The sequence below is a fragment of the Pecten maximus genome, chromosome 14, assembly GCF_902652985.1.
Source record: "Pecten maximus chromosome 14, xPecMax1.1, whole genome shotgun sequence".
Taxonomy (NCBI): domain Eukaryota; kingdom Metazoa; phylum Mollusca; class Bivalvia; order Pectinida; family Pectinidae; genus Pecten; species Pecten maximus.
In genome coordinates, this window is record NC_047028.1 from 1,704,367 (window position 1) to 1,762,286 (window position 57,920).

General features: G+C 36.8%; 3 protein-coding genes and 2 long non-coding RNA genes across 8 annotated transcripts; 3 read left to right on the forward strand and 2 right to left on the reverse strand.

The window, feature by feature from the left end:
- Positions 1 to 4,743: 4,743 nt before the first annotated feature.
- On the reverse strand, positions 4,744 to 25,755 carry LOC117341954 (X-ray radiation resistance-associated protein 1-like). Of its 4 annotated transcripts, none has more exons than XR_004535719.1 (15): positions 25,645 to 25,755; positions 16,808 to 17,010; positions 15,469 to 15,613; positions 15,007 to 15,104; positions 13,898 to 14,043; positions 13,157 to 13,258; positions 12,348 to 12,706; positions 9,835 to 10,028; positions 8,556 to 8,774; positions 7,887 to 8,222; positions 7,274 to 7,448; positions 6,914 to 7,026; positions 6,386 to 6,556; positions 5,652 to 6,033; positions 4,744 to 5,378 (listed from the first exon to the last, which is right to left on the reverse strand). XR_004535719.1 is itself a non-coding variant. In XM_033903843.1 (14 exons), the coding sequence occupies exons 1-14, from the start codon at positions 25,745 to 25,747 to the stop codon at positions 5,908 to 5,910; spliced, it is 2,490 nt and encodes an 829-aa protein (XP_033759734.1). In that variant the 5' UTR covers positions 25,748 to 25,755; the 3' UTR covers positions 4,744 to 5,907. The 4 variants fall into 4 exon arrangements, 1 of the variants encoding a protein (XP_033759734.1); XR_004535718.1 differs by having other exon boundaries at positions 4,744 to 5,573; XR_004535717.1 differs by having other exon boundaries at positions 4,744 to 5,612.
- A 32-nt stretch (positions 25,756 to 25,787) lies between these two features.
- LOC117341956 (NF-kappa-B-activating protein-like) lies at positions 25,788 to 36,027 on the forward strand. Its single transcript, XM_033903844.1, has 9 exons — positions 25,788 to 25,886; positions 28,946 to 29,611; positions 29,856 to 29,939; positions 30,923 to 31,020; positions 31,286 to 31,358; positions 32,264 to 32,379; positions 32,574 to 32,655; positions 35,157 to 35,306; positions 35,639 to 36,027. The coding sequence occupies exons 2-9, from the start codon at positions 28,959 to 28,961 to the stop codon at positions 35,805 to 35,807; spliced, it is 1,425 nt and encodes a 474-aa protein (XP_033759735.1). The 5' UTR covers positions 25,788 to 25,886; positions 28,946 to 28,958; the 3' UTR covers positions 35,808 to 36,027.
- Positions 32,685 to 34,739, forward strand: LOC117341957. The gene is made up of 2 exons (XR_004535720.1): positions 32,685 to 33,755; positions 33,833 to 34,739. It is a non-coding gene; the product is annotated as an uncharacterized LOC117341957 (long non-coding RNA).
- Positions 36,028 to 36,288: 261 nt separating the features above from the next.
- Positions 36,289 to 39,584, forward strand: LOC117341958. Its single transcript, XR_004535721.1, has 3 exons — positions 36,289 to 36,517; positions 38,573 to 38,692; positions 39,447 to 39,584. It is a non-coding gene; the product is annotated as an uncharacterized LOC117341958 (long non-coding RNA).
- Positions 39,585 to 41,163: 1,579 nt separating this feature from the next.
- LOC117341959 (transcription initiation factor TFIID subunit 6-like) lies at positions 41,164 to 53,173 on the reverse strand. Its single transcript, XM_033903846.1, has 13 exons — positions 53,114 to 53,173; positions 50,635 to 50,897; positions 49,810 to 49,896; positions 49,301 to 49,457; positions 48,557 to 48,780; positions 47,503 to 47,568; positions 47,199 to 47,276; positions 46,693 to 46,794; positions 45,794 to 45,918; positions 44,912 to 45,044; positions 44,105 to 44,230; positions 43,476 to 43,658; positions 41,164 to 42,981 (listed from the first exon to the last, which is right to left on the reverse strand). The coding sequence occupies exons 2-13, from the start codon at positions 50,791 to 50,793 to the stop codon at positions 42,529 to 42,531; spliced, it is 1,893 nt and encodes a 630-aa protein (XP_033759737.1). The 5' UTR covers positions 50,794 to 50,897; positions 53,114 to 53,173; the 3' UTR covers positions 41,164 to 42,528.
- Between the last annotated feature and the right edge of the window lie 4,747 nt (positions 53,174 to 57,920).

Below are 57,920 nucleotides of genomic sequence, written 5' to 3' on the forward strand. Positions count from 1 at the left end.
AATGGCTGGCGGTGGTTTTAATTTTTCACCAAAAAATTTCTGCTGTTGCGCTACCGTAGCTAGCAACCAAACTTATCAACAGTACAAAGGCACACATTGCTCCGGTATGGCTGTGTTAATGTTGGTAGAGTATTGGGAGCCCCTCGTAGTGGGTTGACTCTCGGTGTACCGTACTGGACATGATACTGTAGTACTATACTACCATTTTAAGGTCAAAGACTCATGGCGACCTATTCCAATGGCCCTTTTGTCTGTCGTCGTGCATTGTGTGCCATGCATTGTGCATTAAATTTTCCTTGTGAACACTTTTAAGATTAAAATAGCACAGAATTTTACGGTGACCAATTTTAGCTAGGTAGCTGGATTGTGATAGTGGTGAAGCAGGAAAGAGTAAGTTTAAAGAATATTGAATTCATATAAATGTTTGACCTTGGTCCACATTTGAAGGTCATAAGGGGATATATAGAGTTCTGTTTGATTGTGTGTCTATATAAGTCATCACTCTAGCGACTTCATATTCACAGATTTTGATAAAACTAGAACACTCAATGGTCAAGTATGAGAATACCTCAAACAAATTCCTATTTTAGGGTGCCAAGGTCAAGGACAGGGTCACTAGGTGTTACTACATATATTAAATATCTGTCATCTGTCTTGTGACTTAATTCACAGGTTTTGATCAAACTTCATGCAACAGTCAAGTATGAGAATACCTTAAACGAGTTAGCATTTCAGGGTGCCAAGGTCAAGGACATGGTCACTGTTACTATTTATATAATATATATTTGTCTTCATTGTTATTAAAACATATTTTGATCAAACTTCACATTTTGGTAAAGTATGATGCAAATTACTTCAAATGAGTTGGCATCAGGGCTTATATAGAATATTTCAGCTGGTAATTATTGCTTAGCACAGATTTGTTTCCCTTGGGAATAATCAAGAAGGCTATGATACACCATGACATCAGTTGCAGATCTCCAACCTGTATAACCATCTAGTAACGTATCTTAGTAATGGGGTAAACATGCTGTACAGCTTCTTCCGATACATCTTCTTAATCTTCTGACAAACTCTCATACGTCCATCTATCCATGTACGAAAAGCTTGTGACTACAAATTAGTTCATGCACCCCAGAACAGATTAAGTCTCATCACAGCATCACATCATCATCACATGCTACACATGATTATGGTGGTCATTGATCTAGTTTAAAGAGAAGTATGAGAATACCTTAAACAAGTTAGCATTTACAGCATCCTCTATTTTACAGTTCAGTTTGTAGTGGTAACGGTAATACTTCTGAGTCAAGGGAAACGCATCATGGTTCTATTACCGTATTTATACTGTAACAAGTCAAGGAAGACGCATCATGGTTCTATTACCGTATTTATACTGTAACAAGTCAAGGAAGACGCATCATGGTTCTATTACCTATTTATACTGTAACAAGTCAAGGAAGACGCATCATGGTTCTATTACCGTATTTATACTGTAACAAGTCAAGGAAGACGCATCATGGTTCTATTACCTATTTATACTGTAACAAGTCAAGGAAGACGCATCATGGTTCTATTACCGTATTTATACTGTAACAAGTCAAGGAAGACGCATCATGGTTCTATTACCGATTCATACTGTAACAAGTCAAGGAAGACGCATCATGGTTCTATTACCGATTCATACTGTAACAAGTCAAGGAAGACGCATCATGGTTCTATTACCGTATTTATACTGTAACAAGTCAAGGAAGACGCATCATGGTTCTATTACCTATTTATACTGTAACAAGTCAAGGAAGACGCATCATGGTTCTATTACCGTATTTATACTGTAACAAGTCAAGGAAGACGCATCATGGTTCTATTACCGATTCATACTGTAACAAGTCAAGGAAGACGCATCATGGTTCTATTACCGATTCATACTGTAACAAGTCAAGGAAGACGCATCATGGTTCTATTACCGTATTTATACTGTAACAAGTCAAGGAAGACGCATCATGGTTCTATTACCGTATTTATACTGTAACAAGTCAAGGAAGACGCATCATGGTTCTATTACCGTATTTATACTGTAACAAGTCAAGGAAGACGCATCATGGTTCTATTACCGTATTTATACTGTAACAAGTCAAGGAAGACGCATCATGGTTCTATTACCGTATTTATACTGTAACAAGTCAAGGAAGACGCATCATGGTTCTATTACCTATTTATACTGTAACAAGTCAAGGAAGACGCATCATGGTTCTATTACCGTATTTATACTGTAACAAGTCAAGGAAGACGCATCATGGTTCTATTACCGTATTTATACTGTAACAAGTCAAGGAAGACGCATCATGGTTCTATTACCTATTTATACTGTAACAAGTCAAGGAAGACGCATCATGGTTCTATTACCGTATTTATACTGTAACAAGTCAAGGAAGACGCATCATGGTTCTATTACCTATTTATACTGTAACAAGTCAAGGAAGACGCATCATGGTTCTATTACCGTATTTATACTGTAACAAGTCAAGGAAGACGCATCATGGTTCTATTACCTATTTATACTGTAACAAGTCAAGGAAGACGCATCATGGTTCTATTACCGTATTTATACTGTAACAAGTCAAGGAAGACGCATCATGGTTCTATTACCGATTCATACTGTAACAAGTCAAGGAAGACGCATCATGGTTCTATTACCGATTCATACTGTAACAAGTCAAGGAAGACGCATCATGGTTCTATTACCGTATTTATACTGTAACAAGTCAAGGAAGACGCATCATGGTTCTATTACCGTATTTATACTGTAACAAGTCAAGGAAGACGCATCATGGTTCTATTACCGTATTTATACTGTAACAAGTCAAGGAAGACGCATCATGGTTCTATTACCGTATTTATACTGTAACAAGTCAAGGAAGACGCATCATGGTTCTATTACCGTATTTATACTGTAACAAGTCAAGGAAGACGCATCATGGTTCTATTACCGTATTTATACTGTAACAAGTCAAGGAAGACGCATCATGGTTCTATTACCTTATTTATACTGTAACAAGTCAAGGAAGACCCATCATGGTTCTATTACCGTATTTATACTGTATCAAGTCCAGGGAGGCAACACAGTTACCTCTTAATACAAAACCAGGCGGGCTTATAACATGACCACGGAATTAAATGTGTTGTTAATTACACTGAACAAAAATAGATATGACAAGATTATAACTAGGTGTGGAGTATTGCCGCGTAGATTTGGTAGTACAGGTAATGATGGTAACACGAGACATTCAGTACATCTCCTACACCCTCCCTAGTGGTACCCGTACCGACTATGACGGACTTGTTACCATGACTTTGATCCCAGACAGACAAACGAAGCCATTTATATTGTATGTATGATGTATTGGTAATAGATTTACAAAACATACAATATTACATCTATCATGAAAAAATAGAGTACAATTATGAGAATCAATATAGTTATATATTACACATGTACAACATCATTTACAAATCAGCAGATACACTACAAGATGGAACAAGTCATTTGTATAACTGATTTGTTAAACATTTTATACTGGAAAAAAATCCCTAAAGCCACCATCTAGTCACAACAATTCTCCACACGTATCATCTAGCTTCAAACTCCAGACACGTATATCAAAAATAAATTAATGCATATTTTTCAATAAAGTTTGAAAAGCAATATTTGCCAGATAATTGTGTTTATTGAATGCTGAGATAGGTACCAAAACATAGTGTCTTTATACTGTTGTATCATAATTATGTAGTAAGGAAGTTTAATTTACAATAAATTTGTTTCACCAAGCTGGTAGTTTGAGGTATAAAAAATATTTAAATAAAAAGTATCCTTGAAATGTCTTTTTGGCTACCCAGTTACAATATATCCAGTTACTTACATATATGTATGAATCAATATATCCACTTACTTACATGTATGTATCAATATAGAATTACAGAAGATCTGCATAAAAAATACTTGTATGCAATTGATATAAAAGCAGGAATTAAGTTATTTATATAAATCTACCTAGTATATTCTGGTATTACTTGGATCTCAAACCTTTATCACAAGTAATGCTGATGTACTCACAATTCAAAACCTATGTGTTTTTTGGCATTAAGCTGTATAATTTAAGAATTCACTTGTAATAATTTGAATTTTTGTGCCATTAACACAGAATAACTTACAGGTAGGTTGGAAGACAGTGGTAATTAAATTCTCGCATTCTAATGACATTTCCTTTCTTAAGACATTTCCTTTCCTAAGGCATTTCTTTTCCTAAGGCATTTCTTTTCTGAAGACATTAATTCTCTTCCTAAGTCATTCTCCTAAGACTTTCTTTTCCTAAGACATTATATTATCTTCATAAGTCATTCTCCTAAGATTTTCTTTTCCTAAGACATTATATTATCTTCCTAAGACATTGATTCTCTTCCAGAGACAGTTTCTTCCAAAGACATTGTCTTCCTAAGACATTAATTCTCTTCGTAAGACATCCTTTTCTTAAACATTGATTGTCTTCCTAAGACATTCTCCTACGACTTTCTTTTCCTTAGACATTATATTATCTTCCTAAGGTATTGATTCTCTTCCTGAGACAGTTTCATCCTCAGACATTCTATTCATATGACATTCTTTTCCTGAAGACATTCTCTTCCTAAGACAATTCTTTTTCTAAGACAGTGCCAGCTTTTACTGTATGTATTAATAAATAATAATCACTTAATATTTACTCTGGAAGGTTTTAAGCACCTATCTCACACTGTACCTCACTCATCCTAATATTTATTGTTGGCAGTATTAAAACACCTTATACCTCCAACACAGCACTATAAACATATTATAACACTATTCCATGTGATACAGGGATATCTATCGGAGGTACGAAAAGTTGACAACAAGCTTTCTACAAACTGGCCACAAACAAATCTTCTTTCCAGAAAGTGTAATCAGAAGTTTGTAGTAGTTTGTCGCTAGGAAAACTGAGTTTTGGAAAAACAAATCAGTTTTGCTGCAACTTTGTGGCAAACTCATTTGTATGCACAAGAGTTTCCACAAACATTTCTTTAACACTATATACTAACAGGAATTCTAAGAACTGATTCCAGATGTGGTGCAAGGATGTAAAATCTTATTAAAATCTAATTCCACATTTCTATTCAGTATCATGTGTAACATCTAACAAATTAGTGAAAACGGACTGTCAAATGGACAATATGATTTTAATTAGTTTGGAGGTTTTTTATCAGACTCTACATTGATATACTCCCAGAGAAACATTAAATCATATATAATGACTTGTTAAGGTTTTAGCTTTAAAGTTGTACACTGACGTACCGGTAAAGTGGTGGACCTACATCCTGTACACTGACGTACCGGTAAAGTGGTGGACCTACATCCTGTACACTGACGTACCGGTAAAGTGGTGGACCTACATCCTGTACACTGACGTACCGGTAAAGTGGTGGACCTACATCCTGTACACTGACGTACCGGTAAAGTGGTGGACCTACATCCTGTACACTGACGTACCGGTAAAGTGGTGGACCTACATCCTGTACACTGACGTACCGGTAAAGTGGTGGACCTACATCCTGTACACTGACGTACCGGTAAAGTGGTGGACCTACATCAACTATAAGAGGAACCACAGCATACAGATTCACAACGATCATTAGAGAATGATAGAAATCACACATGCTGCAACACGTTCAGAGTAAACCACTCTTTTTGACAATTATGCACACTGCCACAAATCCTGTGAGTTCAGTACGGATGTGTTTTGACAAACAGAACAAACTTGTTTTAGTAATATTGCATGGTTCATGATCTCACAAACAGTAATAGTGTAAGAGACGATGAGAACTGTTATGGTACATGGGCTAAGATATAGTGACATGTGCATCCTTCTTTAAGCCTGGAACATCATGAAGGCCGCTGATCATTGTTCTCGCCTCTTTAGCTTCTTTCATAGAATTGACTCGTACTGCATTGTATCGACGTTGAATCTGAAAAAGATGACAAAGTTGTCTCGTTAAATTCTGTCTCAAAATGGACCACATTTTCAATAGATATCAAACTTCACTGTTATTTGAAAAAAATATTTGAAAATACTTGTGTTTTGAAAGATACTGAAAACAAGTCTGATTTAAATACATCCACATCAATTAAAAAATGTGAAGCATTCATACTTAAACATATTTTCATTGAATTAATCTTCTACATTTCACATTTAAAGTACATGAAATACTCTAAGGAATGAGATAAGAAGGACAAAGACAACTTATCATTCAACTTAATAACTGTTTTATTAGAATACTAAATTATCCACTACAGTGTAAACAATCAAGTCAATATTACCTCCCCTAGCAGTTTCTGAGCGTCGGCCAAGTCGCTGGGTGGTTTACGTCGAGTTTTGAGTACCTCGCCCAGGTTGGATTCCTCTACTGTGGGGCGTGTCCTGACAAAGTCCAGGGTTTCACTGATTTCCTCCTGTTTGGTACGGCGAGGTGTCAATTCCGGCAGTGTCCACTGTACAAACAGGAAGTTACTGTAGTCTACAAGTCTCCGTGACAACAGTGTAACATTGATATATACATATACTTCAATGACTTATTCACATACAGATATGAATTCACAGAATGATCAAATCAAATCATTTTAAGTCCAAAAGACATTGGCAGTTATTTCCCAACCAGATCTTTCTTTTAACCAGTCTTCAATTAAAAAAGGAAAAAAAAAAAAAAATAGCATCTAGATTTTATTAGAAAAAATTCATCAGAATACCAAAAAATCAAAGTTTTCTGAAGTTCCAAAATTCAAAGTTACATCAGTTGAGGAGACATAGAACATTAATTGCTTTTCTAAGTATACAGATAATTGATTTACCTTCTTATATGGTTCAATATGGCGGGTGACTCGGTCGAGGTGAGCTGCTGAGTCGCGATACACCAACTCATGGTTCAGGGCGTATTTCAAGGCCCGGACATTACCTTGCATATCTACAAAAACAGTAAATATTGATCATATAGAATTTATATTTAATGAATTATTTATATATAAAAGCCTTAGGGGTCAGAATATTGGTTTGTTATATAGCTATAGTTCCAGTATAAAAACTTACAGTTTGGGGTAAACAATCACGATATATTAACTTTGTTATAAGTCTCTAATTTTGGTGTATCATAGCCTAATTGGAATTTCACAAACCACGACGTCCATAAAGGACAGAGAAATAAAACAGCAAACCTTTTGGTGCTACAAATTCTGGGTCGTCCTCACAGTCCAGTAGGATCTCGTAACCTTTGTACCGGTCCTCTGCCTTCTCCTTCGTCTTCTCCTTGTGTTTCTTTTTCTGTTTCTTTTCCTTTTTCTCTTTCTTTGTTGTTTCCTTCTTGGAGGTCTCTCCTTCCTGTTCATCCACCTAGATAATCAAGCCGATATTGTTTGGGTTAAGTAATCTCCTCAATAAAAGTGTCTATTTTTCTGGCAACAGTTACACAATGTAAAAGGCGTAGTTCCTGTATTATCCAATACATGAAATCATATCTAGATACTGACATTTACTCCTATAATGTGTGTTATCCAATACATGAAATCATATCTAGATACTGATATTTACTTCTATAATTTGTGTTACGATTTGAATAAGGAATATACTTATTGCTTAATATGAAATTAAATAAAACTGAAATTAGATTCTGAAAAGTTTTTTATCATAACATATTTCCTTGGTACACACTTTACAACATTTCACAGCTTTTATAAGTAATTCTTACTGTTTGATAAAGCATGAATAAATTAAAACCCAATGAGTAATAGTGTGATGTTTGTATTAAACTGAGAGGGAACACACAATGACCTGTGTCATGAAGAAAGCTGATCCTCCTCTCTCCTCCTCCACTACTCCCTCCTCAACTACAGGGTGACTCTCGTCCTCCCAGGCGTTCTTTGTCTCGTTCACGTCCTCTTTGGTTCCCTCGGATTTTTTCTCTGTTCCTGCAGAAAATGGTCGGCTGTAATCTGGGGTTCCTGGGATAGGTGACAGGGGTTTATTGTGAAGGTCGAGGGCATTGACTACCTGGCTGTGGCCTGTTCTAGTCTGGTCAGGTTTAGGTCCTGGGGGCGGTTTAGGGGCCTCCAACATCAGACGTTCCTCCAGAGGAATTTTAGGGATCTTTGGTACAATAGTGGTCACCTTAAAAAACAAAACAATTTATTTTAATACAATCATACTATATATATATTTGGCTTTCATTTTTTTTTTTGCTATCATGTAAAGTGAATATTATGTAAATAACAATTTAGGTTGTTGAAGAGTTTAAATAATTGTGTCTGTCTGGGTTACAAGGTTAATAGCCAGGGCTAATGGAAATTTCAACATTTACCTAGAAAATATAGGTCCAGTTATTAAAGTTAACAAAATCTGCCCTGATAGGTTGTCCTACGGATAGATTACAATCCTACAACGCTCTAATTAGCCTGATTCTTCCTAACACACCCAAGGTATACTACAACTGGAGATACATACCTTGCGTGATTTCTTTTGTGTGATTTCCACTTTAGGTTTAATAAAGCTGTTGTCGCTCTGTTTTTTGCGGATAAGTTTGATTCCGAGTCTGTCATGTAGGAAGCGGGAGAGAAGTGGTGGATCACCACTCTTGGTGGTGGTTAGTGGATTAGAGTGGATTATCAGCTCCATCAACATCGGCCATGCTGCCACCGCCAGTAGGGCTTCCTCCTCAGCTATCTGATTAAAACATCAACAAAAACAGTGAAACACATCTCTAACAGAGTCTAACATCAACTCACAATATTAATTAATAATCAAGAAATATTACACAAAGAAGATGACTTTCTATTCCTCAAAATGAGCTGGAGCTCATTCAATCTTCTTGCTTTGCTAACAAAAGAAACTGACTTAAATAAAACATTCAAGAACTGGTAATTTCTTTTACTTGTGCCATGACATTAGAATTTGCATGAAACTAATGATTTACATTTTTATATCAAAAGGATAGTAACTTGTTTCAATAATACATTCCTGCCAGGATCAATATTTACAAGTTTGCAAGTTATATTAGTTGATGGCTAACAAAGAATTTTCCACGTAAAACACAGTCGTACCACACAGTACACCTGTAGTATTCTGTAGTATTACCTAAATTATGATATGTTATATACTCACAGTACACCTGTAGTATTACCTGGATTATGATATGTTATATTTCCCAGGTAAACACAGACGTACCACACAGTACACCTGTAGTATTACCTGGATTATGATATGTTATATTTCCCAGGTAAACACAGACGTACCACATAGTACACCTGTAGTATTACCTGCATTATGATATGTTATATACTCACAGTGTTCCTAGCTAGGTTGAGTACACCTGTAGTATTACCTGTAGTATTACCTGGATTATGATATGTTATATTTCCCAGGTAAAACCCAGACGTACCACACAGTACACCTGTAGTATTACCTGGATTATGATATGTTATATTTCCCAGGTAAAACCCAGACGTACCACACAGTACACCTTTAGTATTACCTGGATTATGATATGTTATATTGCCCAGGTAAAACACAGATGTACCACATAGTACACCTGTAGTATTACCTGTAGTATTACCTGTAGTATTACCTGGATTATGATATGTTATATACTCACAGTACACCTGTAGTATTACCTGTAGTATTACCTGGATTATGATATGTTATATACTCACAGTGTTCCTAGCTAGGTTCAGTACACCTGTAGTATTACCTGTAGTATGACCTGGATTATATGTTATATACTCACAGTGTTCCTAGCTAGGTTGAGGTAGCGTAGTTCGGGGAACGGTGGAAATGATGGTACTTTCTCATCTTTGAGGGTTTGTGGCACATCACCTCTGGCTGTATCTATGATGTGTGGTGACGCGACAGTGAAGTCCAGATCCTTTATTCTAGCCGACAAGTCTCCCATTGTTCCACTGAACTCTGTCTCGAGCAGCTCTGATTGGTTACAACATAAAGATACAGAATGGTTTTAAAAATTATCTAAAATCATTTGTGACAAAATATTAAAATTAAGATTTATACCAGATAAAATATATTCAAAATAAAATATATACCAGCTAAAATAATTAATATACCAGTTAAAAATGTTCCAGATAGATTATATACCAGCTAAAATAATTAATATACCAGTTAGAATATATGAATATATGCCAGATAAAATATAAATACATATATAGTTCCCCATACTCCATACCAAACAACAAATAGTTCAACATACTCAATATAAAACAACAAATAGTTCAACATACTCCTTACCAAACAACAAATAGTTCAACATACTCCATATAAAACAACAAAAATACCCCATACTCCATATCAAACAACAAATAGTTCAACATACTCCATATCAAACAACAAATAGTTCCCCATACTCCATATCAAACAACAAATAGTTCCCCATACTCCATATCAAACAACAAATAGTTCCCCATACTCCATATCAAACAACAAATAGTTCTCAATACTACATACCAAACAACAAATAGTTCCCCATACTCCATATCAAACAACAAATAGTTCCCCATACTCCATATCAAACAACAAATAGTTCCCCATACTCCATACCAAACAACAAATAGTTCCCCATACTCCATACCAAACAACAAATAGTTCCCCATACTCCATACCAAACAACAAATAGTTCCCCATACTCCATACCAAACAACAAATAGTTCCCCATACTCCATATCAAACAACAAATAGTTCCCCATACTCCATACCAAACAACAAATAGTTCCCCATACTCCATATCAAACAACAAATAGTTCCCCATACTCCATATCAAACAACAAATAGTTCCCCATACTCCATACCAAACAACAAATAGTTCCCCATACTCCATACCAAACAACAAATAGTTCCCCATACTCCTTACCAAACAACAAATAGTTCAACATACTCCATATAAAACAACAAAAATACCCCATACTCCATATCAAACAACAAATAGTTCAACATACTCCATATCAAACAACAAATAGTTCCCCATACTCCATATCAAACAACAAATAGTTCCCCATACTCCATACCAAACAACAAATAGTTCCCCATACTCCATACCAAACAACAAATAGTTCCCCATACTCCATACCAAACAACAAATAGTTCCCCATACTCCATATCAAACAACAAATAGTTCCCCATACTCCATACCAAACAACAAATAGTTCCCCATACTCCATATCAAACAACAAATAGTTCCCCATACTCCATATCAAACAACAAATAGTTCCCCATACTCCATACCAAACAACAAATAGTTCCCCATACTCCATACCAAACAACAAATAGTTCCACATACTCCATATCAAACAACAAATAGTTCCCCATACTCCATACCAAACAACAAATAGTTCCACATACTCCATACCAAACAACAAATAGTGCCCCATACTCCATATCAAACAACAAATAGTTCCCCATACTCCATACCAAACAACAAATAGTTCCCCATACTCCATACCAAACAACAAATAGTTCCCCATACTCCATATCAAACAACAAATAGTTCCCCATACTCAATATCAAACAACAAATAGTTCCCCATACTCCATACCAAACAACAAATAGTTCCCCATACTCCATATCAAACAACAAATAGTTCCCCATACTCCATATCAAACAACAAATAGTTCCCCATACTCCATACCAAACAACAAATAGTTCCCCATACTCCATACCAAACAACAAATAGTTCCCCATACTCCATACCAAACAGAAAACAGTTCCCCCTTACTCCATATCAAACAACAAATAGTTCCCCATACTCCATATCAAACAACAAATAGTTCCCCATACTCCATACCAAACAAATAGTTCAACATACTCCATACCAAACAACAAATAGTTCCCCATACTCCATACCAAACAACAAATAGTTCCCCATACTCCATACCAAACAATAAATAGTTCCCCATACTCCATACCAAACAATAAATAGTTCCCCATACTCCATACCAAACAAATAGTTCAACATACTCCATACCAAACAACAAATAGTTCCCCATACTCCATACCAAACAACAAATAGTTCCCCATACTCCATAACAAACAACAAATAGTTCCCCATACTCCATACCAAACAACAAATAGTTCCCCATACTCCATATCAAACAACAAATAGTTCCCCATACTCCATACCAAACAACAAATAGTTCCCCATACTCCATACCAAACAACAAATAGTTCCCCATACTCCATACCAAACAACAAATAGTTCCCCATACTCATTTTGATAAAATACTGTTATCTCACCTGTCACATTACTTGTTTCTGGTTTTTTACTAGCTGGGTCCTCCATAGATTTGACCTCTGACCTGATATCCAGAGTGTTAGCTGGGGCTAAGATTGACTCGGATGCCAAAGTTGTATCCATTTTAGAAATGTCAGTTTTTTCCCCTTCTGGTTGTCCAACAACCACAGATACCTCCGGTTCTCGTTCTGTCTGCTTTCCTGAATGAGGAGTTCGAGCTGATTTTCTAGCAGATTTCACAGCAGATTTCCTTAATTTTTCTGCTGCTTTTTCATCCTCATTGACCACCATTGTTCCCTCCACAGATTTAAGTTGTGGTACATAAAATATTTCATTCTTCTCAAGATTCAAATGTCTCAGTCTGCAAGAAAAAGTAAATTTTATATTCTTTCTTCAGTCAATTAAGAATTTCTCATAAGATTTGTATAAAACAAGCTGAATCAAACAAGCATAGTGGGTATAGCTCATGCGAAACATGTCCCCTAACGACCCCTGCTAAAAATAGTAAGTGACCTTGACCCAAAACCCTGAAACACAAACTTGTCCAAAACATTATGGTTTTTAATCATTGTGAGAAGTTTGATCAAAATCTCTAAAGGAATGGAGCCACTAGCACTGACAAACTCTCTGGTGTTATGTACATACGTACAAGACGGACAGAGATGAAAAAAATATAGCTCCCCCCCCCCCCCCCCCCCCCCCCCACCCCCTCCATTTCACCGGTAGGTAACTTGAAACTGTAGAGAAACTTTCAAAATAATGGAAAGAAATGGATGTTTGATATAACCAACAAGTATCCATTGGTAAATACCTGTTCAAACCAGCTAAAGCTGCAAACACACGCACATCGGACAACCTGTTGTCATCCAACATCAAAATTTCTAAATTCTTGAAGCGTGGTACTTGTCGTTTACTGAAAGAACAAATTTTAACAATATCTAAATATAGATGAAAATTACTTCTGATAATTCAAAAATGGTTTCTACATAATTATAATTTGAAACACTGATAATAATATCCTGCTCCGATTTCTAATCACAACATCAAGCCAACCAGTTTCAATAACACTTATTCAATCAAAAGATCTCGATGAACATTTGTCTTTCAAATTGATAAGCAACAATTTAAAAAAAAAGTTCTTTTAGTCTGAAACTTGAAAACATATGAATGTTTTATAAAAAAAAAACTGTTTATAATTGATATGAGAACACATTGCCGGCTAAGATGGTAACTGAAAGTACATTGTCGGTTGAATTGATATGAGAACAAGTTTCGGGCTAGACTGATAATGAGAACACAGTTTTGTCTAAGTTGATATGCAAACACATTGACAGCTAAGTTGAGATGAGAACACATTTTTGTTTAAGTTGATATAAAAACACATTTTTATCTAAGTTGAGATGAGAACATATTTTTGTCCAAGTTCATGAGAACACATTGTCAGCTAAGTTGATATGAGAACACATTTTGGTCTATATTGAGATAAGAACACATCTTTGTCTATGTTGAGATGAGAACATATTTGTATCTAAGTTAAGCAGTTAATGCTGACCTATTTGGGTCGATGTAGGGGATGGCCAGGTCAACAGGAAGGGAGCGGAAGTGATTCCCTGTCAGGTGAAGCACTTTCAGTGAAGGTAACGTGCCGAGGGCTAGGACGTCATCATGAGACAGATTGTTGTAGGACATGTCCACCATCTGTACAAAATAACCGTATAATATCTATATCATCACTGTTCAGACACACATCATCAAAAGGAGGGGGTCGGTGGGGGCGGGCATGAAATAATCTGTAACAGACACACATCATCACATGGAGGGGGTCGGTGGGGGCGGACATGGAGGGGGTCGGTGGGGGCGGACATGGAGGGGGTCGGTGGGGGCGGACATGGAGGGGGTCGGTGAGGGTGGACATGGAGGGGGTCGGTGGGGGTGGACATGGAGGGGGTCGGTGGGGGCGGACATGAAATAATCTGTAAAAGACACACATCATCAAAAGGAGGGGGTTGGTGAGGGCGGACATGGAGGGGGTCGGTGGGGGCGGACATGAAATAATCTGTAAAAGACACACATCATCAAAAGGAGGGGGTTGGTGGGGGCGGACATGGAGGGGGTCGGTGGGGGTGGACATGAAATAATCTGTAAAAGACACACATCATCAAAAGAAGGGGGTCGGTGGGGGCGGACATGGAGGGGGTCGGTGGGGGTGGACATGGAGGGGGTCGGTGAGGGTGGACATGGAGGGGGTCGGTGAGGGCGGACATGGAGGGGGTCGGTGGGGGCGGACATGGAGGGGGTCGGTGAGGGTGGACATGGAAGGGGTCGGTGGGGGCGGACATGGAGGGGGTCGGTGGGGGCGGACATGGAGGGGGTCGGTGGGGGCGGACATGGAGGGGGTCGGTGGGGGCGGACATGGAGGGGGTCGGTGAGGGCGGACATGGAGGGGGTCGGTGGGGGCGGACATGGAGGGGTCGGTGGGGGCGGACATGAAATAATCTGTAACAGATACAGTTAAAACTTTCTACTTTGGTAACAACGTTAACATTATTTATTAAGTGAATACATGTACCAGGTATGTGAAAAGTAAAATTAAATAATTTAATTAAGAATATCACTTTGGATTCGACATGTCTTTTATTTATGGTCAAAACAAATACCAACCTCTAGATGGGGATAATCCCCAGGATTCAGTTTGATATTTCTAATGGCATTCAGGGGGACCTCAAGTTCTCGTATGATGGGAAATCCTCGAAAAGCCTCTGTAAACATATGTAATAAAATCATAAAATCAGTCCTTCTAATGAAAATTCTGCGGACAATCATGATGAGATATGTATATGTAGTTAATTAAATATTCACATATATTGCAAATAAATGTATTACATATCTTTATATACAGTCATCAATCTACAATTTATTTTCATCAGTCCTTTTCATGTGTATTGCTAAAAACATTGAGTTTCACAATATTAAATTTAAGTATTTCCAGAAATTCTGTGAGTACAGGAATCAGGGGAACTGCATCTAGATTTATCATATACATGTATATAGATCTTACATATGTAGTTACACATACAATTGACATATCGGTTGAAAATTGTTTCTTGAGGAGGAAAAACTAACCAAGGGGGAGATAATTTTCTGCTGCATTGACATACGCCACATTGTCAAATAGTTGGAAGTCCTCCTCCTTGTATTCTGTCAACTCCTTCCCGGCAATGTTTACAGAACACAGATCTACGGGGTCTTCAACACAGCAGTGCTTCATCTGAAACAGTCACTTTAAAGTCTTACCTTTACACACATTAGGAATTTAGAGTGCTTACTTTCCACTTTAAAATTTATTCAACATACCAGTTTGATAAAACTTGGATGTTTGGTCTTGATTGCTTGCAATGAAATGGAGTCTATCATGAACATGATCCAACCTAATTACCATATACATAATGGATGTGAGAAAGACTGTTCCACATTCCCTTTTTAAAACAAATGCTTTAAAGTTGCACTAATGTAACTTTGAACTTAAATCACATTTATAAGGAGGACAGCACAATTATGATTGGAGCCTTTTCTTATCAACTGAAATGTACATTCACTATGTAATTATACTGCTTCGCTTCACAATTCAACTTGATGTTCATGAAATAAAATTCATTCCCAAAACAATTGCAAATTGGTATTTGATATTTTTGTACCTAATAATCAATCTAACATAACGATTATTCCATGTTAAATATGTATAATTGTCTCTTTGACAAGAACTTGATTTTCAAAAATGTCTTCAATACAAAAGCTTTAATAACTCACAGGAACATCAGTGACAAACTTAAAACCCACTGGTACAAATGTGCTAAGTATGAACAATGATTATTTTTTACAAAAAGAAAGAAGAAAATCAGTTTGCTATGTAACAATATATTGAAGTACATTATGTATAACCATGACAAGGTACCTTTGACAAATTCCTTGTAATAGTTGACATAATATCTGATATTTAATAGGCAGTTTTAATAGCAGCTTCCTATAATTAATCAGGGGCCCATGGGAGCAGGAAACATGGTATGAAACTTTATTGCACTATTTTCACAAAATTCCTAAGGGTCATCAAAATATATCAAAGTTTTTGCTGTATCACGACCCTTGTATTGATATTATAACCCTTGTTTCACGATAAATAATTCCCCTTGCGGTACACACCATCACTAAATCAATGCATAAGATGGGGAAATTGTGACAGAAAAAGCCAGATATGAGAGAAAAATATGATCAAAGTCTGGAGTTTTACATGCTTTGTGACTTCTTGGGTATAATACCAAAATATCTTTAATACCCACTTATGAAAGAATCTTATAAAATTGCATGTTTCAATGTGGATTAGTGTAATATACCACTTTTCTAGGCAAGGATTTACACATTATTAACAGAAATTTCACTCAAAGTAAATTATATTACAAATCCTAACCAAAAAAAATCCATCAAGAACTGGGGGTTCTTCCAAATCCTCATCATCATTAATGAAGCTCTGGGTTGCTAAAATTGTGCCCTGTTTCTCTGCCCTTTTCCGTTCTCCTTTGATCCTAGAATATGTACGTGGCTTTGTGCAGAGAACTGCCTTGAAACGACGTCTCTGCTCTGCCCTTTGAGCAACCAGCCATGCTCCATTTCCTGAAATAAAAAAATGGTGCAGTTACAGGTATGTCCTGTTTACCTTTATCTTACAGGTATGTTCTGTTTACCTTTATATTACAGGTATGTTCTGTTTACCTTTATATTACAGGTATGTTCTGTTTACCTTTATATTACAGGTATGTTCTGTTTACCTTTATATTACAGGTATGTTCTGTTTACTTTACCTTACAGGTATGTCCTGTTTACCTTTACCTTACAGATATGTTCTGTTTACCTTTACCTTACAGGTATGTTCTGTTTACCTTTATCTTACAGGTATGTTCTGTTTTATCTTACAGGTATGTCCTGTTTACCTTTATATTACAGGTATGTTCTGTTTACCTTTATTTTCTACACAAGCGCCTCTAGTATAAATGTTGATTAAAAAAAGTTCTATACAATTAAAATGCCTGATAAGAACTATATAAAAAAAATTGTAGTTGCAGATGTGTAGAGGTATAGAAAACAGTTCACTAACCTGCTACCAGCAACTTAGGATTTGTAGATGATCTCAAACTAATGTTTAGGTAATTGAGGATAACAAATGAAGAATTAACTACCCTCCCATTGTCTGTTTATAACCACTGTAATGACATGCATATGTATTTGTTTGTTTGTTTTTGTTTAACGTCCTATTACACTGGGAGACACGAATGTACTAGTTTTTTCATATTTTCTACTAATTCTGAAATTTTCACCAATTTTACCATAAAAGATCTAATTTAACCCAACCCTGTCCATTTTTTCAGGAACGTATCTAATTATGAATTTTCATGGCTAATTTTCGACGGTCAAAGCTAGTTCTGTGAATCATGTCCAATTTAACATGACCACCGTCTAATTCTATCGAGCTATCTAGAAATCATGAACTTTACACTATTTATTTCATGACTATCTAAAAGTTTCTTATTTCGACGAGATTTCCCCCGACAGTCTAGAAATGTCCGACAGGATCTATTTTTTTCTCCACTGACGCTAATTCTGCTCCTCGAATCTAGTATTGACGGAGCAATCCAGTTTTCGTGAAAATCGCCTAATATTAAACGTCATGACGAATATTGCGAGATTCGCCTCGGGCGGTTCTGTCGCGCGGCAATACCAGCACTGCCAGCCGTAGACTACTTTACCTGGACAGCAGCCATCCGTGACCATCGAGTCCCGCGGCTAGCCTCGACTTGGGAGCGCTCAGCCGTGAAGCGGTCCTACCATAATCACCTATACTTACGATGTCGGTACCGACTCAAATGATACGGACGATTCGTTCTTCCACAATTAACAATATTATCGGAAATAAATACACTACATTTAACTAAATTTCATACGTCTAATTTAAAAATTCGTATCATGACAGGAAGGTGGTATAATATATATATAAAGGAGATTTTTGCAACGAAAGTATTGGAGACGAGTTCCATCATCTATTTATGTTAACATATTGAAATGAAAATTATTCTTTCAAAATGCATCCCACAGTATTACTGTATTAACCCTAGTATTCATAAAATGAGAGGTCTAATATCTATATGTCATACATGCAATTACTGAGGGTTTATGTCCCTGTTGTAAATCTATATTATATTACCTAGCAGGAGCTTGATTATCAAAAGGAGAACGATTAAGGAATGAGCATGAAAGGACAATGATAAGATGAAGGAGCGTGCAAACGTAGTTAGTTTGTTCTAGGCAGATATTATGTTATTGTGTGTAAATCAAATTTTTTTGTTAGACATCAATTCATTTTTGTATAATTATCTGTATTCCTTTCACTTTCTCTCTTTAGTCTTCCTTTCTAATTTGTCAATCGTAAAATTAATGTAAATGTCCATTTTTTGTGTCACATCGTTGTAAAAATGTTTGGAGGAGGGGGCTTTAATAAGTTGTATAACTTCTGCCCAATCCTCATGCCTACATTTGAAGCAATAAAAAATAAGTTAAAAAAAAAAAACCTTTATTTGCTTGTATATTTAGGTAAATTACATTTTTACTTTATACATGATTCCAACAAGGAATATGTAAGAAAACATATTTAAATATCTTGCATTTCTATAGCAAGTTTGCCTAAATTGTCTTATTATTTAGAAATAGAACTAATGGAATCCCTATGATGTTGCACACATCGCTCGGCGACTCTCATCAGGCAGAACGTTTATCATTTGTTGACCATTCAGTGTACAGTGGACCCGCGATAATCCGGACGCCGATAGTCCGGAAAACTCGCAGTCCGGACGGAAATGCACGGGAACGGATTTCCGTAACGTTATTTGTACTCACCAGTCAGGAAATTCGGATTCCGATTCTGGAAGCCCATTTTGGAAACGGAACGTACTTTTCATTAGTAAATTTCCCGCAATAATCCGGACAATTTTTTCACCACGAGGAGAAAAAATGTCGGGGCAAGTCACCCGTGTCGACAGCTGTACAGACTATTGCTTGACACTGTGCGTAGTCATAGCGACCGCTGCCAGGACATAGCCCCGGGTGTTTACCTGTGTTACAAAGTGTAACTTTTGTTTTTATAATGGTACATTACTTTTTCTCTACGACCTTTTTAAACTTTACAGTATTAAAGGATTTTATAGTATAGCCTGGTTTTGCTTTTATCAACTTAACGTACAATATCTATTATAGTTATTTTACAGACGGCAACTTTTATAGGAACACATATTGCTATTTCGTAATTAGCAAGAATTTACGCACAAACATACAGTACGTGATACCATAATTAATCAATCTCAAATACGGTAATTAACATCATGAACACTTGTATTGGGTAAACACGGATATCGGCTTTGTAACACCGTTACGTGAAAAGACGACTCATTGAAAGATGCATGTTATTAATTACATACACATTTACATATTAAGCAGTGATCGCAAGAACTGGGTTGATTACACACAAATTAGTCAATAGTCGTATGATACTTAATTAAGCGTCACATTGTTAAGTTAATACGGGTTTAATAATTATCGGACTTCTTCGGTAGTTCTCGCTGGTGTAGCGTACTTTTAGATATATAGCTTGGGGTTTCTGGTACGTAAAAATCATAAAAAAAAATAGACTGATGGTAAGTTGTAAAATCCGGGTCTTTTATTTAAGGTATTTAACGTTTGTAATTTCTACTTGTTTGTGAACCTCCGGGACGTGACAGATGTGTGGTGTTTGTAGGACACATATGCCCGCTATACATAAAACAGCTTTCACTTTACATGTTCTTTTAAAAACATAGTTTATTGGGGGGGGGGGGGGGGCAAACATATCTTTTTGCCCCCCCACTTTTTGACATCCAAAATCTAAAAAAGGGGAATTAACACGAATTTATATATTTTCGAACCGATAATGTTTTCTTGAAGGCAGCGATAAAAACTTTATCTTGTACATCCGGAACATTCCGACTTTTATACTAGTACATCAATCCTCAGACCTGTGTGTTGGTCGTCTGCAATAGCCTGGTAAGTCAATGTTTATATCTTAATACGAAATTTTGCTTAACTTCATCACATAGATTCAATAAGTTGATGATAATTTGTGAAGTTAATTGAGTTCATAATGAGAACAAGACAGAAACACAACATGAATAAGAATGCGCGGTTTTAACGTGAATAGAGTGATACTAATTACCGACAGGTACGAGGAAAAAAAATCGGCTCGCGCCTACGGCGCTCGCTTTATCACTAAATTACTGCCCCCCCCCTTTCGATTGCAGATCCGCAGGGGTGCTTCGCCACCCTGGGGCCCCCAGACCTCTCGCAAAAAGGGGGAAAATATTGGCTCGCGCCTATGGCGCTCGCATGATCACTTAATTACTGGACCCCCTTAGGAAACTCCTGGATCCGCTCCTGATCCCGAATTATTGAAAATGTGCTATATTAATTTTCCGCGGGGGGCTTGGACCCCCTTGAACCCCCTATCAGGGCGCTGCCCTGGACCCGCTGGGCGGCCCCTCAGACCCCTCGTAAAAAAAAAAAAAAAGCAAAAAAAAATCGGCTCGCGCCTACGGCGCGCGCATTATTACTAAATTACTGGACCCCCGCCCTTTCGAAAATCCTGGCCGGGCCTGGTGATTCATGTTTTGCCATAAATAATATATATCCTGATTTGCGTAAATAACTTATTTTGTACTACATAAATTATCAAAATTATCATGGGATGTTGAAATGATAATTATTGCCTAATTTTGCGGAGATGGCATACGATTAGTTTAGTGCGTAAAAAAAAAAAAAAATTGCCCCCCCCCCCCCCCCCACTTTTTGCCGACTTCCTACGCCACTGACATAGATAAAAAGTCTGAGTTGGTCACCCGTGTCGACAGGGGAACAGGTAGTAGATCGCGGTCGCTTGACACACAGAGTAGTCATAGCAACCGCTGCGAGATCTTAGCCCCCGGCATTAACCCGTACAATTTAGTTTTTGTAGCGGTACCTTGGTTTTCTATACAGCGATCGAATTAATTAAAGGATTATAGACCGGTCTTGTTTTTGTTTGAAATGTTTATTCAATTCAATCCTTACGACTTATAAGCATGCTGAAAATGACAGCATACAATTTTTTATCTTCACTATTTTTAAAATGCAATTTAACGAAAGATAGACAGCATCGATATACAATGTAATGACGATACAGATGTTATGACATTTCTGAGCGGTAATATCGAATGAATGAGTGGTGTGTGGAGTATACAATAGTGTAGTCATATTGAAAACATAGAAACTGATAAGAGTGAAAACAAAAACAGCTAATTCAGGCGATATCTAGAACGTGCTGTAAAACACAATTTCAAATTCTCTGATATCAATATATGTTATTCCGAAGTTAGCACGTACGAATCCATAAAGCTATATAGGATTATCACTGATCATATATAAGGAAAGAATATCTTTAATAACACGAAACGTTTTATCAATTTTCAAATTCTTTATTGACTTTAGGCCATACGGCCCATAAGTACATATTATAAACATATTATTATTATCAGGTGTTTCACAAATTGAATTAAGAACATCGGCTTGGAACGACAACGCTTTGCTGATAATACTACTGATAAACCGTAAGGTTTAAAGTAATAAATGAATTGAATTGAATTGAAAGATTTTATTATATAACACAGTTGTTTTCTTTATGTCAAACGTAAGACATGATAGTTCAACACATCTTTTTTTTTCACAAATCTTCTATTTCATGTTTGATTCATAATGACTATACTGGTCACACTATACACAACAAAATATGCACAGAGAAGTTACATGAAATGCATACATATTATACCCTCGGCGTCATTATAAATGTATGGATAATAAAAAACAGTTCAATATTCAGTAAGAAATATCTATAGAATATCGGAGACACTATATAGGATTTATGGTTTAGTTGTTTTTCTATATCTCATCAGAGACTTGTATATCACAAGTCTCTACTCTCATCGATGTGATGCATACAGTTTCAAATTTTCTTATTAGTAAGCTTGTATATATTAGAGCTCGGATAGTGTTAACCCATTGGTAATTACAATATTCCTCTATATATAACCAGGGACGTATATAGTTGATATATAGGTCTCTGATGCAGGCATCTGTTCAAAAGAAGATGTACTTAGAGGTTCGGCAAATAACAAAAATGTTGATACCCGACAATAAACGTAAAAGATAACGTTTGTACATTCGAAGTCTTATATTGTAGGACTAATATACTTGTCATGTTAAATACAGAACCAGCTTATAGTTCATCCCAAAAAGAGGGCGGGGATTTACCTGTGCTCTCGCCTAAGGCAGGAAGCCAACCAGCAGGTTCAATTTAGAAATGCCCCAGGCCTAATGTAATCAACAACTGTTCAGGTGTCCTTGTGAAGTGGATGACAAGAGGTTTTCGATACAATATTCTTTCTTTTATTAATACAATACAATACAATACAAATTATTTTATTCACGTGTCAATATTACAGATATATAAAATACAGTAGAAGTCATAAAAACTTTACAAGTTGCATTAAAATTATATTCACATCCAGACTTATGAGACACAATATAGTAAAAAGTTCTGTTAAATATAGGTAAAACAGGATCTTCTGCGATACATCAGATAGAGTGAATAAGCTAAAATAGGCTGAAGATCATCACTTGTCATAAGATAATGAAATTGTTCATATGGGTTTAATTCTAAAAAGTTTGGACAATAATTGCTTGCTTCACTAAATAAAATTCGCCTAATATCTGAATAAAACTTACAGTCAATTAAAAAATGGCGCTCGTCTTCTACTAATCCTGACTGACATAAAATACATTTCCTCTCATGTAATGCTAAGGGAGAACGAGAATACCGGCCTGTCTCTATTTTCAATTTCAAATTACTACAACGGAACTTGGCTAACGTTTGCCTATGCTTAAAATTTACAACAGTATATATATATGATTCTGGGGTAAAAACAGATTTAAACGTACGGTAAGTACGCAACTTAATCGTTTATTGATACAAAATTTGCCTCAATTGAATAACAATAAATATGTAATCGTCGCATTGTGAATGTAATACTTTTATTTTTACAGGTGTCTTATGATATTGATGTACATGCAGCACATTTAATGAAAATTTAACTGGAACAATCTGCAAGAAAAGTGAATGTATCGTATGTGATATCAGAAATATAGATATACATCATGTGATATACATTATGTATGTATCTTATCATGTATGTATCGCATATTTATAGCTTGAACACTTAATTCGAGTTGGTACCGACACCGTATAGGTGATTATGGTAGGACCGCTTCACGGCTGAGCGCTCCCAAGTCGAGGCTAGCCGCGGGACTCGATGGTCACGGATGGCTGCTGTCCAGGTAAAGTAGTCTACGGCTGGCAGTGCTGGTATTGCCGCGCGACAGAACCGCCCGAGGCGAATCTCGCAATATTCGTCATGACGTTTAATATTAGGCGATTTTCACGAAAACTGGATTGCTCCGTCAATACTAGATTCGAGGAGCAGAATTAGCGTCAGTGGAGAAAAAAATAGATCCTGTCGGACATTTCTAGACTGTCGGGGGAAATCTCGTCGAAATAAGAAACTTTTAGATAGTCATGAAATAAATAGTGTAAAGTTCATGATTTCTAGATAGCTCGATAGAATTAGACGGTGGTCATGTTAAATTGGATATGATTCACAGAACTAGCTTTGACCGTCGAAAATTAGCCATGAAAATTCATAATTAGATACGTTGCTGAAAATTTCAGAATTAGTAGAAAATATGAAAAAACTAGTACATTCGTGTCTCCCAGTGTTAACAGCCAGGGTCATTTAAGGACATGCCAGGTTTTGGAGGTGGAGGAAAGCCAGAGTACTTGGAGAAAAACCACCGGCCTACGGTCAGTACCTGGCAACTGCCCCACGTAGGTTTCGAACTCGCAACCCAGTGGTGGAGGGCTAGTGTTAAAGTGTTGGTACACCTTAACCACTCTGCCCCCTTGCATATGTACATGTATACTATATATATAATAGTAAGTGACATGATATAGATTTCAAGACTTAGTCACATAAGTTCCAATTAAATTAGGTTTTGTTGTGTTTGTTTAATACTTAATCTGTTTCTCTATGGGTATGAGACCGTTTCACTAACCCACAACTCAAAACTGGTAATTTGTAAAATGTTCATATACATGAATCATTGATCAATCATTCCAATCTCAATAACTGCTCTTTATTAAGCATTGTTTAATCTAATGTCATGATACAATAATAAATATCATAAAATTATAACATGTATACTTTTGAGTCCTTAGTGTGATGGAGACAAGATTTGTTAGGTATCACTTAGTAGCTTAGTTTTACCAACAAAACTGGGGAGGAATGGCCTCCTGTATTAGCGCTGATTTGGTGAGAATGAGTGTGTCCAGCCTGGTGAGTGATGGTTGCATGTGCACAGGTTCTTGGGATTATAAAGGTGAACACTTTCACATTTTATTCATTCTGTTTCAGGCTTGAAATAAAAAAGGTAGTGATCCTGGTTGATCCAGTGAAATATAGTATTAACTGTATTAGGGAATTATATAGGTATTATTACTTGTCATTTACAACTGAGAAAAACCTGGAAGAAGTCACCTGTTAGTCTAAAACTAAGTTTTGACCTATACAGTAGACTAAACTTAGCAGTCACAGTAGCACTCCCGTTACATTAGTATGTTTCCGAAGGTCATAACAATCAGGTGTGAATTTGATCATCAAAACAAAATCAGCCTGGATTTTGAAATGTTCTGCAGTCACTACCAGACTTGGCAGGATGTGACTAGTCTACTGAGTACAGTACAGCACCAGCACTGTACAGACTACAGTAAGTACACATTGTTGAATTATTATTCTCTGTACAAGTCTGGTTTTTTACAAACAAAATCAAACAGGTGCATACCGTATCAATTTTCTCAAGTGACCTTAGTCTATACTTAAACATTTTACAATCGTATGTACTGACTATATGTAGGCAAAACCATTGTGAATAGTACCGTGAAGATCTTATCATTCAACAAAACAGTCTCTATTTTGGAAAAAGATGACGAACTTTGTGGACTTTGTATTTGAGAAATACACTGGTAGGGGCAATACCCAGAACAATTTAAGTGAGTTGTTGTATTCATGGATCATTTCAACATACCATCATCCGTATTTCTCAGTAATGTCCGAACAGGAAAGCAATTTGCTGCAAATCCATCGGGGACGGCCCCGTCATCATACTTGACGAACGGTGCGGCCGCCATTTTCAAACATCGCTACGGCAACGCGAAATCTCATATCGCCACGAGACTTCGTGAAATCCGGATTATCTGATATCGTTTCTTATTTTAGTATCGACATATTACTTCCGGCAAAAAGAAATCGCTGTATCCGTCGTCGAAGGTACGTTTAGTGATACTGTAAGCAGCTTTTTATCCCCACAAAATTGCACTGATATATGACCATAACAGTAATCGAATTTACCCACTTCCCAGTTTAACTTTAGTTCATCCCACGTTAGGTGGTTAAAGGAACACAATCTGAGACGATAGTGGATACTGCCAAAAAAATGAAACCTGCACTGCAGTAGACGATCAGATCATATGAACGGATGAGTGAGTAGGCCTAGTGAATACTCAGCTAACGATCAGGTGATGGGATATGAGATTACCAATAATTATCAGGGCACCTAGTTGACCCTTGCGATTTAGCCGTTTAAGAAGTCGAATAACTATTTCTCAGACATGTGTCTGGTCAAAACAGACATGCATGTGCTTTCAAACCCAAGAGTCAAATTTGTTTTTGGGGAGTCAAACTCACACTTTCAAGGATCTACTTGACGCCCTGGATTATGGCTGTTACAGAGGCAGATACATGGCTGACCGCATGTAGATAGCAACTGTTGATAATTAGACTTATTAGTACCTGTTTTATCACGATATAGGCCTACTGTAGCCCGAGTTTTCTCTGGCCCTGTCACCATGTCTGGCGTACATGTAGGGCCAGAGCGCACTACTATATGAAAACGTGGAATTATCCGACACCGTTTAAATTTGGTGTCGCTAAGAATTTGGAGCAAATACAATAAAATCGGGTGTGACATAACACCTAGAACGAATATTCATACCCTGCCTACACTGCTCTCCAGCAGGGTATGAAGTCCCTCCCATTGCCGATAGTGTAGCAAGCCCCGATGCGATTCACATCGGGCAGTATTAGCAGTGGTAAAATTTTTCTCAGATAAAAAAATCACATGTAAATTGATGATTCTGGTATCTATTATGAATATTCAAGCAACAAATTAAACCTGCACATTACTTCAAATGTTTGACAATAAATAGTAAAATCCAAAACGAGCAAGACACCCGGAGATATCAGTTCAAACATACCGCTATCTTTGATACAAGTGTAAAGGTCAATTTCCTTATAAGGAAATCAAAATAAATTGATGCTAATGAGGTTTCCGCGAGATTTCAACAGAAAAACAGATTCGGAGTAATATATCTCTGTAAGGAAGGTCAATTCATTCTGAAATTATTTAATTACGCAAAGTAAGATTCGCTTTCTTCACAAGAGTTACAAAAGAGTGGTTATATATCTCTGATTATGTATTTATTTATCGTAGTAGCTTCATCCATATATGGATCACGGGTTCCATATTTGGGTTAGAATCCTCGCGAGAGTTCTTCGAGAAGTATCATGGCGGTTCACAGAGACAACTCCGAGCAGTATGATATCAGAATATGCGAATTAAAGATTTCTAGATTAGACGGTAGGCCAATACATTGCAAAATTGTATTAGAAATGTTTAATTATACGAACTATTACTCCAAAATTAAACGATATCCGCTATTTGTAGCATTTTCGAGGTTCACTGTTTTGCTACATTACGAGCAATGGGAAGGAATCGTAGCTCTGACGACGACCATCTGTCAGAAATTGTCCGTCTGTCGTCTAGAGCTACGTTATCGCAGCTACATAACACCTACCTTACATAAAATTATATGGATAAATGAGATATTTATTTACCCCAGAACACCCATTTAGTCCCATCTAGGTGTTTTATTCCGTCCATATACGTATAAACCCTCGCTTTATGCTAGTCAAATAACTAATAAGTAAAAAGCATTCAAATGAATTATGCTGTTCAGAGAAAATACAAATTCTTTTAGATCTGTCTGTGGCCTCGATCAGCATAACGTTATTGTTGTGGAAACAGTACTAGTAATTAAGTCACAGCAAAGGAACTTGGTTACTTCATATTTGAATGCATTGTTTATCAAATATAGATCATATCTGTATTATAAGAGGTCTGTCGGTAATTAAATTTTAGTTATTTATCCTGACATTTGAATAGTGGCAGGGTATACGTAAAATATTAAAGATTACAAAAAATTATCCTAGTTATCAAATGCAACAATTCAATCCTTCAGCATTGCACTGACAAGTCTTAGAAGGACAAAGTGCTGAATGATGATTAATTTTTTGGCTCTTCTGTATCTTAACTCTCAATTTGTATTGAAAGGTGCTGAATTATCCAGTCTTTTGTACAATTCTTGGTGTACGAAAACTTAACATGTTTGAATCAATTTAGGTAATTAAAAAAAAAAGATAATATTTTCTGATATGGTTATATTAGCTATAGCTCCATTATTTTCTAGCTTTGAAGTTATGATAAAAATAAGATCTCCAGAGATTTTATAATTTTTCTCTGTTTAAACGTGTTGCAATATATTTAGAAAACATCAAGTGAGCTGCTAAATTTGTGTCCTTCACGAATTCCCTACACCAGATATTAAAATACTTTTGAGGATAGATATTTGGGTCTAATTAGTTTTGAGTTCAAAGGACTTATAACAATGTAGTTTGATCGAGTCCCTGTCTTGCATATTTTTCCTTTTATACAGATATAGTGACTGACAAATTTTAGTGGAAGACTAATGATAACCAATGTCAGTCTTGTTACAATATACATATTCCTTTTTTAAGGGATAGAAAAATTGAGCATATGTTAGCAGCAATTTTATTGATTATTTTAGTTCCTTTTTCACAACATAAAAGTACAATTCCACAATTTGATGTAACTTGGATATTGAAAAGCCTGTATTTTTGAAAATTACCAATAAATTATGTTTACAAATGTAAGTAAACAAGGTAAATTTTGCGATTTCGATATGTAAACTATATATACGTGTGGGGTTAATTTTGGCGATCAATCCACCAATTTGTAGTTTGAGGTTAAGCCAATTGATATCCGAATAATACGTGTGGGGGGAATTTTAGCAATCAAAAGGACTCTGCGTTATAAGAGTAAATTACCCCCTCCCATAAATTTCCACATTACATTAGAACAAAAGTATAACGGGACAGAACAATATATATGCCTGTCCCATGCCAAAAGATAAATCCATTATTTCATCAATATAAAGTATTTTACAATCCAGATATATCTATTTTCACAGACATACTTGTAAAATGCCCCGCCGAAGTGAGAGTTCTAGTGACACAGAAACTTCCTCCGGGTCCAGCATCGATGACCGCCGTCGCAGACAGAGGAGCAGCAGTTCAACTCCTCCACGGAAACAATCAAAATATAGCAGAAACTCACCTGACTATAGTCATAAGCAAAAGTCAAGGTCACCAGTAAGAAGGCAGTCAAGGTCACCAGTAAGAAAAAGATCAAGGTCACCAGTAAGAAGGAGGTCAAGGTCACCTGCGAGAAAGAAGTCAAGGTCACCTGTGAGAAAGAAGTCAAGGTCACCTTATAGACGAAAATCTCCTTACAGACAGAGATCAAGATCACCAACAAGGAGACGAAGAAGGTCACCGTCTAATTCTCCAACCAGACGGACGTCTCCAGAATACAAGAAACCATCAAGGAGGTCAAGATCAAATTCACCAAATAGAAGAAATTCAAGGTCACCAGATTTCAAGACCCCTAAACCACCTAATTGGAGATGGGGAAATGGAGCCCCTGATGAAAATGGCTATGATAGAGGTCATAATGGTCAGCAAAATCGGTTTGGAGGTCAAGGTCGTGGAGGAAGGCATAGTGGAGGTCATGGGGGACATGAAGGGAAGGGAGGAAGGATGGCCAACAATCAGCAATTACCAGAATTTCTAGACAGGTAATATGGATGGAATATGTATATGTATAATGTGAAAAAATGGAGTATCTAATTCTATATGAATAATTATAATTGATATTAGAATATTTACATAGCCTTAGAAACGCATAATGTATTCATATTATAAAATTCACAAAAAGCTATTTTTAAGATGAAGCCTAGGTGAAAGGACTTTTAACGTTCAGTTGTGTTATTACGTGTATAATGTGATTATTGTTTGTTATTTCATGGGTTCTCTTTACAGGAGACGATGTGAGAGGGAACGCATAGGTGTTTGTGGGGCTCCTGAAGTCTGGGGAACATCTCCAAGTCATTTAATGGATTCAGAGTAAGTATTGGGGAACATCTCTAAGTCATTTAGTAGATTCAGAGGAAGTGTTGGGGAATATGTTCAAATCGTTTAATAGATATTTTTATAGACTATAGTCGACTAACCCATACACCACCGCAGGCGACTAGTGTCGACTTTTTTTATAGACTATAGTCGACTAACCCATACACCACCGCAGGCGACTAGTGTCGACTTAGCTTTGCACCGCCACAGACACCATTAGTCGACTTAGCCATATACCGCCACGGGCGATTCAAGTCGACTTACCCACACAAAACAGCGGGTGACTATAGTCGACTTACCCATACACAACCACAGGCGACTATAGTCAACTTACCCATACACCGCCACAGGCGACTATAGTCAACTTACCCATACACAACGGCGGGCGACTATAGTCAACTTACCCATACATTGCCATGGGCCACTATAGTCAACTTACCCATACACCGCCATGGGCGACTATAGTCAACTTACCCATACATCGCCATGGGCCACTATAGTCAACTTACCCATACATCGCCATGGGCGACTATAGTCAACTTACCCATACATCGCCATGGGCCACTATAGTCAACTTACCCATACACCGCCATGGGCTACTATATTCGACTTACCCATACATCGCCACAGTATTAAAAAACCTACATTACTCGTTCCTAGTCTAAATACTGACTACTACATGACTGACATGAAACATACATGTATGACTGCGACTTGTAAACTATACTATACTCTATCCCCTAACATAATAATTTCTAGCAGTAACCTACATAATCTACCTACAACTATTCCTATCAGGGAAAGAGAGCCAAACCAGTCTTGTCAAGACTTTTATTCTGACCATATGAGTGAGGAAGGGAGAGCTGAGCCAGGCAGTCCTATAGGGACTTTCCATCTGACTGACGAACTACACAGGTGTACCGTCATAAATAGACAACCGCAGATTTGTATTATATACATTGCCTTAATCATTACAGGTCTGAAGAGGAAAACAAAATTAAGAAGAAACATAAGAAAAATAAACAAGAAACAGAATCAGAATCTCTAAGTGAAAGTGACAGTTCTGACTCAGAAGGTAAAACTGTTTGATCTATCATCAGGATATGTTGAACAATGCTGTTTACAGAGAATCACATCACAGTGCATCTATGTCTTTATATGTACATGTATGGGGAAATGGACAGATTTTATTTTGAAAATATAAAAAAAAAAAATTAAAGCAGAAATTTAGTTTCCTGTACCAGTAAAACATTACAACTTCATAGAATAATATTTGAAATTTAGGGTGTGCTTGGTTTCGTTATTTCTGAAGTCATTTTTATTCAAATTTCTGTTATCAGAAGAAAGGAAAAAAAGGAAACATAAAAAGAAAAGCAGTAAAAAGAAAAAGAAGAAAAGCAGCAAAAAGCACAGGTATAGTATGAATGATAAAAAAATCATTGTGTGATATGTATTTTTGTTCTGTAAGGCTAGAGTATTTGACTGTTGTATAAGGCTAGAGTATTTGACTGTTGTATAAGGTTAGAGTATTTGACTGTTGTATAAGGTTAGAGTATTTCACTGTTGTATAAGGTTAGAGTATTTCACTGCTCAGTCAGTAATAGATTATTTTACTGCTCAGTTATAATGCTGCCCGCCCCCCCCCCCTTTTCCCCTTTTTTTGGGGGGAAATCCTGGATCTTCATTTGCCGCCGGGGGGAACCTGGCCCCCAGACCCCTCGCCAAAAAAAATTGTCTTGCGTCTATGGCACTCACATTATTCCTAAATTACTCCACCCCACCCCCCACCCCCCACCCCCCACCCCACCCCCAACCCTTTTCGAAAATCCAAGCCTTTTCAGTTATAATGCTAGATTATTTCACTGCTCAGTAATAAGGCTGGAGTATTTCACTGTTCAGTAGTAAGGCTGGAGTATTTCACTGTTCAGTTATAATTATAATGCTAGATTACTTCACTGTTCAGTAGTAAGGCTAGAGTATTTCACTGTTCAGTTATAATGCTAGATTATTTCACTGTTCAGTAATAAGTCTGAAGTATTTCACTGCTCAGTAGTAAGGCTGGAGTATTTCACTGTTCAGTAGTAAGGCTGGAGTATTTCACTGCTCAGTAATAATGCTAGATTACTTCACTGTTCAGTAGTAAGGCTGGAGTATTTCACTGCTCAGTAATAAGTCTGAAGTATTTCACTGCTCAGTAATAAGGCTGGAGTATTTCACTGCTCAGTAATAAGGCTGGAGTATTTCACTGCTCATTTTTGTGCTTCAATAGTTAATAGCAAGAATTGCTGCAATGCAGAAAATGATGTTTGATTTTTCAGTAAGAAGTACAAAAAGGAAAAGAAAGCTAAGAAAGCAAGGAAGAAGTTTAAACAAAGTGAGAGTGAATCGGAAAGTGAGAGCTCCGAAGAGGAAATTGTCTGGGTGGAGAAGAAAAGTGAGAGCCCTTACCTAATGTTATAACGGCATGGTGAAAAAACAAATGACGATATTTGCATTTTAATTGAATAAATTAGACAAAATTGTGATGGTGATGTTGACCTTTGAATTCTGATACAAAGTGTGTATCTTATATATATAACTGATGTTTAAGGTTTAGGCAGATGATAAATAAATAGTTTATATTTACAGAGAGGCAAGATGGTGAAGGTAGCGATGAGGATATTGTTGGCCCTGTTGAACACATGGAGTCATCCGTCACCAAACAACTAGAGTGAGTTATATCTTGGATCACTTTCTTAACTGTAACTGTGTAGAAGGAAATGTTGACCAATAGGTTCTCTACAGCAATATTACCACCATGTGGGTGGTCAGATACTCACAGTAATAGTACCACAATGTGGGTGGTCAGATACTCACAGTAATAGTACCACAATGTGGGTGGTCAGATACTCACAGTAATAGTACCACAATGTGGGTGGTCAGATACTCACAGTAATAGTACCACAATGTGGGTGGTCAGATACTCACAGCCATAGTACCACAATGTGGGTGGTCAGATACTCACAGTAATAGTACCACAATGTGGGTGGTCAGATACTCACAGTAATAGAACCACAATGTTGGTGGTCAGATACTCACAGTAATAGTACCACAATGTGGGTGGTCAGATACTCACAGTAATAGTACCACAATGTGGGTGGTCAGATACTCACAGTAATAGTACCACAATGTGGGTGGTCAGATACTCACAGTAATAGTACCACAATGTGGGTGGTCAGATACTCACAGCCATAGTACCACAATGTGGGTGGTCAGATACTCACAGCAATAGAACCACAATGTGGGTGGTCAGATACTCACAGTAATAGAACCACAATGTGGGTGGTCAGATAATCACAGTAATAGTACCACAATGTGGGTGGTCAGATACTCACAGCCATAGTACCACAATGTGGGTGGTCAGATACTCACAGTAATAGAACCACAATGTGGGTGGTCAGATACTCACAGTAATAGAACCACAATGTGGGTGGTCAGATACTCACAGCAATAGAACCACAATGTGGGTGGTCAGATACTCACAGCAATAGAACCACAATGTGGGTGGTCAGATACTCACAGCCATAGTACCACAATGTGGGTGGTCAGATACTCACAGTAATAGTACCACAATGTGGGTGGTCAGATACTCACAGTAATAGAACCACAATGTGGGTGGTCAGATACTCACAGCCATAGTACCACAATGTGGGTGGTCAGATACTCACAGCAATAGAACCACAATGTGGGTGGTCAGATACTTACAGTAATAGTACCACCATGTGGGTGGTCGGGTGGCACTGTGGTAACATACTCACCTTTGACCTATAGGTTTCACCTGCTGGTCCTGACAGATTTTCCCTGGGTACTCTGGTTTCCTACCACAGACATTGACCTTTGACCTATAGGTTTCACCTGCTGGTCCTGACAGATTTTCCCTGGGTACTCTGGTTTCCTACCACAGACATTGACCTTTGACCTATAGGTTTCACCTGCTGGTCCTGACAGATTTTCCCTGGGTACTCTGGTTTCCTACCACAGACATTGACCTTTGACCTATAGGTTTCACCTGCTGGTCCTGACAGATTTTCCCTGGGTACTCTGGTTTCCTACCACAGACATTGACCTTTGACCTATAGGTTTCACCTGCTGGTCCCGACAGATTTTCCCTGGGTACTCTGGTTTCCTACCACAAACATGTCCCTTACACACTTCTATTGAGGTCAACATTTAGAGTGATAAGTATCAGTTGATAACTTATTTCACACTTGTTGTAAAATAGATAGATTTACATACTGTACTAGTAGAGATTGAGTTGACATGTAAATGTTTGTGTTCTATTTATACCCTTCTGTAATGGTTTCCCATTACTATAGGTATTTGTCATATAAATGTGATGGAAACAATAATCCTTATACATTGTAGATGTGCGTTATCTATAACAGGTAGAATTTACCTCCCCATTTTGAAAGCTAAATTTACCCCGACCCAGTGTTACAAGACTGCAATAAGGAATTCAAATTTCCATACAGTTTTTTCGTCCGGGTCCAGGGTCCATTGAATTAGGATTTTTTTATGCAACAAAATGTGAAATTGGGAAAATAGAGGAAAGTGAAATTCAAACAAATTCATGTTCTTTTTTATTTCATTTAGTACTGACATCATTCTGTTATTTATTCAACTTTCCACATCAAGTATATTTAATCTTGAAAAATTGACCTTTGTATGGGGAATTTTCAGTGGCAAATTAGGAACTTTCACAAGATTTTCTTTAGGGGAATGGGTTTATTTTAATGGACCCAGATTCTATTGTAGGAAAATCCAGGGCAATTAATTTCATTATTCTACAAATAACATCATGGGTGGCAAGGGGGTAGGAGTTGGGCCCTGGGCGATAGTTCTAGTTTGAAGTTAAAAGGTCCTACTGAAACTTGATTTAATACTTCCAGCTATGGTAAGGGCCTGTTGTGATATAAACTTGATTTTACTTCCAGCTATGGTTATAAGGCCCTGTTGTGATATAAACTTGATTTAATACTTCCAGCTATGGTAAGGCCCTGTTGTGATATAAATTTGATTTAATACTTTCAGCTATGGTAAGGCCCTGTTGTGATATAAACTTGATTTAATACTTCCAGCTATGGTAAGGCCCTTTTGTGATATAAATTTGATTTAATACTTTCAGCTATGGTAAGGCCCTGTTGTGATATAAACTTGATTTAATACTTCCAGCTATGGTAAGGCCTTGTTGCCAGGAGAAGGTGCAGCCATGGCAGCTTACATTGCGGAGGGCAAGCGTATTCCACGCAGAGGAGAAATTGGTCTCACTAGTGATGAAATTGTGTCGTTTGAGGATATCGGATATGTTATGAGTGGAAGCAGGTTTGTAGTAGTTTTAAATGGATAGATTTTTCTGACAGGTAAACATACTGTTTTGTAAACCCTTATTTTTCAATAAGCTTTCAAGAATATTTCTTTTCAAAAAAATTTCTCAAGAATAAATATGTGTGAATCGATTGCATCCTAAATGACCGTGAATTACTATGAACAAGCAGAGAAAGTGTATACAAAACCTCTGACAATTTGTTCATGCATTTGAACTACATTTGACGTCTATATACAAATTGTATCTGATAAAGTTACATCCTCCCCAAGGTGAATAGTTCCGTTATCATGTTTTTTTCTTGATTTGTAAATATCTTGTATTTCTACAGACATCGTCGTATGGAGGCCGTGCGTCTACGTAAAGAGAACCAGATTTACAGTGCGGACGAGAAGAGAGCTCTAGCCAAATTTAACCATGAAGAACGTTCAAAACGCGAGACAAAGATTCTGTCACAGTTCAGGGAAATGGTGCGAAAAAAGACAGGAAACAAGGACTAATATTAAATTATTATGCGAGAAAGACATTGTTGTGATGAGGAATCTAATCATCCTATGGTGGCTGATGATTTACATGAGGACTTGTCCAGACATTATATTGACTTAATAAATCATCGCAAAACATTTGAACTGTACAGATTCAACAAAGTCATACATAGTTGTACATTATTGATGCAGTAATATAATTTTGTTGAGAATAAACAATGTTTTATATGTAACTGCAGACTAAGCTATGGTTTTATCACTTCATCACAATTTGTATGATATACCAATACACAACCTAATATATAGTGTGTAATAGGGATATACATGGAAATTCTGCTGCAGCTCCAACCAAACACTGCTCTAAATAGCATGTGACAGACATCACAATCCACCAGCCAGTTACAGGAGACTCCACCTCAATATGAGTCTATATAGACTAACGAGATGATATATTGACATTATAGACAGTTGTTTACTGTATACAGGTCTATATAGACTAACGAGATGATATATTGACATTACAGACAGGTGTTTACTGTATACAGGTCTATATAGACTAACGGGATGATGTATTGACATTTTAGACAGGTGTTTACTGTTTACAGGTCTATATAGACTAACGAGATGATATATTGACATTATAGACAGGTGTTTACTGTATACAGGTCTATATAGACTAACGAGATGATATATTGACATTATAGACAGGTGTTTACTGTATACAGGTCTATATAGACTAACGAGATGATATATTGACTATAGACAGGTGTTTACTGTATACAGGTCTATATAGACTAACGGGATGATATATTGACATTATAGACAGGTGTTTACTGTTTACAGGTCTATATAGACTAACGAGATGATATATTGACATTATAGACAGGTGTTTACTGTTTACAGGTCTATATAGACTAACGAGATGATATATTGACATTATAGACAGGTGTTTACTGTATACAGGTCTATATAGACTAACGAGATGATATATTGACATTACAGACAGGTGTTTACTGTATACAAGTCTATATAGACTAACGAGATGATATATTGACTATAGACAGGTGTTTACTGTATACAGGTCTATATAGACTAACGAGATGATATATTGACATTATAGACAGGTGTTTACTGTTTACAGGTCGATATAGACTAACGAGATGATATATTGACATTATAGACAGGTGTTTACTGTATACAGGTCTATATAGACTAACGAGATGATATATTGACATTACAGACAGGTGTTTACTGTATACAAGTCTATATAGACTAACGAGATGATATATTGACTATAGACAGGTGTTTACTGTATACAGGTCTATATAGACTAACGAGATGATATATTGACATTATAGACAGGTGTTTACTGTGTACAGGTCTATATAGACTAACAAGATGATATATTGACTATAGACAGGTGTATACTGTATACAGGTCTATATAGACTAACCAGATGATATATTGACATTATAGACAGGTGTTTACTGTATACAGGTCTATATTTACATTCTGTGTTGCATTTGCCTATATGTCGTTTGTAAACCAAATTGTATTCATCAGAGTGTATACTACAATTTACAGTGATTCGGTCAGAGTAGGGATACAGCCCCAGGTGTTGCTGGTCAAAACAATGGTCCCCAGTTACATTCGGCCAGGAGAGATTTCGAATGCTAGCATTTATCTACGTAAACCACCACAAAAAAAGTAACGCAAGTTATAAGAGTAAAATTTAATAATAGAAAAAATGAAGTCGACCGACTCGACACAAAATTATTATAAGCTCTATTCCTGATCTATAGGAAGTAATCAAATTGTCACTGTCGTCACACAGGGGCTCGTTGTTGAATTGTCAGAAATGCTAGACACGACAACATTTAAAGTCCAGCATTTTAAAAAAAAAACATCTTGCGAAAAATCGGCAGTATCAACATGGTTTCTGGTTGTGTATGCATACTGAATTATAGTTATGTGGTTATTCACTGATGTCAAAGGCCTACCTTACTCCAAAATCGAGCCCCTGTGAAGTTGAACATCGTCTGCTAAGTTAGCGACACTGATGTGACCGGTTAGACTGGATTCTGTTTCTAATGAAATATCCTTGGAATTGTTTTAACCTACTGTCAAGACGACGTTCATTTAGAATTTAAGAGGTGATGTTCCTCTGAAAATAACATAAATCCAGTCGATAGAAACATAAGTGTTTCGAGGAATCGAGTCTGTCCTGTGCAGTACCCATTCAACGCCGCATCACTTCTAAATTTTAACCGTATATCATGCGCCGAAAAACGGCTTTATTTTTAAACAATCAGAAATTATGCAATTGTGAACAATTTGAAGATATCTACAAACTTTTATAAAATATAATATAAAGCCAAATTGTGCAAAAAACATTTCATGTGATTGCTATTGTTAACGACATGAGGGACTATATTATTCCTTCTGGAAATTTCGGCTGTTCCGGTATTTGAACTTGATGACGTCAGTGATAGGAGAAGCGGCAAATTTAAACGCGTCTTAAGCTACAGTAAATAAAATAAAATTATGAATGTAAATATAAGCATTGAACTGTTACCAAATGGTAGTATACAGTCGATATTAATACAATTTGGGTGACAGATAAATATTTCATGTCGCCCTAACGGGCGACATTCTATTTATCTGTCACCCAAATTGTATTCATATCGACTGTATACTACCATTTGGTAACAGTTCAATGCTTAAATATAGACTAACGAGATGATATATTGACATTACAGACAGGTGTTTACTGTAAACAGGTCTATATAGACTAACGAGATGATATATTGACATTACAGACAGGTGTTTACTGTAAACAGGTCTATATAGACTAACGAGATGATATATTGACATTACAGACAGGTGTTTACTGTATACAGGTCTATATAGACTAACGAGATGATATATTGACATTACAGACAGGTGTTTACTGTATACAGGTCTATATAGACTAACGAGATGATATATTGACATTACAGACAGGTGTTTACTGTATACAGGTCTATATAGACTAACGAGATGATATATTGACATTATAGACAGGTGTTTACTGTATACAGGTCTATATAGACTAACGAGATGATATATTGACATTATAGAAAGGTGTTTATTGTATACAGGTCTATATAAACTATTGACTATAGACAGGTGTTTACTGTATACAGGTCTATATAGACTAACAAGATGATATATTGACATTACAGACAGGTGTTTACTGTATACATGTCTATATAGACTAACGAGATGATATATTGACTATAGACAGGTGTTTACTGTATACTGTTCTATATAGACTAACGAGATGATGTATTGACATTATAGACAGGTGTTTACTGAATACAGGTCTATATAGACTAACAAGATGATATATTGACATTACAGACAGGTGTTTACTGTATACATGTCTATATAGACTAACGAGATGATGTATTGACTATAGACAGGTGTTTACTGTATACAGGTCTATATAGACTAACGAGATGATATATTGATATTATAGACAGGTGTTTACTGTATACAGGTCTATATAGACTAACGAGATGATATATTGACATTATAGACAGATGTTTACTGTATACAGGTCTATATAGACTAACGAGATGATATATTGACATTATAGACAGATGTTTACAGGTCTATATAGACTAACGAGATGATATATTGACATTACAGACAGGTGTTTACTGAATACAGGTCTATATAGACTAACGAGATGATATATTGACTATAGACAGGTGTTTACTGTATACAGGTCTATATAGACTAACGAGATGATATATTGACATTATAGACAGGTGTTTACTGTATACAGGTCTATATATAGACTAACGAGATGATATATTGACATTACAGACAGGTGTTTACTGTATACAGGTCTATATAGACTAACGAGATGATATATTGACATTACAGACAGGTGTTTACTGTGTACAGGTCTATATAGACTAACGAGATGATATATTGACATTACAGACAGGTGTTTACTGTATACAGGTCTATATAGACTAAAGAGATGATATATTGACATTACAGACAGGTGTTTACTGTATACAGGTCTATATAGACTAACGAGATGATATATTGACATTGTAGACAGGTGTTTACTGTATACAGGTCTATATAGACTAACGAGATGATATATTGACTATAGACAAATGTTTACTGTATACAGGTCTCTATAGACTAACGAGATGATATATTGACATTACAGACAGGTGTTTACTGTATACAGGTCTATATAGACTAACGAGATGATATATTGACATTACAGACAGGTGTTTACTGTATACAAGTCTATATAGACTAACGAGATGATATATTGACTATAGACAAATGTTTACTGTATACAGCTCTCTATAGACTAACGAGATGATATATTGACATTACAGACAGGTGTTTACTGTATACAGGTCTATATAGACTAATGAGATGATGTATTGACATTACAGACAGGTGTTTACTGTATACAGGTCTATATAGACTAACGAGATGATATATTGACATTACAGACAGGTGTTTACTGTATACAGGTCTATATAGACTAACGAGATGATATATTGACATTATAGACAGGTGTTTACTGTATACAGGTCTATATAGACTAACGAGATGATATATTGACATTATAGACAGGTGTTTACTGTATACAGGTCTATATAGACTAACAAGATGATATATTGACATTATAGACAGGTGTTTACTGTATACAGGTCTATATAGACTAAAGAGATGATATATTGACATTACGGACAGGTGTTTACTATATACAGGTCTATATAGACTAACGAGATGAAATATTGACATTACAGACAGGTGTTGACTGTATACAGGTCTATATAGACTAGAGAGATGATATATTGACATTATAGACAGGTGTTTACTGTATACAGGTCTATATAGACTAATGAGATGATATATTGACATTATAGACAGGTGTTTACTGTATACATGTCTATATAGACTAACGAGATGATATATTGACATTACAGACAGGTGTTTACTGTATACAGGTCTATATAGACTAACGAGATGATATATTGACATTACAGATAGGTGTTTACTGTATACAGGTCTATATAGACTAACCTGATGATAGATTGACATTACAGACAGGTGACCCCAAAATTTATAACACTTGGACAGGCTCGTTTCAGATAAGTTTGATATTAATCTTACCGGTGGAACTCGAGAAGTTTGAAATGGGAAAGGTTACACACGGTGCATGACTGACAAGATACAATTGCTATATGTTGTCAATCTAAAAAGTCAAATAACTTCCAGGTACTGTTAATATGGAGTATTTGATCAGCTCCCAAGTCATTATCTACACACAGAAAACATACACACTGTATATTGGGTAATTCTTTAATCCTTTTCATTTTAAATACATTGTTCTGAATATGACTGACCTAAAACCAAACTACGGGTCAATGAGCACAGTAATCGCTCGTGATTATACTGGGCAAGCAGGCAGAGAACGCCACGACTTAACCGATGATGAGATATTTTATGAGTAATGACAAATGGACGACTACTTGACACATACCCTAGTCAGATGAACACTTTATCATGGCCAGTTTGGCAAGGACTACCTTATATCATCTGTGATGATATAAATTATCATTTAAAATAAACCTCTGGTTTTTAATCATTGAACTGCTGTCCTTCTGCAAAGATCAAACATATATTGTAAAACAGACACCACAAACACTTGAAATTCCCTTAATGATCAGTTTTATAAACATTTTACTACATTGTACACTGATAAAGGTCCTAACACTGTCAACATTATTTACTCCTTACACACTTACCGAAGACGAGGTTCTTCAGTATTCCACAAAACATTCTAACCATAATTGAGAATAAATAAAGCAACTGTATATTTATTTGATAAAAAAACTAGAAAAAATCAAGAAACTAAAAAAAAACAACATTTTTTTAAATTGATATTCAAGCAGTTTTCAGTATCTCAATTGATAATTCAGTTGATATATTGTAGGACTACTTGTATATAGCACATAAAAATATTTTCAATGTAAAAAAATGAAAAAATTGAAATCTTTTAATGTTTCTCATAATTCTTCTTATCTGCACTTGTACAACATGATTATGTTGTAATAAATATTTGTTTTTACCCTTTTACTGGACAGAAATATCTGTACCAGTAACATTTATATCTAAAAAAGTAAAATATAGGAAAATTACCTTGGCCTACTTTTATTAATATTACAAATGCCTCGTCTCATCTTGGATTCAAAGTCCCAAAACACATACATGTACACATTTTGAAAAGAATTCTGGAGTTTATTCAACTGGCAAAATATCCCTATTTTATCTTAGAGAACTTTCATTGTTTATTGAACGATTCAAAATGTTAAAGGGTTTCTCCTTTTTTTCTAAACTCACAAAAATAAATATTGCATATTTTCAGCCAAAGCATTCCAAATTATAATTTTGTCTTTGAGTTGTATGCCATATAATTTAAATATAAACCAAATTTGATTGTTTTAGTATACTTTATGAGAAAGCCATATAAAATTACATGTATACATACATAATTGTCTCCCTTATTTGTCTAGGCCATACAATAATATGGGAAACCATATTGCATTCTGTATGAAGTCATTTGTCACTTTACGATTTAAGACTTATCAAATGAAATGATCAAAATGACAAAACACAACAGTAAACAATATTAATGACGGATATGCTCTGGTCAGGACCAATTATTGTCATGATCCTTTTTTAGAGAGAAATTTGTAGCAGATTGTGCACTGAACACACTTTTCACGCCCATGTCAGGTCCCAGAATACTGGTGCTTGGCACCCCGGGGGTTGGTATGGACGACGCGCTCCCCTGGGGCATAGACACAACCACAATCTTAGGCTGGGGTGTCGATGGTGTCGATCCAGAGCTGGTTGTTGACCCCTGACCTCCAGAGGACATGACCTTGACGATGGTTGTTCCGGCAGTGCCACTCGTCATGCTGAGAGGATTATTGGAGGGTGGGGGTGGACGAGGCTGAGAGGACATGATGACAAATTTCTGTTGACCCCCAATGGAAGGTGTGGTTGGTGTCTTCGGTATGCTGATGCTGTTTGAGAGCGAGAGCTGACGAGGTGTGGAAGGGGTGCTAGGCTGTGATCCTGGGTGGATTACCATCCTCGGCTGAAAATAACCCCAAATATACATTTAGTTTCCAAATATGTGAACTTTTTCATACTGGTAAGCAGTTCAAAAATAATTCATACCGTTAAGAGCCTGAATTAAGGATCAAAATTTACTTAACCAAACCCAATAAATATCACAGGAATACCTCCCCCCGACCCATCCCAACCCAATAAATATCACAGGAATACCTCCCCCCAACCCATCCCAACCCAATAAATATCACAGGAATACCTCCCCCCAACCCAACCCAACCCAATAAATATCACAGGAATACCTCCCCCCAACCCATCCCAACCCAATAAATATCACAGGAATACCTCCCCCCAACCCAACCCAACCCAATAAATATCATAGGAAAGCCCCCCCCCCCCCCCCCCCCCCCCCCCCCCCCCCCCCCCAAATAAAAAAGCCTGAACATATATGTTTGTCTTCAATTAAAGTAGGACAGGCAACACCTGTGATATGATTGACTATGAACCTATAATTCTTACCTGTGGGATATGGACAGAGGGTCTGCCTGGACCAGGTCCTGCAGACTGACCACTGCCTGATGACCGCCTCTCCCGCTCTACAGCATTAAACAAAAGTTGACCAACATAGCCAAACTCAGCGATATAACTGTCGAGGCTGTTGTTGGGACTTCTGCTGACTTTTAGGACAGGCGGTATGTATTTCTGTAAGTAAAGTTAACAGGTTTCAGTGTGTTTTACATCCTAGTCCTTCCTCAAATTCAAGTGTTTGATCAAAAAAGAAAAGGCAAGATATTACTATGTAATTATAAGTTGTATATATATAAACTACTTTCTGTAACTTGTGATAATCAACGTCTGATCTAAAAAAAAAATTCGTCTCGCTTGTGACTTCAAAGGTTTGTGTCTAACTCAGTTTATCAAAATGTATCAAATGTCATTCCAACGAAACCGGGGATATGTAGTTGTATTATAGTATAGACATCACAACACACCATATAGATTATGTGAAATTTAATTTTTCTTAGTTTGTGTAAACAACACAGTTTAGGTTATCATGTTTAAAAATAAGCAGTAATTATTAAAATGAAAATTTCTTTAAAACACAAAAAAAACCCGAAAAACCATAGAATCTATATAAAAACACTTACTGTGAGCATCTTCTTGATGTTATCTGCTGCGATTTTGTCCACATTGTTCAGAACTACAGCATCAACTGTCTGTTTTAAGTGCTCGCCTAGGGAGTTTACATGTGGCAACAGGAAGGACTTGATCACCTGTAAGGGAATACAGTATCAATACAGTCAAATGACAACTGTGTCATTTAGGGGTGTTTGATACAAGAACTCCTAATTTGAAAGTTGGAGGCGGGAAGCTGGTGTTGGTAGGTAAAGACAAAGTAAAAGTAAACCTACCGATTGTTTTTTGGAAAAAATCCCCTCTAGGTCAGCAAACATCGTGTTTTACATGGTATGTTAGGCATATAATAAAATCTTATCTTTTTACTGGGTGTTGTTTTCTTGTTATTTTATACCAACATAGGCCCCAGACAGTATTAACAGACTAAGACCTACTGGCTTCAGGGCTGAGTTCTCCCACACCAGCTACAGCCCCATATTGCATTGCGAAGTCCCTATGACCTGCTGACCAGACCAGCTATGGCCCAAAATGGTGTTGACGGGGCCTTATGACCAACTGACCTCAGGGCAGACTACCCATGCTGTTTGCAAAATTGTGTTTTCATGAACTACTGACTTCAGAGCCGAGTTCTCCCAGACCAACTATGTTTCCAATACCCTATGACCTAATGACCTTAGAGTTAAGGTCTCCAAGACCATGGCTAGCTACTGTCCCTAACCGTGTTTCCAATACCCTATGACCTACTGACCTCAGAGCTAAATTTTCACCGACCAGCTACAGCCCTAAACAGTATTGAAAGGGATATATGACCTACTGACCTCAGAGCCGAGTTCTCCCAGACCAGCTACGGCCCCATACTGTGTTGCCAACGCTATCTTATCAGTCTGAAGAGCCATGCTGAAAGTCTTGGTGATCCTAGCCTGGATGTTGTTGGTGTTGGTACTGAAGTTTCTGTAGGTATAAGTAAGTAAAAATAATTCAAATTCAAATGTATTGTGTACGTTCATAATTATGCCCTGTATAACAACAAAGTTTATATAGGTAAATACAACAAAATAAAACTAATCATATTTCCAATGTATCATGTATATACTGTAAAACGAGAAAGTTTCTGTAGGTATAAAGTAAGTAAAAATAATTCAAATTCAAATGTATTGTGTACGTTCATAATTATGTCCTGTATAACAACAAAGTTTATATAGGTAAATACAAAAAATAAAACTAATCATATTTCCAATGTATCATGTATATACTGTAAAATGAGAATGTTTCTGTAGGTATCGGTATGTCAAAATTAATTTAAATACACTGTGTATATATCATACAGTGAATATTTGTCCCCTTACATACAAGATACTTTTATAAGTTTTACCAGCCTGCAGCTCAACTGTTTATTTGTCCCCCAGGTGTCACATCGTACCTAGAGCTAGGCCATTGTTGTAACCATTTGTTGTCTGTTTTTGTGGTTACAAAGAGAAATAGGATTTTTTAAAACCTTTTACAGCCATTATGAAACAAGTTCTACAAACTCTGGAATGGATGGATGTTTGCAACAGAATTATGGGAGAAGTTTAGTCTTTATATACCAAGTCATATGTCCAATCTGTGTTTAAAAACTTTAGTGTTTTTAGTGAAATACAAACCCGTTAAACATCCTATTTGAGCACCCTGTATTTGTCTTGTCTATAAGGTTTACTCACTTGGATATCTGTGCCATAAGACGTGCAGCAAAGTCTCTCAGGGCCCAGTGATTGTCAACATCGGGCCTCATACACAGCTGTTTACTTACAATACAGGTGGTCACTGCTGGGATAAACTCGTGTAGCTGTAACACAAATCGTTGTGCTTTATAACATGACAAGTAAATATACACAAATTTTTATATTGTATTTATACAATTAATGTGATAGCAAATGGTGTTATGGTCCTATAGCATACATTGCTGACAAAATGAAATCAGCCGTCTTCTGTGTGGTACAACACTATAACAACAGTAGCTTCCAACATTAGATATTAGAAGATTTTAGTTCAGGTTGGCTTTGTTATGTTACCCGCTTAGCATCAGTTTGTCAAGTTCTTGGCAAAAAAAAAGCCTGTTTTGTCAAAACAGTGGTCACATGATCAAATGGCATTATTGTCACACAACACATATTGCATAATTCATACATTTCAATTGTAGTCTGCAAAGCAAATGTAAATATAATCTGATATAAAACTGGTGTTCCTTATATTAATCAAATTCTACAAACTGTCATAAACATTTACAACACTGTGTCTTGAGAAATTGACAATGTGTAAATCTCTTTGTGGGTAACTTGTACATCTTTGTATTCAGAAATAATATTTTGCCTGAAAGGAGTTTTAAAGGACAGCTCACTCAGTCAAGAGATATTTTGTGATTACTGATAATAACAATCAGGAAGTGTACCACATATCTATCTATATAAAAAAAAATGTGTCAGCAAGGTGAATCATCTTAATTTGGAAACCCATTTTATCAATTCAATTACTGACATCATGTTATTACAAGAAAATAGAAAATTTTGTAAAAATTTTTAAAACAAGATCTTTGTACAATATATAACGAGATCCTACTTACGTATTTTTCTAGATACAGTGTTTGGTTGTCCATTAAAGACTTCACCATTCTCATCAGGTATATCAGCAGAGCTAGATTGTTCTGTACCACATTTATTTTCACCTGCCAAAAAGATATTAGAGTATATATACAGTTATGTACATAATTACAATTAAATAATCATATGTACATGTATTAACAAACCATTTAAAAAATTTTTTTCAAAAATACATCAGTTTAATTAAGGTATGTTTTTTTATTTATGTGAATAAGAAAATAAGACAGATATGAACACTACATCATGTAGTTTGACAGTATTTTTACAAAAACAGTTAGACTTGTTTGATTCACCAACTATATTCAATGACAGGTTTACACTGGTTTTTTATTTTGATTAAATCTTGCGCAATAATCATCATATTACTTCAATTTACATAATTTAATATCACATTTAGCAATAAGTTACAGATACAATCAAGTTAAGATGTCTAATTTACACATCTGGTGTGTAACATAAACCAACTCACCCCTTCTGAAATAAAGCTACTAAAACGTGGAAGCATTTGATGGAGGCCTGGATCAGTAGCAAGGCTCTGTAGTGCCTCCTTTCAAATGAAAAAAAAAAGTATATATAAATATATATATATAACCAAACTCAATGTATCATTTCAGCTCAGACTGTAGATCAACATAATGCTCAAACCATTTTTCTATCTTTTTGGTAAAAAATTTGATCAAAATACAAAAACCTTGATCTGTATCAGGATTCATCTTTGGTCAATATTTTGAAAAATTGAAATTCTCCATAGATTACCAAAGCCGGAAACTTACCGAGCGACGACCCTCGTCTGGACCGACACAAGCCTCTGTTATTTCCTTGTAGTACAACTGTTGTTCCTGAAGATCATTTAAAATTGATTAAATCCTAATACTGCTTGCAACACATTAAAAATTGTTTTTCCTTCACCCGAAGATTATCCAAACAAATTTTGCCTGAACTTCACAGGTATGTTCCCCTTTGGTCCGACAGGCTCCTTCCCTATAAACCCCAGGGTATCCCCCACTGGTCCACAGGGCTCCTTCCCTTTAAACCCCAGGGTATCCCCATTGGCCTGCTGGACTCCTTCCCTATAAACCCCAGGGTATCCCCAACTGGCCTGCTAGACTCCTTCCCTCTAAACCCCAGGGTATCCCCAACTAGCCTGCTGGACTCCTTCCCTATAAACCCCAGGGTATCCCCATTGGCCTGCTGGACTCCTTCCTTATAAACCCCAGGGTATCCCCAACTGGCCTGCTGGACTCCTTCCCTATAAACCCCAGGGTATCCCTAACTGTTTCACCGGACTCCTTCCCTATAAACCCCAGGGTATCCCTAACTGGTCCAATGGACTCCTTCCCTATAAACCCCAGGGTATCCCAAACTGGTCTACTGGACTCCTTCCCTTTAAACCCCAGGGTATCCCTAACTGGTCCAATGGACTCCTTCCCTATAAACCCCAGGATATCCCCAACTGGCCTGCTGGACTCCTTCCCTTTAAACCCCAGGGTACCCCCACTGGCCTGCCGGGCTCCTTCCCTTTAAACCCCAGGGTATCCCTAACTGGTCCACTGGACTCCTTCCCTATAAACCCCAGGGTATCCCTAACTGGTCCACTGGACTCCTTCCCTTTAAACCCCAGGGTATCCCCAACTGGCCTGCTGGACTCCTTCCCTTTAAACCCCAGGGTGCCCACACTCCTTTTTTTATGCAACAACTGCATATAAGTGGCATTTTAAGGAAAAACTTGGAAGAGGATGAATTCCGTTTACCTTGTCACCACAGCATAACCCTAGTGGTAGGTTAAAATAGAAACAAATATTTAACATCACAATGACCTATACTTACCACAGAAAGTTCATGGGTGGAAAGCTCCTTCACTTTAGCAAGATCAGCTGCCTTATGACGATGTTTGGCTTTTACAGTCTCAATCATGGCCTTTGGTTTCTGAATCTTATCGATGGCACTCTTCACCCCAGTGTCTAAAATCTCACTCTTCTGCTGGTCCTTGGTGGCAGGAGGGGGGTTCTCTGGGATCGAGGGTTGAACTCCATCTATACTTAGCCAGTGAGCTGAAAGGTCAATAAACTTAGGATAATTAAAACAGGACTTAATGAAGTTACGAATACATTTGACTTACGTATGGAGACAAATTCTCGCACATTATATATCTGGAGAATAACAATGACTGATATTTCAGAAAATGCATCGTAAAACAGAGCATTCCATGTAACAATGAATGTCACTGAAATATTTTGTGTGATTTGACTTTTATTCCTTTATTCCTCTGTAATGAAGAGGACTTCATGCTGCCCGCTATCATTACAGACACTGTCAAGTAACTATGTTGTGTACGAGACAAACATAGATTTACCTTTCTAAAAGAAGAGAAGAAAATATCTGATATATCATTCATCTACTAGATTGTGACGACTAATTACAAAATAATATAATTGATTAAAAGTGAGAGATCTAGACCTGCTACTTGGTTAGACTTTCTAACTCTGTGGTTAGCACCAGTTTTGGATCCAGTGAAAACTGCTAAACTTTGAAGGAATACAATATAATCATTCAATTATGAGGAAAACATACCTTTAAGTGACAAGTCTAGTGGTACTTTAGGAAGGGAGGAATTAATGACATCTTGTAGATCCATTTCCTTCTCCTCAGTGAAGTGTAGTTCTCTCCCTCCTCCACTGGCAAACCGGAAGGGTATGAACTCTGTAGACTGTTGGAAGCCATACACCGGCTGTGGGAATATGTGAAGTAATTTATAGTTTCAGAAAGTTATATTTACTATTGAAGAGAGAAACACTGGACATTAACTTATCTATTCTACTTCTAGTTAAACAATATTTAGGTTTTATCTTTTCATGCAAAACTTCCGTTGTAACTTTGTGACTGATGATGAATATAGATATGTGAATTATGAAGATAACTTTTAATTCTTGTAAAGATTTAACCAGCATGCGGTGTTGTTCAAACTAATGAACAAAGATCAGTCTCAAACAAATTTAGAGTTGAGCCATACCCTGTTAAGAAGGTAAACTTCTTATATTAACCTCATAGAATCATGACCAATTCAGTATCATAAAACTTGCCTCTATATTCTTCACTTTTAAAGCTTGGTCAAAATCAGCTGTTGAAAGTTTTCTCCTCTTTCCATGATGCATAAATTTTACAGCCTCCTACAATCAACATCATATGAATCCATATAAATTCACTAGTAAACAAATATCAATCATATTTTTCAAAATATTAGCAAGGATTCAAAACAGCATAACAGTATATTCCATGTTGCTTGTAATGCAAACTAATCATATAAACAAGAAGAAAATGATAAAGGAGTGATGTGATATTGAAAATTTTGATTAACAAAGAACAATTGATATCTATAGAAACATTTTTTTCAGTTAGCTCTAAGTTACTTTAAGTATGTAAAGCTCATAACTATCACATAGGATTTAAACACATATATGTACACTAACAGGACTGGACCATGCGAATATTAATCACTATGTACATCAATCAGTTGGTGCGTACAATGTTTGGAGTTACCTAAATGTAGTTTGAACTCCAGTCTGGCCTGGTTTCATTATTGTATACTTGCAATACCTCCAGATCCCCCATCAGAACACTTCAAATCCTCCCCCATCAGAACATAAAAAATTATAGTAATTGATATATATGTGACTTATAAGTCTAAGCCACTTTAAAATTTGAATAAAACTCACCCAAAAAATTAAAAAGAAAGGTTTTTGTATTATATTGAATAACAGAAACAATTGTTATTGTAAAATGTTGTAAAAAGCATTGACAATCCATGCATAAAATGTATATTTCAATGTAAATAAATTAGACATCCTAACATTTTTAATTCTACTACCAGAAAAGGTACATGCATACTATTTTGAGTGTCTGGATACCTGTAATAATAATTTGATTCTGTATGTTGTATCCTCTGCCAGATGTACTGCAGCCTCGTCAGGAATACCGCCATAACTGACGGACTCTGCAATGACCCGGATGGACTCGGAACTCAGGTGACTGCTGATCTTCTGCTCCTTGTGGTCTTTCTGTGCCATTTTTGTACAGCTTGAAGTGCTGTCCTAAAACTGGTCATATCCACATGAAGACTTGAAGGACCGACATGCTTCTACATAGTTTTCTCCATTCTACATTCAAACACCTGCAATACAATGTGTCGATGTATTGTTTTAATTAACTCAGTGCCATCCCTAAAAGCTAAACCATACCAGGAAAGACTACGATTACTGGGACTACCAACCCTTGAATATCGAAGGGAAAGAGTGGACATGCTGCAGGTCTATCAAATTCTTAACAACATGGAAAAGGATAAACTTTTTACACTGTGCGAATATAGCGCTACTCGTGGCCACTCAAAGAAGTTATTTTAAAAAACCATGTAAAAAGCAGAAAACCTTAAACTACTTCAGTAACAGGGTTGTGTTAAACTGGAACTCGCTACCAGTATGTGTGGTTTCAGCTCCGTCAGTAAATAGCTTTAAGGACAGGTTAAACAAGCACTGGCGTAACCACAGACACCCCCTGAAATTTGAACCCTCGTTCAACTAACCTGGAACAGTAAGATCACCAATAACACAACAAGTACATGTAGAATGTGCGAGTTCCAACCCAGCTCAACTGGGAAACTATGACATAAGTATTCCACAAACTGTGTATACAATACAACCATAGTAGAACTATTGGACTATTAGTTAACCGATAAATGTATTACAGTCGTAATGTCTATCTTTCCCATTTAAGACATGTACTACAGTTTTTATGACCAACTTCGACACTATACTCTGAGTATACATTATGTATTTTAGAACTTTTAAATGTGTATATGTAGCGTGGAAATATATTTCACGCTTATGTTTATTAAATTAGAAATGTAGTTTAATTGTATTATATTGTTTAGGGTAATATAGTAGTGGGCTATGTATATGTATTACATAGGGTGTGTGTAGGGTCTATATATGTGTGTGTGTATATACGGGGCAGCAGGGAGCTAGTTTTCCTTATAAGGAGTTGTTTACGTTCTGTAGCATCGTGGAGCTGTGTATTAGGGCCCAACCTGATTGACAGGTTGCATAAGGCCCGTGTAAATTTAGTAACAGGTCCTATTTATAACTAGTGTTTAACCAATGAGAGAGAGTGAGGAGCGAGCTGTAAGTAGGTCGGAGGAGCGAGAGGAGCAGGTCTTAACCAATCAGCGTGAGTGAGGAGCGACAGAGGAGCCAAATATAGGTCGGAGGAGCAGATGTTAGCCAATGAAAATGCAGTATGAAAGTGGTATATAAGGGGTGAAAGTGACGAAAACAAGGAGATAAAGTTTTGCTTTGGGAAATACTCCACGCAACTTGTGATAAGATATTGATACTTGGATTTAACTTACACTTTTATGGGATGTACTAAGTGTGTTAGTCTCACTATGGAATACATAAGACTACTGGAAGTTATCACCCGTGGATATTATGTGAAACAGTGTATATTCGATGCGAAGTGTGTACATGTGTACGTCTGAATGGGATGTATGTGAACCTAATGTATGATATGTTGAACTTCATGGATGTGTAAATAAAATTATGTGAACTTTAGTCTGGTGTCATAGTTGTCCCTGCCGTAGTCAGCTTCCATCTCGAACTTTTATTAATAGCGTCTCGTGTATACCCGAGTGGAACGCTACATATATACAATTTTACGATTATTAAGTGTGTGTGCAACTGGAAGGAAGTCGCGAAGGACAAACTTTAGTTGTGGGAAAACGCCAAGATACATCAAAGAAGTCCAATAAGACTTATATTGATGTCATCCAGTGATTCCAGTGATTAACAACCCATGTGAACTGTGCTAGAATTTCTGTAGAATTGTAGATTTCACAGCATATTTCAACAGATATTGCCCTTAGATTCTTCTGGCCTCCACCTAACAATTGGAAATTTTTTTATAAAATAATCTTCTATTTGTTTAAGGCTATATCAACATGCAGAGCCACATGAAAAAGGCGTTCTAACTTCTATATCATTAATTTTTTAACAACAATATCAGGCCTCTTTTATATATATAAAAAAGCATTCACCGTTTTATTGAAGAAACACAAGTGTTTTTAAAGTATAAGTCCAATTCCTGTGGTAATACTATAAATATATACATATTTTTAAATACTAAAAGTACTACCCCAGTCAAGGAAACACCCCTCAAAAGTCTGCTATCGTTAACAGACTTAACGTTTGGTTTGTATCACGTGCGCAGTATTCATGGGATGGAAACGAGATTTTATCTATCCAGAATATGCATACAAGATATTTACATCTAGCAATAATCTTTCCATGATTTACACAACAATAACAAGCAGTGACCGGGTTAAAAATACCTTACCGCTTTACAGCAAACCATAACAGGAAGTACTCGTCTACCGTAGCGCCCTCTATAGTAGGTATGAAAATTAAGACACGGAGCCGGAACAAGGCGCCGGAATTAACAAGAACCCAATATGTTAATCGCGGTCCGATCACTGAAATGGCTACTTACCCTAACTCCTGGATTGGCCCCTAAGCCCTATCTCGAGAATATTAAACATCTTTTTTATAAAAAAAATAAGAGTAACAGAACGAAGGAAGGGATTTAATTATGTACATAACCTTTATGATTGTAAAGCAATAACAAAACAATTTATATCAACTTATATTAATCACACGTGCTGGCCCTATATGTGATTTTTTTTTTATTATTTCGTGATATATACAGCGTATGATACACGATATCTTATAAAAGTAAAGTATATAAGATATCGTGTGAAGTATAATACGTGTATTCGGTTGCCATGGTAAACTGTACGAGTAATCTCTCTTATCACAGGTGAAAGTGAGTTTAATACGCAGATGGATTAAACGAAACAATTTTAAACATTACCACAATAAAAAAATGTCCCCCATGCTATTTCCTAAACATAATCACAAAAATGTTTCTGAAAACTACAATTCTAATTCATGCTTTTCTTCGAATCTTTACTTAAGCTATTCAGATTGCGAAAACAGTACTTAAGTCAATAGCGTACAGACTAAGAAACAAACATCTTCAAAACCGAGTTTGTTGTGCCATTTTCAAAGCAACCATTTGCGAAATTATAATCGAGAAATATCAACAGCTAAGGTCATAATCTAGGGACGTTTGTTTTGTCAAAGCGCGCAACTGATGCCGACTTTGTACTGCATACTGCCGAGGAAACCCAACAGGACACAATACTATGGCAAGCCGTTTTGATACTTAATACATATAATATCTTAAGGTAAAAAGGTTTTTTGACTTAAGCTAAAACGATTTTGACTTAAGTTGAAATCTTTTTAACTTAAGTCAAAAAAAGTATTTGACTTAAGCTACATAAGTATTCAATATTAAAACGGCTTGCCATAGGACACCTCATCCGGTCACTATGACAGCGAGACATGTACATGTACATAAGAAAGAAGGAAAGTTCAGGATGGTTAACATGGACGTATTTTTGTAGAAGAGAAAATCGTCCAGAACAGTCGATCTCTATCACTAATAACATCACACACAAAAAAAGGTTTGAAGTGACATATAGTTAGTAACTAGTTACATTATACTGGTAATTTCCCAGTGTGAGTCTACGATGCACGACATTGCCCAAATAAATTTCATATCAAAGTAGGCTGACATATACCCAGTCAACAACTTAGACGACGTCTATTTTCAGTGTTATCAACATCTCGTGCACCTGTCGTGATTTTGTGGGTTTGAACGTGTGAATTAACTATAAAAACCAACAAACTCATTGATACCAAAGACATTTTACGTCGAAAAACCTGTTCTTTGTTTTGACAATAGAGGATTTTGAAATATGAAATCCTCGCTCAAAATAGGAGTGCTACCGTAATCTACTTATATTCCTTACTGACTATCGAAAGATGGAATATGGACAAAGGACACCCCAACCCTGAACAATATTAGTGATCAGATGTTGAAATCAATACCTGTTTGGATTGGATAAATTCCAAACTAAAAAAATCTGAACACTATGACTGCTCGTTAGGGCCAAGTATAAAATCTCGCATTCTCGCACTCTCGACCTTAGGTCGAAAACGCGAGAATGCGAAAACGCGACGGCGAGGGAGCGAAAACGCGAGAATGCGAAAACTCGACGGCGAGGGAGTGAAAACGCGAGAATGCGAAAACTCGACGGCGAGAATGCGAAATCGCGACGTCGCGATTTCGCATTCTCGCGTTTTCAACTTAAGGTCGAGAGTGCGAGAATACGAGATTAGGCCTTAACGGCCGCCCTAGCACTCTCGCTCCTTCGCGTAAGGAAGTTCGCTTATATACATTACGTTGGATATATATACATATATTTACATTTACACTGCAGCCCCACTATATAACTTTACCAAGCTCACTTGGAAGTTATGAGTCCATAACTTCCAAATCTTTATTATGACGTCATTATTATAGTGACGTCATAATTGTAACGTCGGCGATAACGAAAGATGGCTGTTGAAAAGGCTGTTCCGTCTTTGACGATAATAATTTGTTTATTCATTATCAGAGTAAAATTCCTGGATATAGTCTTTCAAATTCGTTGTCAAATGTAAATATAAGCATTGAACTGCTTTCATTTGGAAGTTATGGGATGATGGATGCCAACTGGACAAAGGCAAATTCAACATGAAGCGCTGACGCGCTTCATTAAATTTGCCTTCGTCCAGTTGTCATTCATCAGCTCATAACTTCCAAATGAAAGCAGTTCAATGCTTAAATATTTACATTTACACTGCAGCCCCACTGTATAACGTTACCATGCTCAATTGAAGATTACGAGTCCATAACTTCCAAATCTTTATTATGACGTCATTATTATAGTGACGTCATAATTGTCACGTCGGCGATAACGAAAGATGGCTGTTGAAAAGGCTGTTCCGTCTTTGACGATAATAATTTGTCCGTCCATCGTCGGAGCGAAATTCCTGGACATAGTTTTTTAAAATCGTTGTCAAATGTAAATATAAGCATTGAACTGCTTTCAGTTGGAAGTTATGGTCCGATGAATACCAACTGGACAAAGGCAAATTCAACATGAAGCGCTAGCGCGCTTCATTAAACTTGCCTTTGTCCAATTGGCATTCATCAGCCCATAACTTCCAACTGAAAGCAGTTCAATGCTTAAATGTGAGAAAGCGAGAGTGCGAGGAAGGCCGTTAAGGCCTAATCTTACATTCTCGCACTCTCGACCTAAGGTCGAAAACGCGAGAATGCGAAAACTCGACGGCGAGGAACGTCTCTATCAATCGACCACTACAAAAGTTGCAGTTACTCTCATGTCATAAGTATCGGTATAATCAACCTGGATATTTCAGTAATTATGGTAAAATACTCTAATTTAAGTTATATTTCAAATATTGTTTCTACCTTTGAACTGAATTTCTCCCAATAATGGTTCCAAATATAGGTGATCCAAATTCTGTTATTCTTCAAAAAGGATTTAAAAGTAGTTTTTTGCTATATTTCCCCTATTTGGCTCCTTTTCTCTGCCCAATGAGTTCCACTTACTTACACTTGGCCCCTAGTCCCCCCGGCTCCATGGGAGTCACCCTTCCTGTTTATACATTAGATCTCCCTTGGCTAATGATGCCCCAGATCGAATTTTACCAAAATCTATTCATGCGTTCAGGACTTGTGGCAATTTAAAGGATTGACCTCATTTTTCCCTATTGGGCCCCGACCCTCCGACCCAAGGGGAGCCACACCCTCTTTTAATACAATAATAGATATATTTTGCCCAATTACACTCCAGACCAAATTTCATCAAATTCCATTCAGGCAATCAGGACTAGTAGGGATTTAAAGGATTTACCTCAACTTCCCCTATTGGGCCCGCTCTTCCGCTCCAGGGGAATCACGCACTCTGTTTATCAGGGGGTCCAACGTGTTTGGTATGATGAGCGCGTATTTTGGTATGAGAAGATCAATATGGCTGACAAACACCGCTTCAGACCCCACCGGTGAGTACAAAATCCTTGATATTTCGTTAACATAGAATATGACAGATTAATGGAGATTGCGTTTCGGTGACAAAATGTTTGCAGTTTCAAATCATGTATGATATATTTGCTGACAGTACATGGTTTAGAAGTTATTGAGCAGTTAACGCGATATTTTGAGACAAAAATCAACACCTCGCACCTATTTTCCACTAGATTGATACTTTCAAGTCGAGTTGAATAGCATTGTAACACATATAATCAACTACTATCACTATCGAACCATAATCAAACCAGACTCGCTATAATGCCCTATATTCCCATTACCGATCAGTTTAGTTTGGTGAACGCAATCATTGGTATGTGTCGCCATGTATACGACCAGATTTGGTATGATGCGTTTTTGTAGTTCGTGCAATGATGCCCAAACTGGCTTGTTCAAAATGCTCCTTTTTATTTTCAGGTGATACACAATGGCGCGGTACAAAAAACGTCTCAAGTTAAGCCTGTATAGATCAAAGCAACGCCATAAATACCCATCACAAAATATACATTCGCAGCAGAAATTAAACAAACGAGCCTTCCCCTGGAAAATCTAATGCGAAAAGGATGTTCGTTTCTACACAAAAATCTGATCCTACATCAGTTCATACCGACGTGACACCACCACATAATGCTTCTAAACGGAAATTGTCGTTCTCTCCTGGCAATAGCGATGCTGCAGATCACAGAGTAGAAACAAGAGTACGAACCATCCAGCTTATTATTAGAAAAAACTTGTTCGCAACGGAAATTTTTCACCAAATAACATTGCATACAAAGTTTTCCAAGATACTTTAAAGTGGCACGAGCAGGAAAATACGAGTAGTATGCGATACTCTGAAGAAACAAAGGAGTTCTTCTGGACAGGGAGGCTGTTGCTAGGAGGACAGTTCATAAGATTCATGCGCGGGTTTGCTCATAGGGATACTGTGAAACAGCACCTTTCAGAACAAGGGCATTACAAGCCGGAGATAGGGCAGCTGAACTTCGCGGTACCCAGCGACAGCACACTTAACGAATACCAGCCGTCAAACATCAATGTTCGCCAATCTGTTTCACCGGGCATCATTCAAGAAAACATACAGCTGTATTCAAGTCACGTCCCGTCAACATCTCAGGTTGTAATGTTTGATGGGAAGAAAATCATT

Bases quoted from the DNA above. Each gene is read 5' to 3' on its own strand.
- LOC117341954 (XM_033903843.1), bottom strand. From the start codon at position 25,747: ATGGCGGCCGCACCGTTCGTCAAGTATGATGACGGGGCCGTCCCCGAT. The intron at 12,707-13,156 runs GTATTTACCAAT...TTTTTCTTGCAG, and splicing joins GCTTTAGCTGGTTTGAACAG to ACTGAGACATTTGAATCTTG. The intron at 7,449-7,886 runs GTCATTGTGTGT...TTGATTATCTAG, and splicing joins CAGCTTTCTTCATGACACAG to GTGGATGAACAGGAAGGAGA.
- LOC117341956 (XM_033903844.1), top strand. From the start codon at position 28,959: ATGCCCCGCCGAAGTGAGAGTTCTAGTGACACAGAAACTTCCTCCGGG. The intron at 29,940-30,922 runs GTAAGTATTGGG...TAATCATTACAG, and splicing joins AGTCATTTAATGGATTCAGA to GTCTGAAGAGGAAAACAAAA. The intron at 32,656-35,156 runs GTGAGTTATATC...TAATACTTCCAG, and splicing joins TCCGTCACCAAACAACTAGA to CTATGGTAAGGCCTTGTTGC.
- LOC117341959 (XM_033903846.1), bottom strand. From the start codon at position 50,793: ATGGCACAGAAAGACCACAAGGAGCAGAAGATCAGCAGTCACCTGAGT. The intron at 46,795-47,198 runs GTGAGTTGGTTT...TCTTTTTGGCAG, and splicing joins GTAGCTTTATTTCAGAAGGG to GTGAAAATAAATGTGGTACA. The intron at 43,659-44,104 runs GTAAGTGTTTTT...CTTTACTTACAG, and splicing joins ACATCAAGAAGATGCTCACA to AAATACATACCGCCTGTCCT.